Genomic DNA, 72,089 nt, shown 5'->3' with positions numbered 1-72,089 from the left:
ACCGGTCAATACTTGTTTTAGACACTCTTGGCTTTATCGGTTGCAGTCTGTGTGGAAAAGTTATCCATGTTTGTCAATCGTTTGGTGCATTTGCTATCAAACGGGTTTTGGACTATATTTGTGTTTGTATTGATTCACCCCCACCTCTCAGTACCGGTTTGGTACTAGTGGTTCATCATTAAGTTATCAATTAGTATCAGAGCACCTCCAGGTCCTCTGTGTTGTAAGCTTAACCGCTAGAGGAAAAACTCCTAGTCAAATGATGAAAGGGAAGGTCCAAAGTTTAACAGGGAAAATTTTGGTATATGGAAAGACAGGATGAAGATATTCATCAAAAGCATGGGTGTTCAACACTGGAGTTATGTTGAAAATGTATATGTTGTTCCTACCGGTACTCTCACCGATGACCATAAGAGAGAGATACAAGAAAATGGGCAAGTCATGGAAGCCCTCATCAGTAGTCTATCTAACATTGAGTTTATTGATGTTCAGGACAAGGCAAATCCCAAAGAGGTATGGGATGCCCTTGAAAATATCTATGGTGGTGATGAGCATGTAAAACAGGCTAAGGAAGAAAGCCTGAGAGGGAAGTTTGAAGACATGCGGATGGTTGAAGGAGAGACCATTCAGTAGTATGGAATAAGAATCAAAACGGTTGTTGGAGAAATCAAGAGTGCAGGTGGTAAAATAGAAGATTCTACTGTGGTAAGCAAAGTCCTGAGATCCCTGTTGCCAGTCTATGCAATAAGGGTTGCTGCTATTCAGGAGCTGAGATCAATAGACAAGTCTAAGGTGTCCTTGGACTCCATCATAGCCAAGTTGACATCCTATGAGCTGAATAGTTTTGATGGCAGTGTTCAAAAGACAGAATCAACTTTTAAAGCCTCTGCTATACCATCCAGAAAAGGAAAAGAGACTAGCACTAGTGGGGAACCTAGTCAGAGCAGAGAAATGAATGATGAGGAGTTTCTGATGGAATTTGAAGCTCTTCTTGCCAGGAAATTTCCAAAAGGAACTGGTAAATACAAAGGTAAGCTCCCTTTGAAATGTTTTTCCTGTAATCGGATAGGACATATTGCTTTGAATTGTCCTAATAGCGACAACAAGGATAAACCGGAAAGGTTCAGTAAATTCAAAGGAGGAAACCGGAGAAACTGTTTTGTGGCAGTTGATGAAGGTGTCACAGATGAGGAATCAGAACATGAAGAGAATGAAGATATTGTGTTTGTTGTTGTAAAGGAAGATGTGGTAGACAAGAAGGCTCTTGTCTCCCAGTTTGATAATTCAAATGAGTGGATCATTGACAGTGGTTGTTCTCACCATATGACTGGTGACCGGAGCAAGTTTCTATCCTTAGAGGAGTATGATGGTGGTGTGGTTCGCTTTGGCAATGATACACTATGCATGGTCAAAGGCAGAGGGTCCATCTCTTTGAATGGAAAGAGTAGTGCTGACAATGTGTACTGGGTTGATGGTCTTAGACACAACCTTCTAAGTGTTGCCCAGCTAAATGACAGTGGCCTCACTCTACAATTCAAGAATGGAGTTTGCAGAATCAAAGGAAAAGATGGTAAATTGGTGGCCACTGGCATGCAGACCAAAGGTAACTTATTTCAATTGAATGCAAATGTAAGTACCTGTCTTATGGCTAAACTTGATGATAGCTGGATATGGCATAGGAGACTCTGTCATATAAACTTTGATAACATTGTAAAGGCTAGTAAGATCAAGGCAGTTAGAGGGTTGCCGGTGCTAAACAAACCAGATAATACCTTGTGTACAGAGTGTCAATTGGGGAAAATGTCTTCCTCAACTTTTAAAGGTAAATCTTTCACTGCTGACAACTTGCTTGATCTTGTGCACACTGATTTGTGTGGTCCTATGAAAACTAGGAGTGTGCAGGGTGATAGATACTTCATGATCCTCACTAATGACTACTCAAGAATGATGTCGGTCACGTTCTTGAAAGACAAGTCTGAAGCCTTTGGGAAATTCAAATCTTTCAAAGCATTAGTGGAGAAGGAAAGCGGTAAAAGGATCAAGTGTCTCAGAACTGATCAAGGAGAGGAATTCACTTCCGGTGAATTCAACAAGAATTGTGAAGAATTTGGCATCAAGAGACAGTTGTCTACCCCCCGGACTCCACAGCAGAATGGCTTAGCAGAAAGGAATAACCAGTTTGTGGTTGAAGCAGCTAGAACCATGTTGATTCAAGGAAAGGTAGCTCACACCTTTTGGAGAGAAGCGGTGAGCACTGCAGTCTACACTATGAACCAGGTACTCATCAAAAAAGGTAAGGACAAAACTCCTTATGAGTATTGGACCGGTAAGACACCTGTGGTTAGCTACTTTAAGGTATTTGGTAGCAAATGTTACATCAAGAGAAGTGAACATCAAGGCAAATTTGAAGCTAAATGTGATGAGGGAATATTTCTAGGATATTCCACCAAGAGTAAAGCCTTCAAGTGCTATAACAATAGAACTCAGAGAATTATGGAAAGTATCAATGTAAGAGTTGATGAATCCTCTGAGAAAGCTGAGGAAACTGGCAGTGAGCAAGCTATAAATGAACCAGTTGCAACCTTCTAGGAACCAGTTGTTAGTCAATCAAGTACCAATAACAGTGTTCCTGAACCAGTGAATGTTGAGACTGAAGAAGATGAGGATGAAGAAGAAAAGCAAGAAGAACTAGTTAAGACCATTCCTCGGTATGTCAAGTTGAATCATGATCCTAAGTAGATCATAGGAGATAAGGATGCGGGAATCCTTACAAGAAGAAAGATCAGAGAAAACTCATGTATGATCTCTGAATTTGAGCCTAAATCATTCAAAGAGGCTCATAAAGATGAAGACTAGATCAAAGCAATGGAAGAGGAACTTGACCAGATAGAGAAAAATGGTACATGGTCCTTGGTACCCAGACCAGAGCATAAAAATGTCATTGGCACCAAATGGGTGTTCAGAAACAAGTTGAATGAGGATGGCACAATGATTAGAAATAAAGCCAGATTGGTGTGCAAAGGATATGCTCGAGAAGAAGGAGAAGACTATGGAGAAACCTTTGCTCCTATAGCCAGATTGGAAGGAGTTCATATGCTTCTTGCATATGCAACTTTTAAAAGGTTCAAAGTATATCAGATGGATGTAAAATCTGCATTCCTAAATGGTGTACATGAAGAGGAGGTATATATAGAGCAACCAGATGGGTTTTCCCTATCTGAAGACAGTGATATGGTGTGCAGGCTACATAAAGCCTTATATGGTCTAAAGCAAGCACCTAGGGCATGGTATGAGCACCTACATTCCCATCTTATGAAGATTGGATTTGAGAGAACAAGTGAAGATAGAAATATCTACTTGAAGTCTGAAGGAGATCAGATCCTGATCTGTGAGGTTTTTGTTGATGACATTATCTTTGGAGGAGATGACAAGATGAGTCATGAGTTTGCTGATGAGATGAAGAAAGAGTTTGAGATGTCACTCATAGGGGAGATTAAGTTCTTCATTGGACTACAGATCCAGCAAATGGAAGATGGAATCTTTATCACTCAGTCCAAATATGTTAAAGAGGTACTGAAGACCTTTGCAATGGAAGATAGCAAACCGATGGTGACCAGTTGCAAATTGACAAAAGAGGATGATTCCGTACTTGTTGATGAGAAGGAATACGGATCAATGATTGGTAAGTTATATTATGTAGTGCACAACATACCAGATATTGCACATGCCAATACTACAAGGTTCCAGAAGAGTCCAAGAGAATCCCACTTGATTGCAGTCAAGCGGATTCTTAGGTATCTGAAGGGAACAGTTGACTATGGATTGTGGTACCCATACAACAATGATTTCAATCTGAAAGTGTTCACAGATGCTGATTGGGTAGGTAATGTGGATGATCGAAAGAGCACAACCGGTGTTGCATTCTTTCTCGATGGTAGACTGGTTTCATGGATGAGTAAAAAGCAGAGTTGTATCTCTCAGTCTACAACGAAAGCGGAGTATGTTGCAGCTTTCATGAACTGCACTCAGACAATTTGGATGAAGCATGTACTGGAAGGCTTCAAGATCCCTATATCTAAACCGGTAAGTATATTATGTGATAACACAAGTGCTATCAATATATCAAAGAATCCGGTTTTACATTCTAGAACCAAGCATTTTGAGCTTAAGTATCATTTCTTAAGGGAAAAGGTTCAGAATAAAGAAATTGCACTGGAGCATGTGTCCAGTAAGGAGCAGTTAGCAGACATATTCACCAAGCCTCTCCCAAAGACTACATTTGAGCACTTAAGAGGCGAATTAGGGGTATTGCCCCTTCAGGAGGTGAAATAAAAGTAATTGTTCCACATCAGTCAGGTATTGGAAAGACAATTTTTTGGTTGATTGATGTGTTGAAGGATGCTACTCCTCAGGGGGAGCAGCATGATGGAACTGAGATGCTTGTATCTCCACTTTGGCATTGTTGTCAAAGGGGGAGAAGGAGTGAAGCGAAAAGATATCTGCAGCAAATGGGGAGAAGATGTGAAGCGGAGAAGATATCTTTGTATATTGCCATCAATGCCAAAGGGGGAGATTGTTGGCATTATGTGAACCGGCATGAAGACATAATGATATTGTATGTTGTCATTGATGTCAATATGAGACATGGTGTGAACCGGCACATGTGATAGGTGAAAAGAGAGAGGAACTGGCATATGTATGAACCGGTTTATATGCCAAAGTGAAGCGGCATGTTTGTTCAAGATGAACCGGCATGTAGTTATGGGAACTGGCACATGGAAGCATTGTATGACTACCAGTTGGTAGGTAGCCTCCACTTCAGGATTTCCAGTTGGAGTACCTCAAGTCTGTGTGACTCAATTGGTGATCTTTGTGTGATGAGTTAGCAGTATAATGGAGAACAGATCATGTTGCCACATAAGCTCTGTGTGCGTGAAGGATCTTGCATGTAGAAGACTATTCCTATCCACCTTGGGAATGTGCGAAGTATGTCAAATGGTGATAACGCGTGATGGGTTATCAGCCACCATGAAATCGGTGGAAAATGGATGATGGAGAATGTCTTGAGATCGATTCAAGACTATTGCATTTAATGCCGTATGATTCAACGGTCAGGATTGAACCGCTTGAATTGCTTAACCTAACATGTTTAGGGTTTAGGGTTTTTGCTACCGACCTGTCTATTTCCTAAAAGGTCGATGTTGTGTTTCTTTCTAAGGTTGTTGGCAAAAGTTGTGAATGTGTATCCAAGGGAAGTGATACGTGATTCTTGCCAGACCAAAGGAGAGAAGAGATACCTGCAAAGTGAATGTGCAGAAGGTAAAGAGGAGTCTAAATAGATCTGCATTAGCATTGAGTGTTGTTAACAGATCATTATAATTCCTGTTGATCTCTAACCACTTCAATAGTTGTAAAATCCCCTAACAGGGTAGCCTTAACTGACTTGATTCAAAATCCCTTAACAGGGTGGTCTTAACAGGCTTGATTCAAATCCCTTAACCGGGTAATTCGAGGTTAATGAGTTCTGAGAAGCTATAGAGCTCTGGAGATCCTTTAGCTATTGAGTTCTTGAAATCCTCTAACAAGGTGACCCTATCGAGTTTAGCCCTTAACCGGGTATTATAGCTATCCCTTAATCGGGTGATCCCTAACAAGATCAGTTCCTAGCAAAACCTGTTGTAATGTCTTTAACCGGACAAGGCTCCTAACAGAACGGACTTCAAAAGAGTTCAAAAGAAACTTGTGGGTATTCATCCCCACCGTGGTTTTTCCCAGTTGGGTTTCCACATGAAAAAAATGTGTGTCTTGCGATGCTTTGTTATTACCTGTTGAGCATATGATGGTTCTATGTTTTATGCCTGTCTATAAAACATACTGAACTAACTGTTGTAAGGATCAGATGATAGTTTACCTGTTCATGCATAAAAGTGAAATGGTAGTGTTGTTTTGAGTTAAGTGAAAAGCTAAGTGATCAACCGGTCAATACTTGTTTTAGACACTCTTGGCTTTACCGGTTGCAGTCTGTGTGGAAAAGGTATCCCTGTTTGTCAATCATTTGGTGCATTTGCTATCAAACCGGTTTTGGACTGTATTTGTGTTTGTACTGATTCATCCCCCCTCTCAGTACTAGTTTGGTACTAGTGGTTCATCATTAAGTTATCAAGAAATAACCTAGAGCACGAACAAGACTTAATAAGCAAATGTTTAAGCTAGCTCCCCCATCTATTAGGACATGTTTAACGCACGTCTTATGATGAGGACTTCAATATGAAAGGGAGTGTTATGGGGATGTTGCAAGGACATGTCATCTTCTTTGGTGAATGATAAGCAGTGAGGGGTTGCGAGGTATCCCACCATGGTTTGGAATTGATCTATATCAAGATCTTTGGACAAAGTTGTATCTACTAGTGCTCTTTCTATAATTTCTTTGTGTGTAGGTGAAAGCCTTAAAATTTCTAAGATGTATATTTGCGTGGGAGTTTTTTGTAGTTGATCTACTAGACTGTATTGTTTTGAAGTGGATGACATGTTAGTTGTAGGACCCAACAAAATAACTCTGTCTTTGCTTCTTGTGATAGCATGAGCAGGTTCTTGATGTTGTTTTTCTTTAACCATAATCATATTTACCACATTGTCATATGCATGAGCATAGTTCACCTTTGCTTTACCCTTACCATTATGTGTTGTTGATGATTCACCTTCCTCATAGTTAGGAAGTGAATTTTTGAAAGTTGTATGAGATTTGTTTGTTCTATGTCTATCCACAATTATCACTCCATTATCAATCAAATCTTGGATGATATGTTTCAACCGCTGACAATTATCCATGTGGTGTCCCTTGTTTCGATGAAAATCGCAATAATGGTTATCGTTCCACCAAGAGGGTTTCACTTGAGGTTCAAAGTTTCTTCCTTCTGGCAAAGTAATCAACTTGTTTGCGAGAAGTGTTTTTAATGCTGACCCAAGTGGCTCACCAATGTTTCTAAATTTTCTTTGAAAGAAATTGTTGAAAGTTGATTTTTGGTGATTGTTGTTTTGTTGAGCCATTGCTGAGTGATGGATAAATTGAAAATCGATTGCTTTGGTTTTACATTATTGTTATCCACTATCCCATCGTTGATGACATTTCAATTTCTATTCCAAAATTTGGGCTTATCATTGTTGTTGTTAGCATTGTTGTTAGGAGGATTAACACCTTCTTTGTATAGCTTCAACTCACCCTTATTTACCATGGCTTCCTCCATTTTGATTCCATTATCAATCATCTTTTCAAAATTTTGATGGCATTGCATTTTTAGATGATAGCTCATTTGTCTGTTTAGTTTGTCGATGAATATGTCAATTTTCTCATATCTTGACACTATACAAGGATATCGTGAAGCTAACCGTCTCCATCTCTGTAGAAACGTCATGAAAGGTTCTCCACTCTTTTATTTAGTATTACATAAGTAGAGTGTTGTGACCTCGTGTTGTATGTTGTAAGAGTATTGTGAAACAAACTTATCCACTAATTCTACGAATGATCTAATTCGAGTGGAAGTTTGGAGAACCATTCCATAGCTAGTCCACTTAATCTCTTTGGAAATAATCTCATCAGGTATGTATCTTCATGTGCAAACTCCATACTCATCGTGCAAAATTCACGTATATGATCCTGGGGATCAGTGCTTCCATTATATGTATCATATCTAGGAGTTTCAAAACCTATAGGAAATGGTATCTTGTTTAGATTTATGTCGAATGGGTAAGGACAAATTTCTTGAAGCGAGTATCTTCTAATAGTTCCTCTCTGAATATCTTGAATCTGTGTTTGCAGCATTTGTATTTGTTGTGTAAGAGCTGTGAGAGGATTATCAACATGATTTATTCTTGTATAACCATGAGTTTGCATTCTAGTATGATCTTGATCTCTTCTTATATCATCTCGACTCTTTCTTGTGTCCTCATTAGATTTAGCCTTGTTGAGAATTTCTACGTCATCCCTTTTGGGAATGAAAGTTTCCTCATTAGTTCTTGTGTTATCAGGGATTGATGCATCATCCTTTTTGTGATCGGAAATATGGTCATGTCATTTGTTATCATGGAAAGGGTCACTTCTCTTTTTTCCTAAATTGCTCATATCAAAATCTTGGGGGAGTGTAGCACCAAATTTTGCTAACATTAGGAAGTATATTTTTTTTTCTCCCTCCAATATTTTCTCCATAAATTTATCAAATTTAGGATCTTGTTTAATTTCTCTGATATGTTGATCTGTTATGTCTTCTTCTTGTATTTCACTTTGGTGTTCCATGTTTCTATAATCTTCAGTCATTTCAAATGTTTCTATTTTCGTTTCTACAATCTTTTGTCTTTGCGCTCTAGTTAAAACGGGCATACACGTGTGTTGAATATTGTGTAAGGATTCAATTGTCTAAAATTTGTTTCAATAAGTGACCAACTGTCAATGTAGATATGATAGAGTGATATGACATGAAAAGATAATTCAAGTATTTGTAAGTTTGTAAGTTTTTCGATCTTCGGCTGGAGTGCAATGATGATGATTTTGATAAGAAAAAGTCCAATAGGAACAATATATCCTATGATATGGGACGAGGTTATCCTGATCAAACATTTTAGTTTCGTGATAGAGGATGATAGATCATGATGAGAAACTATGTTTTGGGTGATCTGTTTATCAAAGAGGTGATGATGTACTTTGAGATTTTAGATCTTGAACTTGTTGAAGATGAATACTTGAAAATCTTGGGATGTCTAGCTCTAGAATCCGTTTTGACAAAAGATTACTTAACTAAAAAAACTAAGAAGACAACCTAAGCACATAATGACAGATATCAGGTGTATACGCTCACTATAGTTTGACCAAGCAAACATGACAGATTTGGAAAAGACATGCAAGAAGACAGCTCTGGACTGATTGAGACAGAAATCCATACGACACTTTACATAATCCTAGACAACCATTCATATAGACCCATACAACAAACATTGAATCTCGTATGACAATTCCCATAAAACCAGACGATAATTGATGAAAAATAATCTTTTACTGATCTAACTCGTATGAAAATTAACACAGAATAGGACGATAAATTAGCTTTCTCGTACGAAAAACTAGAAAACTCGTAAGACTGAGGATAGACCAGAGACAAAATTTTGACTTTGACAGATTTTTGACCAATGATGTTTGATGTTTTGATTATGTTTTAGAGTTTTAGATGTCTGAGTTTTTGTTTCAGGGATGAAAACACAACAAACACGCGATATGATAAGTGATCTCAAGCACAACATGCTAAATACTAAGGAAGTTGGCTGAGAGAGAAACCCTTTGCTTGCAAACTTAGGTACACACCCAATAGCTAATCAAAATATGACCGTTGAGTCTCACGCGGTGGATTCTCAATGCCATATTATCCGACTCCAAACGCTAATAGGGGCATGATATGGAAAGTGTCTTGGGAGAGTTACTATCTCTCTTGCACAAATATTATCCCCCTTCGGGAGGTGAATTAGGTAGCTTATATCTTAGGGTTCATAGTAAGTATTTCCATTTGGAATTACCCCTTGCAGTCACACAAGCGCAATTGAGGCTGATAGCCCAACAAGGTATCGAAACAAGAAGTAGTCTTGCAAGCGTGATTGAGACCGCGAAGCCCTACTAAATATTTGATATGAGAGATCTCAAAAGAGAAAGCTCAAATAATCCCATCTTCCAAGACTTTAATCCCGAGAGGCCTATTTTTTAGAGTGAGTCAGAAATCTTAGGTCTAGTTGTACTCACTTGGGTTGTTCTCACAGGGTGATTACTTTTTCCCACTGTGAAAGGCCAACTAAAGGTATTCAGATCTCAAACATAGAAGCGCTTCAAGGGTCGAGATTTCTGATTGTCCATACAGACAAGAGCATACTCTCCTACCTTTTAGACAACTTCTCATGCATAGAAAACAAGATTGTTCATTTACCATTAGCAAATTAAGTGTGCCTAGAAAACTTTAAGAAGACACAAAATTTGGTTGAGCTTCCTTAGGCAACCTGCAAAACCAATACATTAGTAATCATGTTGTTTTGAGTAATTGATTCTTGGCAAGCGTAATCTTCGATAATCATCCTGTAAAAACTAGTTAGGCTGCTAGAAAACTCATAAACAAACTAGGGTTAGCATTAGTGATATCAAATTTCAAACACAAAAACCCTAAGATGCAATCTATTTTGAAATGATAGAAGCAGAAAATCATATGAGTATCTTCACCTGATAGTATGAGTATTCCCACATACCCACACGAGTGCACAAATAAACTTGTACGGTTCTGTAAAGGTACTCATACAAGATTCTGAAGCAGATACGGCCAGAAACCCATGAGATTGAAGATTTTGATGATGCAAGAGGCCAAAAATGATATTTTAGGCCCCACGATGGGCTCCAAAATGTTGTGGTTGTGAAGTAGGGCACTTGCAGTTGCAACACAAACACTCAATACATCATTACATGGTTAGCAAATTGAAATCAAATGAAAGATAAACCATGGCAAAGCGACCTATCACCTCCTAAGAGATGCGAGTGGGGATTTTCTCTCAGATCTAGATGAGCAATCCTAGTGACTTGACTACACCAAGATGGAGGATTTAAAATGATATGATGTGCGAGCTAGATAAATGTCTGATTAAACTAGATTGATCCAAGAAGCTAATTATGCTAATGGGATGCATGATTATACTAAATAATAGATTCAATTAAGCTAGATGAGAGATTGATTATGCTATATGATTAAAAAATTATACTAGAAGATGATCAAATTAAGCTAGATCTAAGATGCAATTGCCTATAATAACAATGCTTAAATGATATGCAAGAATGGATATGCCTATAATAACAATGTTTGAAATGGGATGAGATAGGATATGCATATAATAACAATTCTTGAAATGAGATGAGATGGGATCTTTTGTGCTCTAAAATGGGGGATATTTATAGGATTTCCAAGGCCAGGGGCGAGGTGGTAGGAATCAATGGTCAAGATTGAATCTGAAGATATCAAGGGTCAAATTGGAGGAGGTTGGAGAAGAGGTTGGAGGGAGGGACACTTGTCATGTCTGTGGTGACAAGTGTCAAGGCATCTTGCTCACAAGAGGGCAAGTGTCCAAGGGAGGAGTCATGTGGCATAAGTGTCATGTGTCTCAAGGGGAGAATATCCAATGCATAGGAGGTTAGGATGAGGAGGTTATGATGAGATTAGATAAACCTAGAGGTGGAATGGGTTAGGTTAGGTGGTGGTTAGAAGTTAGGAGGCATGTAGGAAATTTAAATTTAAAAATTCAAATAATAGGAAAAAGGCTAATTAACTTTCAACAACTCATAAATTGATTTGTTTTAATTAATTGGGGGATTAGAAGAAATGAATTAAATGGGGGGATTAATTAATTCAGATTAATTAATCAAAGGAGAATATTGAAATGAACTTATTAAATAAATCCTTAGATTTATTAATAAGTAGGTGAATGGGGAATTTAATCAAATTGCTAATGAATTCAATTAAATTGGGAAGGATGATTAATTAAATAATTGCTTATTTAATTAATTATATTTAGATCATTTTGGGTTTATACAATAACTAATCTATAGAGACAATATGATAATTAGTTGGAAACAACCAACACCATTGATATTGAGCTCGACTTAAGCACACTTCCAATTTGTGGCTTAAGAGACAACTGCTAAGCCCACTACCCCATTATAAATAGACTTCGAACTTGCATAGTACCAAAAAAGATGCATCTGATCTTAACAAAGTGGGTTAGGGTTAAGGTTCAATTAGTACCTATTACACTTATAAATGTGAGAAATTGATTAAAAATCCTATCTTGAAAAGAATATCTCCGAACATATTCTATATAGATTATTAAAGATATATATACTAGTTTAGATTAAATGGTTGTTCATTGTAAATTTATTAATTTACCCTAATATCCCTTAAAAATGTAAATGTTTTGACATTTATGTGTTTGTTTTGAAGCTCTGACAATTTTTAAGTATTCTTTCACGAAAAAGGTCCCTTGGCTTCAAGATTTTGAATAGGGGAAGATCACCAATTACCGTCCATGTTCCAATTAATGTTCACTCCTTTCTCACCCAACCCCTCAATTATTAATAGTAAAGAAACCAAAAAAATGATAACTAAAAGCCCATTAATAAATTCCACATGTACCAACCACTCACTTTACTCCCATGTTACTAGAATTTTTGGACTTTAATTCTAGAGTTGTACAACTTTATTGGTACCAATAGCATGGGACTATTGGGACTATATACGGTGAAATTTGGAAGATTAAAACTATTGTAAAACCAACAAGGATCCAACCACATAAACCCTAGTTCTATAATAAAGAATCCATCATACACCAATGAAGGACCTAAAACATTCAAATCACAACAAAATATGAAGATTATACCATTTACATGCTTGGCGGGGTTCGATCTTCGTAGTTTCCTATCTCCATTGATCTTGTTTGATGTATTTTCTCTCAAATTTTGTATTTTGCATAGGATCTCAAAAAAGAACGGATTGTGGTTGCGAAGTTTCTTGATCACTTGAAAGTTTATTGCATTGGTTAGGGTCGTCAAAGGATGAAGGAATCCTTTTATGTAGAGAACACCTAAAAAAATGAAGGGATAGAATTAAAAGGTGAAAGGATAATTGGTCGGCTAGGATTAAAGGGTAGGTAGGGAAAATAATAAAATAATGAAGGGGATAGTTAAGATAAACTAAAGAGATAAATGACAAGTGTCATGGAGAGAAAAAGATAATGAATTAATTAAATAAATAAAGATCTATTTAATTAATAGAAGAGGTGGGCTCAATTAAATAAATTAAATATTTATTTAATTTATAAAAAATAATTTAAATAAATAAATAAATTTATTTAAATAGGGAAAATGCTAGAAGAGGATAAATGAATTAATTAAATAAATACAATATTTCTTTACTTAGGTTAGGGTAATTTTAGGTGTCTATATTTCTTCGCTCTTTGAGACAATGCAACCTATCGCATTGGCTCAAAGAAGATAAGATGAATTGATACAAAGTTATCCCCAAGATAGAAGTGATATGCCCCCTCAAGAGATTAGATGAAAAATATTGAAAAAGATTGCAGACAATCTCTCGAAAAGAAAGAAAGACTAGAAAGGTTGAGGATACGGGGACAAGGTCACACAGGTGAAAAATTGACCCAAAAGGGATCAACGAGTAGTAGGAGACTGACCTAATGGACTAGATCTACAACCTTTCGAGAAATCAAAGCAGAGCAAAGAGCTTAGAGCTTAGGAGAGAAGTCAGTAGAGGAGGGATCATGGCAATCAGATTACACTGATTTGATCGTGTTTGACAATTCGAGTGGGCAGAGGACATGGGTGAGTTGGTATTTACTTCAATCTTGCTTATTAATTTTGTATTTAATGCACATTTATTAGGCTAAGAAAGTAGATGAAACAAAAATGTTGTGTTTACATCTAGTTTGAGTGTGTCTATGGCATGCAACTGCATCTAGGTTAGGTTCTAATGCGTCTATGTTGCCAAGGCGCTTATAGGTTGAACAACATCACGTTTGTATCATAAAAGGTTTTTGTGCAGCATAAAACTGTATCTGTGTAATATCAACGCATCTTTGTTAAATAAAACACATCTATGTCTAAAAAGGCCAAAATTGACAGTTTTGTGATGAACATATGCTATCAATTAGATAATTTGCTGAGAGGATGCACTCAAATAGGTGCCCTAGGAAAGACAAACTAAAAACCAGGCTAGAATCAGTAACCATGTGATAGACAAGTATCGCTAATCAGATAAGTTGTTGAGAGGATGCACTTAATAGGTGCCCTGAAGCAGATAGGTTTGCTAAGTCGAATACAAGATAATCCATTGAATTGATAAAATCCAATGAGTTCTCTAGCAAGATAGGATCAAGTGCAATGCAATAAATATATACACTAGGTTGCAGCGTCATGTGATAGACATAAGCACTAGAATAGAGCTTGATGAGAAACACCATGTGATAGACATAGCTACTCCTAGGCTAAGATATGATAAGCAACACCATGTGATAGACATGAGAATTACTGGAATTGATGCGATTGACTTGGTTGATCACAAGAGTATCTAGGATAGTTCGAGTCTCGGGAGAGATTCCTCATGACACAGCAGCTTCGGCCAAACTTGACTGTCGAGGACCACGCAATGATCGAGGCAATGGGACTAAGACATATTATCTACATGCCTAAGATTTAGGAAAACACAAGACTGTTGACTGCATTGGATGAGAGGTGGTACTTAGAGACCTGCTCATTCCATTTATTGTCTGGCGAGATGTCAATTACATTAGAGGATGTCTATCAGATACTGAGGATACCCAATACTAGAGAGTTAGCGATGTATGACAAAGAGGGGGATGTTGATGCACTCTAATGAATCTTTAGAGACCCAAATTTAGAGATTAGAGGAGGACATGTTAGCTAGGAGACCATGTACAATAGTGATCATGTGCTAGCTACAGTGGTCGGTGGGGTTATCAGTAGGTTTTTATGTCCTCGCAGAGATACACATGGACTAGCTACAAGTTGGGGGGGAATTTGGATATATTGATTACATGAAGGACCAGATTTGCATGGGGTCCATGTGTATTGGCTCACTTATATCATGAGTTGCACCAGTTCATGTACCTCAGTGGTTGTGGGTTGGGATGCGGGGTGACACTATTATAGATATGGGCATACGATCATATTGCAGTGACACAACCTATACATTTTAGATTTAAAGGATATGGTCAGGCCTATGTACATATTTATGGCATGATCACTTCCTAGCCACAAATTGGGAAGCTATAGTATAGGCGATAAGTTATAAATGACATAAATATAGTTATATGGAGGCCATATATAGATTGTGAGGCATGGCCAAAGGATGCGATAGAGTTACCATTTTGTTTCCATAGTAGGTATCTCATTGGGTAGACACCATATATTTTGGATAGGCATATACCAGATAGGGTATCGAGATAGTTCAGGAGAGTACAACAGATGCCTCGAGGCTTGAGAGAGTTTGCACGAACAATGAGGGAGTAGGTGCATTGAGGACTTATTTTGTCATATGATATAATGGTCTAACATTTTGATGAGATGGTCCCTATGCCATGGGACATGTTACCAGATATGGTTGATGCAGGCATGCTAGGAGAGTATACGACCTATTTTGTTGCGCATCCATTCCTTCAATTGGAAATGCGAAGAGAAAATATACCACATGAGGATGAGGATGATGAGGACGGAAGGGGTGGGAGGAGGAGACAAAGGAGAGGAGAGGCGAGAAGGTGAGGACAAGCAAGGTAGACCACTGAGGCCACCTAGAGGGAGAGGGGGACAACCTCTACAAGTTGGAGTAGCACGTGTACAGGTACAGGCTGCACAAACTATAGAGGGTGGGCAAAGACATGAGGGATAGGTTAGATAGGAGATACCTGCACAGGATGCCCCAAAGTAGGTTAGACAAGAGGAGGGAGGAACAAGAGGGGATGAGGAGGATGAGATACTCATGCTGAGAGAGCTCACACAAGGACATGCCGATGAGATTGACGATCTTGAGAGAGAGGTGACTCAATTGAGGCGACAACTACATGAGGCCAATGATGAGGGAGATTGAGCTATTGAGAAATGCATAGCCACTGAGGATACATTGAGGACTACTTGAGCTACACTTTAGGGGATACAAGATACACATATTGTATTCGGGTAGGAGATGAGATCACCTACTAGAGGATCCTATATGAGGCTACAGTTCCTCCTCACTTGAGAGTAGGTAGCTATAGACAGGCATCCCAAACTACAAATACAGGGTGAGATAGACAGAGGGCATCTAGTAGAGGTGTGATGGGGCCACCCACACCATCAACAAGTTCTACAGGCGGGGGACAATGAGATGAGTTAGGGGTTGGGCTTCAGGAACTCAAATTTTGTTGAGGTCAACCAATTCTAAGGGAGAGAGTTCATCATAGCTCTCTTGGGTCCATTTTTGTATCAATTTTTTGTATAATGATATAGACACCTTCAAGTGATTTTGTAGTCATATGATTTTGACATCATTGTACCATGACACATTATATATTTTGATATATATATATATATATATATATATATATATATGAGATGACTATTCCTTGCAGTGTCTATATGCATGTGTATGATCTCTGTGATGCATCTATATGATTTATGATGTGATGATTCTATATGATAATGTTGTTTATGTATGATGGTTATGAGATTATTTTCTATGTACATGATGTAATGGATTATATTTTTATGTTTATGTTATGCAAATATTTTATGCTTATATTGATGTATGATGGATGTAATATGATGATAATATGTATATGATGTATTATCAAGTGGTGCGTGCAAGATGTGATGCTATGTACATGGATATGTTATGATATATGTAATATGATATGCATGATGCAGATTAACATGTTATAATGCAGGTGCACACTATATGAAATACAAATATTTTTGGTGTGTCATTATACTCAGTCATGTGATACTAGACTACACGGACTTGGGAAGGGACAATGGAAGACACATGAGAAAGGGAGATGGAAGGTAGAAGATATGGAGGTGAAAGAGCTTCTTGTGCTATTGTCATCATTGAGCTTTATTATGGAAAATAGGTTATGACCATCTAGATATATGTTCGACCTAGATAGTGATTGTACCCTTTTGCACGGAGATCGGATAGTCATAGACAAGGAATACCCTAGTTCATACTAGAATCATAGTGTCCTCATATCCTTGGACAATCCATAGTATTACTAAGAGACAATCCATAAACAACAAAATAGGTGAACATACCCCATCCTTGCCTTTCTAGTCAAAGACATCCTAGAGATAAAATTTCTAGTCAGAGATATCTTGGAAAAGCTAAAAGACATGTCACCATAAAAGGTAAATCAAAAGAAAATCAAAGACTTGACACCAACATAAATTGAAATCTTCAAGTTATTAGTGTTTCTTGCCACATATGTTAACATGTTTGATTTGGTCACAATGTTGTGTTGGTTAATAGATTTATCACCTAACTCTATATTCTTATGCCCATAAAGGTGACAAACGTAGCCACAGTTGAACCAATCCCAATCATAAGTTTCTGACTGATTCTCTACTTATTTTAAAAGGTGGCAGTTAACTTCATCAAATATTCAATGAATGATGTTTTACACAATATTGCTTTTAACTAGAAAGGAAACTAAGAAATGCTTTTAACTAGAACACGCTGAAAGGCACACAGATGCAAAATCAAATTTAAACTACTCAATTTTCAAAGAATAATAGCTCATCACCATGAAAGCATCATTCACAGATAAATACTTCACAATGATAAATACTAATTAAGCATCCACCATTCCAATACTAGATAATCCACTGATCAAATCTTCAGCAAAAGCAAAATGAAGCCATATGCCATAATTCAAAAATCATGCATATTCAAGATTCACCAATGTCTTTCCTATATTGAAATTAATTGAAAAATAGAAATTATTTTAAATATAACATGTCTTTTTGCTCTAATAAGAAAATCAAAGTTTGCCCAAAAGATCCCAAGTTTAGTTCATGTCCTACTATTTAAAGAGCATAAAAGTAATGATTTCTTGCAGACAACCATTTTAAAACCAAGTCTTTTAAAATTCCATAACGACCAATATCAAGAAAGTAATTAAAATCATGAAACTTAAACGATCACCTTATCTCCAACATCCTTAACCTCAACCACTTCCACCTCCTATTGGTCTCGTGCCACCTCCTGTGCCTTGATTCTTTGTCAATATTGTTGGCACCTGGTGACAATCGTGGTGATGTTTTTTTCTCCCTGGTGTGGTGGTAATCAGTAGCCTTGTTTTCCATTTTGGAAGGGTATTATCTTCTTTAGCAAGAGTCATGTGTATGCTATCAATCTCCACTTCAAATGACACTACATACACCTACAAACTTCTTAGCTTCCTGAATGCATCTGAGGTGGTTGTTTGAGGATCTTTGATTTCTTTATGATATATTTCCTTGTATTTCTTTGTCATTTCTTTGAGATATCACACATTCTCCTCAAACCCATCCATAAGGTCTACCTCCAAGGCATTGAAATTTTCCTTTATTTTCACCAGGATCTCAAAGTATTGTTCCAGTATCTTATTGATGTCTTTTATGTAATCATCATAAATTGTCACCTTCCATTCTAAAGCTTCGAGCCAAGTGGGGTCAATTTCCTTAGGATTTTCTACCAATTTTTCTGTCATTAGCACAACATGACTCAATGAAAGGAGTTCCATGATTTCTTTTGAAAGTACATATGTGTTTCCATGTTCCTTTCTGACTTGTCGAAGCTCATCCACCAATTCTTTTATCTTATTAGTTATATTAATGTACAATCACTTGAATTTAGTGAGATAGAGAAGACCACCTTAATAAAACTCATCTATCCATTCACCGGTAGCTTTGGCATATCTGAGATTATTTTTAACCTTTTGGACAGTATCAAGGTCAATTCCATAAGCATTTGAGCTTGAAGCTTCTCCGGTAACAAGGTTTATAACTGATGAAATACAATTTCTTAAAGACTGAACTTGAGATCGCAACTCCAAATTTTCCTTTTTCTATTCCTTGGCTCTCTTAATCAATGCATTAACTGAGAAATCAACATGATACACATCCCCTTCTAAGGTAGATGGTCTCATGTCAACATGGTTAATTTTATAATCAGTTTCTGTTATTTTATTTTCATTCATATCCCTCATAGAATTTGCAATCTCTAACAATTGATGTCCAGAAACAGAATCAGAGATAATCTGAGACATCATTTTTTCCTTCTTTGGTTTCCATTCTATCCTTGCAACAACAGAGCAACGGTGTCGATCTCATCTATCATGGGAGAAACACTTTTTCTCTTCTTTTATACTTCCTTTTTCAGCCAGGTTGGAGAAAAGGTCTCAATTTTTGTGCTTTTATTGGTGGCATCCATATTCCTCACAACTTCTATTGACTGAGCATTCGCAGGGGTTTTTTGAATAGGACAAGTGGGAATTTCCAAGAGTGGAGGGAAATAATTATCATCAATTATCTATTCGTAGATGGCTTCAGAGTCAACAAGTATTGTTTTCTCTTTAGTTTGTTGGTGCAGGGACACTAGGAAATGTGTCTACTTCATTTTGACATGTGTCTACATCATTTTAATAAATGGTTATGTTAGGAATAGCATGTGCAATGTGTGTGTTTGAAGGCCTATTGATTAGGTCTAGACAATGTAATAAGCCCTGAGGCTCCAAGGTGTGTCAACTTGGTCAAAGGCCTTGTATGGGAATTTTATATGTATTTTTGGTGTTTAGGGGTCTGCAATGTGTGGTAGGTTCATTCTTGACCTTTGGTGTGAAGGCAAGACCGAATTGTAGAAAGTTGACAAAAGTTGCATTATTGTCTTAAACAACTTTTCTTGCAAGATTTTGAAATGTGGTTATCCCAACAATTAGTTGGTTGATTGTATGCATTGGAGGTAGTTGGAGGAGTTACCTGGTGTTAAATAATCCTAGAGGAATGATGCCTATTGGTTGGAGATGATATTGAATGAATTTCTTGTTTTCAAAGCAAACGGTTATTGTGATTTCTTGCATTTTCCTTGAGTTTTATGTTCTTGCATAATTCCCTGTGAATGGTGGGAATGAATTAAATATTTGCAAATTTATAGCAGAGGTTCACCATACACTTGGAGTTGATCTAAGTTCTTGAAGCCTTTGGATTTAGAAGAAACTGAATTTTCTATCCCACTAACCTGACAAAACCCTCAAAACTAGGGTTTGGATGCAAACAGTGACACAAATCAACATCTCTATATGGGATCAACATGAAACCTGGGAGGATGTTGAATTTACATGTATACTAGATGTTACTGGTGGTTTTGGAGGCAGGAAATGTCATTTTCCTTTCCTAAGATGAAGCCCTAGGCTTGACATCGCTCATGTGGCAAGCCTGTGTAGTAGGAAAAGAGGGTGGAAAGCTTGAACAAAAGATTGAAGGATGGTCAAAATTGGCATGATATGGACCCATGGACAAGTGAATACCCTTGGCAAGTGTTATCCTTTCATTCCTTTATGACTGGTGAAGCTTTTGAGAGCTTAAACCCCAATACCGGCTAGAAGAGGCTAAATAGGGTCAGTAGGGTTTGACCATCCGTACTCAAAACCCAGATGCAAAAGTTTGGAATATTGTATAATTCCCAAAAGGGTATTCAAATATCAAATTCATTCAATGGGTTTTTTAGGTAGGTTGTGAGAAAAATCAAGAAAATTCCAAATGGAGGGCTAATTGCTTGTAGCCCTATTTCCTAGGTTCAAAAGGGGAAAAGATAAAAAGGGCTAGTAAAAACCCATCTAAGGGATTAAGATCAGTGAAAATTCAATATAACATGTGTAAACACTCACATGGGTTAGTTTCCACTTTTGAGTAAATATCTTGTTGCTTGGGGTTTGGGGTTGTTAGGTGTCCTTGGTTTAAGGGTTGGAACCTTAGGGGTAGGAGACTCCTGGTCAATTGTGAGTTGTTCTGAGTGAAGAGATCCTTGGGAAGGATCTAGGGCAAGCTCTAGAAACCTTGAGAAGGTTAAAGACATTGGTCCATTGGGTATACCAAGTGGAGACATTTTTTGAGTAAAAACCAAGAAATTGATATAACATCCCAATCCCTCTGCATCATCCGTACAGATTCATCATCTTGCTCACAAATTACTTTGAGCTTAGTTCCAGTTTCTTCAGGCTTATCATCGTCACCTCCCGACTGTGAGCTTTAACTAGAGGATTTTGTTGCAGACTTGTCCACAAACACCTTCACAGTAGTGGAAGACGTGACCTCATGCTCTCTCCTTGATGAGGATTTATGTTCTTCAATAGGACTGACATTTTGTCTCCACTTTCCATTTAACCAATCTGAAGTTCTTCTGAAAATGGGTACAGTATGAACCATCAAATCTGAAATTTCATCTTCTGACCAATCAATTTTAGACGGGGGCTTGGCAGTAAGAGCATGATACTCCAGGTCAATAATGACCTCGTCTTCCTCTACATCACCAGGGACATTAAAAGAAATACCAAAGGCTCGTATTTGTTCTAGAGTTAGCCCTCATGAAACTCCTTTACATACCTCACTATTTTCTAAGCAATCTTCCAAGAATCTTTGATATCTGGATGATGCACATAGTTCTTGGCTCCATATATGTTTTGTTTCACATATCCTTTGTTGTCAAAATTAACCCTCGCCAATAAATATTGAAAATGAAATTCATCTAGAGTCTTCTCCATTGCCTTGGCAGCAATATTGGTTTTGCAAGAAAAGAAAGATGTAGATAATGGAAATGCATACCCCTTCTTTCCCATATTTAAATATTTAACATTAACCATGATCATTTGCCAACAAACTTCAAGGAAAATAAGGAAATCACTAGGAAACCGGGGTAGCTTCAATGGAGCTTTTTCAAAACCCCCAATTCTGAGGTAGGTGAACCTATCAAATTGAGTATAAAAACTCCCAAATTTCATTATCAGATTAGCAGCTTCATGTGAAATTCAAAATCTAGGGTTTCCTTCAAGTCTTCTAACAATTTCCATAAGAAAAGCATAATTAACGCAAGAATAAATTTTTATCCCAACACACATGGTGAGTTGAGAAAATTTCTATAAACAAACACACTTGATGTAGGAGGACTTTGTGATTCTAACCTTGGCCAAATGACTTCTTGGCTACCTAAAACATAAATTAAATATGAATACATGGTGAAAATGAAGGTCTGTCAGAGGTTTTTCAATTGTTCATTTAGATGGCAACTAATTATTGTAGCCCAATTGACAAAATTCTTCTGACTACATATGGCCAAGATAAAATGACACATCCATAACTCAAAAGTATCTGAATGGACAGTTCCTACCACACGGTGCAACAAACCAATAGCATCTACAATTTCATCCCTAAAATGCACTCTTCTAAGTTTGGTGAGCAATTGGGACTTACCTCCTCTTTTGGATTTCAATCAAGTTTTGGCTATAGAATTCTTGCACCAATCCTCGTGGGCTTTGAAATATTCCTCCCATGCAACCACGAGCATTTCTTCAAGTGCTTCTTTTTTTGGGATACATAGCGCATGAGAAATGCTCTCAGGAAGGATTCTTGCAATTACCGTTCCGTCTTTGGCTTCGATTTCTTGAGTCATTGGATTATATCCTTTTGAGCATGCAATTACTAAATCAACACTTGGTATAACAAACGGGAAACCTCCTGCATGCACTAGGCCACTCTGGAGGATTTTGTCTTGCAATGTGGTTCTATCACCTTATTCAAGTTGTTCCAAGAACTTCTTAACATCAAGGTATTAAATCTTTGTATCTTTTATGCCAACCTAGTGATTTTGAATTCAGCTCTGCATGGGCGTGGACTATTGGAATAAAATATTGCATGAAAGGAACAAGTGAAAATAAAATGCAGGTTCAAAAGTTTTTTGCCATCATGTTCATGTACTTATCAAGGCATGACATGTATTTAATGTTGCATTTTATTTCATTCCTTGAAAAGTGGTCTTTTATCCTGCATGTACATGTTAAAGGCAAATCAAGGTTAGTCCATACAAACTACTTTACAAGGCGGTGACGCCCAAAAATCAAGGCGGGGTGCAAGTCTTTAATACAATTTAGGTTTCATGGATAACATGTTGTTATCCTTATAGAGGACATATATGCTAAAAAATATTGTTGTTGCCAATGTCTACCGAAAGATTTGATTTATTGAAAGGTCACTGCTGCTTGTGTCTCATCTAAAACTGACTGAATCCATGAAACTGATACTTTATTGTGGAGAAGAATGTTTTATTGTGGATCGATGATGCAAGTGATCTCTTATTGTGAATTGTGTATGAAAAGAAAGAGGAATGAAAAGACGATGCTCCTCAAAACATGTGATGCCAAGGTTCTACTTCCATCACCAGATCTAGGATTTTGCTCCCATTTACAAATTGGATTTGATTAATTATGGGTAAAAGGAAAATGTGGAAAGGTTTATGATGAAAAGGAGGTTTTATTATGGAATGAAAAACTAATCTTTGGTAGATCAACAACAATCCATGATGGGAACAGGAAAATTTATATGGAATGAAAGTTGTGAGTGTGTGCAAAGTGAAAAGGTGAAACTAAATCTTGAAGGAGGAAGGAGCAAAAGTCTCTACACATGGTGCCAGTAACCCGGTTTTCACCATGGTAGTTGCCCAAGGTGCCACCAAAGTAGTTTTCACCTTTGGACGAATTTCTTTCTCTTCTTTTTTTGATTTTTCAATTTTTTTGTGTCACTAGGTGCCTGTTTGCGAGGTTTTCACCAAAGTGATGATTTTTCATTTTTTCATTTTTTTGTATTTTTGATTTTTTTTTTTGACTTTTTTGTATTTTTGATATTTTTATATTTTTGGTATTTTGATTGAGATATTTTTAAAAGCTATTTATAAAACTTCCAAAGGTGCATGTTGTTGATAGGGTCATCCAATGATTCTCCTTCTGGTGTTGAGAGTCGATATGCACCCGATCCATAGGCTATTGTGATGACATAGTTCCCAAGTCAATTTGGTTCAAACTTGCCCCTTTTCTCTCGATCCCATTGATTATTAGGGTTTTCTCTTAGAACTAAGTCACCCACCTTGAATGTGCAAGGCTTTACCTTGTTAGTATAACTATGACTCATACACTGTTGATTTTCTTTGAGATGATTAAAAGTAGTTTGTCTATGCTTATCTAATAATTCCAAATCTTGCAAGCGAGAGACCATGTAGTCTTCATCACTGATAAGATCACGCAAGGAGACCCGTAGAGATGGAAACTCGACCTCAATGGGCAAGATGGCTTATGCACCATAGATAAATGAGAAGGGAGTGGCTCTAGTGGGTGAGTGGACACTTGTGTGATAGGCCCATAGTGTGAGATTTAGTTGGATATTTCGGTTATGGCCAACATCATTGACTACCTTATTGAGGATTTTGAGAATAGTTTTATTAGATGCCTTAACTTGACCATTACCTTAGGGATAATATGGAGTGGAAAAGTGATGATGGATATGGAATCAATCGCAAAGCTTACAAACATCCTGATTTTTGAAAGGACGCATGTTGTCTATGACAATGGAAAGGGGAGACCATATCAACAAATGATATAATTGAGGATAAAAGTTGTGATCTTCTTTTTAGTGACTTGGATGTTAGGAACGACCTCAATCCACTTCATAAAATGTTTTATGGTTGTGATAATGAATTCGTGGCCATTGGAAGATGGAGGATGAATCTTGCTATGAGATCGAGTCCCCACTAACAAAAGCACCGTGGAGTGGTGATCAGCTGGAGTTCTTGTGCTAGTGCATGAATGAGGTCTCCATGAATCTGACATTACTAACATTTTCTGACAAACCAACATGAGTCCTTTTTCGTAGTAGGCCAATAGTATCCAGTCCTCATAAGTTTCTTGGCTAAGGTTGGACCACTAGAATGAGCAACATATATACCTTTGTGAATCTCATGTAATGCAATTTGAGCCACGTCACTTTCTAAACATCTAAGGAGAGTACTATCTAGACCCTGTCGATAAAGGGTATCAATTAGGATGACATAGCAAGAGGATTAGTGAATAAAGGTATGATATTGATTGTTGGAAAGGTCAGGTGGAAGGGTATTGTCATGGAGGTAAGTGAGGAGTATATGAGCCAAAAATTATATAGTAGAGTTAGTGTACAAAAATTGGTGTAGTAATCATTTACCAAATCTATTGCAAGTGATTGGTTTTACAAAGCAGTGTAGTAATTCCTTATCGAACTTGTTGCAGGTGATTGTGGATGGTGGTACAATGATCCTTTACCGGATCCGCTATAAGTTTTGTGATTTTTTATCTAAGCTTAATCTGTAACTGACCCCATGCATTAGGAGATGACATTTTCCTCATTTCATTTATATCCATTACAGTGAGCATCCTGGCAGTGAGCCATCCAACAGTGAGCCACCCCTTTTGTAATCACCATATAAATAGTTATATTATCTAGAGAGCTAACACTCTCCATGGTATTTCCCATTTGGGTTTTCCATGTATAAAATTCAGTGTTCAATATGTGGCTGAGTTATTTGTTTATTCTGCATTTGCTTTTTCATATTCATGAGCTTAATTCAATGAAAATGATATATCAGTAAAAGGTTTAGAAATTATGGGAAAGTTTTAGTTATTGTGGGAATACTGATTCACCCCCTCCCCTCAATATTCTGGTCCATTCAACCAATTCAACACCAAGAACTCATAGCGGGTCTCATTCTGAGGCATGTTGATCAAAGAAGCAATTGTAGCCATGGCATCAACAACTCGATTATTATCCCATGGGATTTGTTCAAAGGCTATTTGTGTGAATTATTTCTTGAAATCATCCACCATTTTCTTATACGGTGTTAACTTCTCATCTTTAGTCTAGTAGTCATCATTTGCTAGGCGAATCACAAGTTGAGAATCCCCCAAAACGTGAAGTTCTTGGATCTTCCATCGAATTGTGATCTATAATCCTATTGTTAAAGCCTCATATTCTAGTATGTTTTTTGTGCAAGGGAATGATAATAAATATGACTTAGGAATGGAATCCCCTTGAGGTGTGACGAAGAGGATGACTACTCTTGTGCCATGTTGTGTGTATGAACCATCAAAATGTAGTTGCCAAGGCTTTATGTTTGTCATTGTAAAGATAGATTTATCTAGGAACTCTGAGACAATAGGAGTATCATAAATCATAGGTGCATCTGCTAGCTAATCTGCAATGATTCATCCCTTAATGAATTTTTTGTCCACTTATTCAATATCAAACGCGTTCAACATCACGACCCATTTGGCCAATCTGCCAGTGAGAGTTGCCTTATTGAGAAGGTATTTTAATGGGTCAATTCTTGCAACAAGCTTTATTTTCTAAGTTAGCATGTAATGAAGCAATTTTTGCAAAGCAAAAACCACAATAAGACACACACGCTCAATTGGAGTGTGGTTAAGCTTGTAACCAACCAATGTGCCACTGATGTAGTAGATAGCTATTTCTTTACCATCATGATGTTGTTGTGCTAAGAGTAACCCCAATGTTGTTGGTGTAGCTAATATGTAAAGTAATAGAAGCTTTCCTTGAATAGGTCACATCAATGCTGGTGGATTTAGGAGATAGTATTTGAGAATTTGAAAGGCCTCTTAACACTTATCATCCCATTTGAACTTGATATTTTTGTGAAGTAGATGCCGAAAAGGATGACATTTATCTGCAAGTTGTGTTATAAATCTATAGATTGATTGGAATCTTTCTTATGGAGATCAGAGTTGGTTGATGTTCTTCGGAGGTGGCATTTATAGTATGGCTCTAGCTTCGGCTAGATCTACTTCAAAACCCCATTTTGAGATAATTTATCCTAGGAGTTTCCTAGAGGTCACCCCAAAGACACACTTCTTGAGATTCAATTGGACTTTGTACTTTTCTAGACATTTAAAAACCACTGATAATATGTCCAAGTGTTCTTCCCTTGTGACTGATTTGCCCAAGAGATCATCTGCATAGTCTTCCATAGTGGCATGCATGAGATCATGAAAGATAGTTGTCATAACTCTTTGATATGTTGTACCTGCATTCTTTAATTCAAGGGGCATGACGTTCCAACAAAAGGTGCCCCAAGGACATGTGAATGTTTTTTTATGTTGACCATCAAGTGTTATTTTGATTTGATTATACCCAGAGAATCCATCCATTAGTGATAGCATTGCACGGGCGACTGTAAGATCGATGATTAAATCGATATTTGGCAATGGAAAATCATCTTTGGGACAAGCCTTGTTGATATATCTGAAGTGTATACATATTTTGATGTTGTTTTTTGGTTTGCTGATAGGTACAAGATTAGAAATCAACTCTGGGTAGTCAATTGGTTTGATGAAGCCACATCCCATAATTTCTCGAGTTCCACTTGCCACCTGTGGATGCATATTACGAAGTTTCTACTTAACTAGCTTGGCGCCTAGAGTAACTGTCAAGTGATGCATAACTAAATCACGGTCCAATCTAGGCATATTTACATATGACCATGCAAAATTGATTTGTCGCTCTGTGAATAACTCTATGAACTTTGGTCCCTCTATTTCTATCAAAGACTGTGCTAGGAAGATGTTGTGTGATACCTCTTTTGTCCCAATATTTGTCTTGATAGTTTCTTCAATCAACATAGATGGTTTTTATTCACATGATGTCATAGGGAGAGTGTCGAACCTTCCATCCTCAAGCACCTTAAATAGGTTTTCACCATCAAATACATCCTTTCTTTTTACTTTTTTATGGTTAGAAAGTGCCACATTGCGGTTTTCACCAAAATACCCATTATTTGATTTGATTTTTATGTTTTTGTGACTTGAAGGTTTGGCACCCTCTCCAAAATATGCCACGTTATTGAGTTCTATGATGTGTCCTACTTTGTGGTCCTTAATAGGAAGATCATTTCTTATACCAAGATAGTCAATAAAGGCCTCATCATTTTGGAATGTGTCAAGTTGTGGAGGCCCTTGTTGGTCCCAATCAATGAGTTGTGGATGGATGAGGGTAAGGCCATCAGTGTTTTCAAAATTGATAGGTGTGAGGGTACAAATGCAAGAGTCTTCGGGTATTTCAATGTAATCACCAGGGTCGTCGCTAGTACTCTCCTCATCAATATCAACTGTAAATGAATCTAAATTGGCATCACTAGAAGGACACTCAACAACATGAGTCTTAACTTTCCGCGGTCGTGACCTAGAGCTTCAAGACCTAGAGGCAATAGGATCCCATGTTTTTATCCACGGTTCTCCACTATCTTTCTTTTCTTGAGATGTAGAATCATATGATGTTGTTTGACCAACTATAAATTAATTTCTAAACTTCTCCCCTTCAGTGGGTTCACCTAGTTCTCTGAAAGTTTCTGTAAGCTCAAAGTCACTGGATGACTTGTTTGAACCCCATTCCCATTCATTAGAGTTTGTGGAATAATGCTTTTTTTGTTGTTGGTTATTAGCGAAGGTAGAATATGTGATTTGTAATGTTGTTTGGGAACAAGACCACCTAATATAAAGGGTGTAAAGCCAAGTCCTTTTGGGCGCTACTTCTTTGGTACTAGCTTTGGTTGCAACGGCTCGACAATACCTTTCTTTTGTAACCCAAGAGGGCTTTTCCCATCATATCCTATCTTTTGTAAGAACTTAAAACCTTTTCCATAGTTCTCACATGGTATTTTGATGTGGTCTTGATTATATTCTTCTTCATGTTCCTTATAAAGCATTTTGTAAAAGTCCTCTTCTTCCATCTCACCCCATTTTTTGAATGTAGTGGGATCCCATTTTATAATGATTGTGGATACTTTCTCTGAAGGATGTGGTCATTCATATTCCTTAGGAGAATCCATTAATTGTCTTAAATACATGGTTTGATTCAAACTATATTCTCCCATGCCTTTGTATTTGTGTTTTCCTTCGAGCTCTCCTTGCTTTGATGTGGAAGATTTAAATGATTAAGGATCAACATACGTTGAAGATAGAGTTGCTTCTCTATTGATGGGAACTATTGTCTCTGGTTGTGGTTGCAAGTTGTTGCAATATATGAATGGGTTTGATCGCCTTTGACTATCACCTCAACTCCATTATGTGGGAACTTAATACATTGGCAATATGTTGATTGTATTTCTCTCATTTCATGTATCCATGGATGTCCCAAAAGTATATTGTATGTGAGATAGAGATCAAGGACTTGGCAAACCACACATCCTTTGTCACTAGCCCAACGCTTAAATGTAAGGTGATTGTTCCTTTGGATGAGTGTTCCTCGTCATCATATGCTTTTATGGTGATCTTATTTATTGAATCCACAGTTTGTTCAAAGTATCCCAATTGTAAGATTGTTTTCAATGTGCAAATGTTTAGACCTCCTCCTCCATCTATCAAGACTCGTTTGATATTGTTGTTATGGAGAAAGGCTTCAATATGGAGAGGTGCATTGTGTGGTTGACATAGAGATGCGTCATTGAATTCCATTAATGTAAGGCAATGTGAAGTGGAAAGGTATCCCACCATGGCTTGAAATTGGTCCACATTTAGATCAATGGGAACATAGGTTTCTCTCAATACATTGTCAAGAATAGTGTTATGTGATGATGAAATAGGAAAAAGGTCATGGATGGAGATAAGGGCGGATTTCTTCCCTGATTGATCTACAAGGTCATACTCATTCTTGGTAGATGATGGAGTTGTGACCTTGGATGGAATTCCTTGCAAGGTGACTTTACCCCTTCGAGTTGTAAAATTGCATTCAGGGGTGTTGTCATTAGATGACGAAGATGATGGTCCAATGCCTTTTAAAACAACTTTACTCCTTCGGGTAGAACCTTCAGGAGTTTTTCCCTTGATAATAATGGTAGACACATGATTGTCCATTGAAATATGATTGACTGTGTAATCATATGTTGCAGTAGTATAATTGGCATTGTTAGATGTATTAGAAGATTTTCCCTTATCATTCTTTGGGAATGGTTCCTTAAACATCACTTGTTCCTCATTAGAAGTGTGACCATCAACTTCTATGTTGCCCTTGTTAATAAGTTCTTGTATAATGTTCTTCAATCTATGACAATTGATAGTCTTATGCCCCTTACTCTTGTGATATTCTCAAAACTCATCATCATTCCACCATGCAGGTTTTACCTTTGGTTCATATGGCGGAATATTTGGTATTGTTATAAGCTTGTTTGCAACCAATTTCTTAAATGTCATCTTGACTGGCTCTCCCAATGCAATGTATTTTCTTAGAGACTTTGATGACCTTTGAGCATTCACTTGATTATTGTTATTAAATGAACTTGCATCGGGGAAACTTAACTTCAGTTTTATCATGTTTGCATCCATTACCCTAGTTTCAGTTTTATCATGTTTGCATCCATTACCTTATCGTTAACGATATTTTTGTTTTTGTTCCAAAAGTAGGGTTTGTCTTTCCCATTTGACTTATCTTTATTATTCTTGAATAGCTTAATGGTGCCTTGTTCAATGAGGACTTTCTCAAATGCCAATCCCTTTTTAATGAGTTATTTAAAAGTAGGCAAACAAGCTTTTCTTATTTCATATCCAATATCCTTATTGAAATTTTGAGTGAACATTATGACCATTTGTTTTTGTGGGATGTCATAAGAGCATCAACTAGATAGACTTCTCTACCATTGTAAGAATGATGCAAAAGACTCTCTATTTTTTTGTTTGGTATTGCACAAAGTGGTCATTGATACATCCATTTCAATATTGGATGAGAAGTGTTGTATAAAATCTTTTGCTAGTTCACCCCATGATTTGATCCCAGACGGAAGTTGTGAAAACCATTCCATGGCTTGTCCACCTAAGATTTGTGGAAACAGTCTTATCGAGTATGATTCCTCTCTTGCCACCTCTATGCAAGCTATGAAAAATTCTCATATATATGCCTTGGGATCTCCTTTGCCTCCATACTTGCCAAATTTTGGTGTCACAAAATATGGAGGAAAAGGAGGCATGGGTATGCTTTTGTCAAATGGATAAGGACATATGTATTTCATTGTGTAGCCTTGTTTTGGTGCATGCATATTTGTCATCTCTTTTTGTAAATCCTTGATTTGTTGTGGCAAGTAATTACTAGGTGGTGTCTTATCTCTTTGAGTCATTCCCATGCCTAAGCCACCATGTGAAGGAGGAGGGATATAATGCATGTAAGGATGGTATTGATCATACATATGTTCATATGGAGGAGGAACACAATTGTAGCTAGTGTATGGCCACCTGGTATGGTATTATGACGAGGAGCACTAGGCCTAGGATGACTGTATATGTGATGACCATGAGGATAAGGGGTATTATAAGTATGATCTTTAGTATTGTCCCCAAATATTACACAGGGTCTCCTTGTGTCATGATCTTGTGTATTTTCTTGAGTATGGGTTTATGTATTAGCATTCCTTCGCCATAAGAAAGGACAAGTACGAGTTTCTTCATGTGAATTTCTAGCAAAATTGGCATGAGCATGAGTGTTGGTGACTTTTTGTTTTTGAAACAAGGAGGAGGGTGACTCATGAATGAAACATTCTCTTCTATTACCACCATCATTTCCTCTAAGATTTGCAATAGCTTGATTCACTTGATTAGGATCATCCTCCAAAATTTGTGAAACATCAATATCATGGGGCAATCTTGCTCCACTTTGTGCAAACACTTTTAAGAAGAATTGTCTATCTCTTCTCATAATTTCTTCCACCATCCTATTGAATCGTGGGTCCAAGATAATATCTTGAATGTTTGCAGAAGTGATGGATGCATTGTGATTGTTATTGTGGTTGCCATTGTCATTGTCCTTGTTTGGTAGATTATTGAGAGTCTCAAATGGGTTGTAAAATTCATCTCCTTCAAACTCATAGGTACTCGTGTTGAGAGATCTTAGAGCTTCCTTGACTTCTATTCTAGACTTTTGTGAATGGGTTTCAACCATGAACTAAACCTTGGCTAAAATAAAAGATAGAGGAAAATGTGAAGACTATGGGAGACCAAAAGGAATTATGAGATGAAATGAGAATCTAGGGTTGTCTTGCAATGTCCAAAAGTGTAATTTCCAAGATATATGTAATGATCTAAAGCAAGGTGTGGCTTCCAAAGAGATGATAGATCTCTTGATGAGGTAAGTTGACCTTAACTAAAGATAGTCAAATGGTACCCAAGATGATAAATCTGATATGGGAACCACTTAGTGAGATAATGTAGTATGTTTGTAAGATAAGATGTAGACTGCTAAACAACCTTTTGACTCTAGTTGGAAAAGTATGTATGAAGGGACTACAAAGGATGACTGAAACTAATTGGAAATGTGTAACAAAGTCATGATAAAGACTGGCTGGTTAAAAATGAAGCCTTAGAGGAAGCAACCTTAGAAACTCTTTGATCTCAGAACACAGACACATTGTGAGTTCACAGATGCAGAAAGAATCCACTTATACATAGTTTTAGAATGCACATACACGTTTTCCACTCATTGACAATGTAATTTCTTAGTTTGATAAAAATACGCGATTCTGTCTTGCACAAATGCGGTTTAAAAACGTAGACATAATTTCTTCCAACACAAATGCAGTTTTAAGCCTTGTTGACAATTTTTTCAAGTATGATATGAAAAAATGCAAATACGTAGTGTTGTCCTGCGCAGACGCAATTTTAAGTCTCAAATAGGCGCTAAGAACAAACACAAACACAACCAAAAAGATCAAATACGCGCTAGAATCAGACACAAACATATTTCTGACAAATTTCAACAATTTAGCCAAAGTTTTCCAATTTTTGAGTGTGACCAGATCTTGATGTTGAAAATCTTGTGGCAAGGAAACACAACAAATAATGAAGACACAATGTCTGAGGGTGTTTTGTCAATTTTTGAGCACAATGTGCATGTGCTTAATTTCCATAGGTCTAGTGCAATCGAAGAAACATCAAACACTTTCTTAACCTAAGGTCAATGTTTTCATGGCAATAACCTCAACCCATAACTTGGAATCACCATCGACTCAAGTGTAGGGACACCTTGATGGGTGTATTCACTATTTTGTCCTTTTCATGAGCAGGCAACTAGGGGCTTACAAGATTGGAAGGATGACCCTATCACCCTCCCCCCAAAAATCTACAAGTAGCTCATGCTAGAACTTTTGTCTCATCCTACAAGAGCTTTATGGTGAGTATCTTGGGGGGAAAACCAACTATCCCCTTGGATTGAAATTATCACGATGTTTGGTCAAAAAAGGGTGGGCGACTACTCTAAAGGTGTATAGTCATGTTTCGAGGTATCTGGTGGCTATACATGTAGCATTTTGCTCAAATTAATGAGGCCTCTTAGCCCTTGCGGGTTTTACACACCACTATGGGTACTTGAGGAGACAAACATCGATATAACACATCGACACCAAGTGATAAGAGACTTTCATCTAAAACCACAATCTTTTATATAACAGACCGAAACAAAATACCACTTGGGTCCTTCCCTCTCACAAGACAAGATGCGAGCCCTCTAAAAGACAATAACAATTTCTCTTACACCCAAGGTCCAATGGAAGACGAGGGGAGAGGATACTTTTGTTATCACCTTTAGGGTTCTAATCTAAACACAAGCATGACAAAGGCACAAGACACTCCAATAAAAGTTAATTAACCTCCAACAAACAAAGAAAAAGATCAATGAAAACGTGTGAGCCTAATTAAGATATGAATTGAAATGAGGAGACACACACTAAGTTACCCTTGTAGAAAAATGATTAGTACTTTTGAATACTCACCCCCACCTGCAAGCACACTTGTTAGGTTAATTTTAGAAAAAACCAAATTGAAATGTGAAAGGGGGGCCTTCAACAATACGTTTGAGACAACTTCACCACTTTGTTAGTCCAAGCAAGAGGTTAGGGAAAATCCAAATCCAAACCTAAAAATTAAAAAATCCTAAATGAAAAAGATGAAAAACTGAAAAATTGAAAATGCAAAAACGCAGACGCGATTATACTTGACCTAAACGCACAAACAATCGACACAGATGCAAAAATACCTATAACTTGCAAAACATTCACTGAACACAGATGCAACAATAATGATCAAATACACGCTAATAAATTTTCTAGAATCATGCTCGATTTATAGGTGTGAACACTAGAATTCCAAAATGTTGTCAGATCTTAAACATAAGCACAATAAAAAGGATACGTCGATGAGGAAAAATGATGTGAATACATGATAAAATATGCAAATGCGAAAGTGTCGTGCACAAATGCAGAAATAACAATCACATACACGATTTCTGATAAATATGCAAAATAGAAAACAAAACAGAAACATAGATGCAAAAAGATGATTTGTAAACATGATTTCGACTGTAATTATCACTGATTTGACCTGCAACTTGACAAAAAAGACTAAAATTGCAAAAAAAAGAGTTAAAACTAATGGACTAGAGTCCCATTGGGTGTGTCAAAATGTATACGGTGAAATTTGGAAGATTAAAACTATTATAAAACCAATAAAGATCCAACCACATAAACCCTAGTTCTATAATTGAGAATCCACCATACACTAATGAAGAACCTAAAACATGCAAATCACAACAAAATATGAAGATTATACCATTCACATGCTTGGTAGGGTTTGATCTCCATTGATCTTGTTTGATGTATTTGTTCTCAGATTTTGTATTGTGCATAAGAGCTCAACAAAGAATGAATTGTGGTTGTGAAGTTGCTTGATCACTTCAAAGTTGATTGCATTGGTTAGGGCCGTGAAAGGATGAAGGAAGCCTCTTATATAGAGAGAACCTTATAAAATGAAGGGATAAGATTAAAAGTTGAAAGTATAATTGGTCGGCTAGGATAAAAGGGTAGGTAGGAAAAATAATAAAATAATGAAAGGGGTAGTTAAGATAAACTGAAGAGATAAATGACAAGTGTCATAGAGAGAAAAGGCTAATAAATTAATTAAATAAATAAAGATCTATTTAATTAATATAAGAGGTGGGACCAAATAAATAAATAAAATATTTATTTAATTTAAGGAAAATATAATTTAAATAAATAAAAAATATTTATTTAAATAGGAAAAATATATATATATATATATATATATATATATATATATATATTTTTATATTTTGGCAAGGTGGCAGTGCCACTTGATATATTTTATTAATAATAAATAATTTTTACAATATATTTAAAAACTGGTTCAAACTGAGCTCCCAGAGAAAAGAACTAGCAAGAAAAACTCTAGTCATTGCTCATCAACATGATTATAGAAGAGAAGTAGTGAACAATCCTCTAGCCGGAGCTAGTTACAAAATAGAGATCAGCAAAGGAGCATGCAGGCTCATTTACACATAGGAGCATGCAAGCTCGTTTTACAAAATAGGAGCATGCAAGCTTATTTACAAGATAAGTTCTTGGGATATCTTGAAGGCTCTGCAACAAAGAACTCCTGCAATCAAAATTGACATGCGCCTGCACCAAAAAACAACTGCAACCAAAATATATATATACTACAAAACCTAAGAATTTACAAGAAACACAAGGTTCCAAAACATGACTGACACCAATGGCATGAGATCTACGGTCTGCCATTATAGACAAATGGCAAAGGAGAAGAAGTGAATGCGGAAATGCTAGAGAGAAATGAAGCCCAAAATTTTTATGCCGGAAGTGAAAAGAAAGAGGAGATATATCATAAAAAAACTGACAAACCAAAAGAAGCGGCGTACAGAGATAATCATGAAAACAACGCTACGTCAAACTTTAAATGACATATGAAGGACAGATTCCCAATGTGAAAATAAATCTCTAGATTTCGCACCAGAAGAGAGTACCAAACACACGAACAACATCAATAACAACCAACTCATCATTAATGAATGCCAAGTGATGATCAAGTAAGGTAAAGTAGCTCAAATCAAAACCAAATAGAATTATGAAAAGAAATACCTCACCAAGAGAAGAGAATATCAACTCGTATAAACGAGCAATCATATAATAAGAAAAATTAAATCCTCAACTCTCTACAGGCTATAATTAATAGGTTTGGGAAGCTCATCAAATCACCCCCCAATTGAGAGGAATCAATAATAGTTTTGTCACAACCCATATTAGCGAGGCAATCAACCAATGCATTACCTTCACGATAAACATGTGAGACGATGAGGTGCTCAAACGTATCAAGAAGAGTCCATATTTGTTCAAGAACATACCGGAAATGCCAATTATCAGCTTTTCTTGCCTTGCAAGCATTAATGACAATAGCTGAATCACCTTCAATATGAAGGTATTTGAAATTCAAATCCTTAGCCATAACAAGACCTTCTAAAATATTAGAAGAGGATAAATAAATAAATAAAATAAATAAAAATCTATTTAATTAATAGAAGGCTTAAGATAAAATAAATAAATAAATAAAATATTATTTTTTTGGTCGATAATAATATTATATTTTATTAATATATATAAAGGATGTACATATGAAAAGTATGCCAGAGCTTCAGATTTAGCTCCTATGCCTTTGCATTTCCAGTCAAAAAGCTCCTAAAAAATCTTTCACCAAAAACTCCTACCCCAGCCACCCTTACATACCAAAAGCTCTTTACTTCATTATAAAAAGAGCAGACCCTTACAACCAGATAATCCCATAAACCACCCTATAAGCTACCTTACAACGCAGAGGATAATTAAAACAAAAAACAACAACAAATCCCTTTGCCTATCTGATAGCAATCATCTTCTTCAAAATCATTAAAGAACACAAAAGGTCTACAAACCAAGGACAAAAACGTAGGCTGGAACATAAAGACCCCATCAACATTGTTTAATTTTGAAGCACCCATGAACCTTTGAAAACAACATCACCCTAAGACACCTTCAAACTCAAAAACACACAATCAAACTTCCCGTGCTCTTCCCTAGTTTCTGGTTCGACGCATTTTCGGGACCTTTTGCGGCCAGACACGAGTCAGTTCGTTGTCTTCTGCTTCATGGCACCGAATTGCAACTTTAAGCTTCCCCCATTTTGTTGCAATTTCACTTTTATAATAAATAAATAAAATATTTATTTAATCAGGGTAGGACAATTTTAGGTGTTTACAGAGACATTTGTGCATAAGTATTGGCCATTTTTTAAGATGGTTGTCATGCACAATTATTGGAGCATCGAGTGACACTTTGAAATGACCACTTTTTGACCCTTATGTGCAGAACAAATCCCGTAGCATGCATGATTACTACCCAAAAATCACAGCAATAACTGTAAGCATTATTAAATCATATGCAAAACAACAAAAAAAATCATGAAAATCTAATATATCATTTATAATCTTGAATACACAAAATTAACTATAATAACTATGGTATGAAAATCTAATATATCATTTAGAATCTTGAATACACAAAATTAACTATAATAACTATGGTATGCTTCCCTAAACGAAAATTTCAACAAATAAAACAAATTCATGCTCGCTCCATTTCGCCCTTTTACATATCCTCTAAAGGGTTTTGCATGTCAGGTATTGGGTCCTCCATGGAAGAAAAAGACGGAAATAAGGACAGAATTACAGGTACAGAAGGTCTTTTAATCTTTTCATCTTGGGAAAAATAAGCAGTCATAATCATTCAATCAATTATCGATAAACAAATTGATTTACAGGACGTAAAGAATTTTCAAAATGCCAGTGCTGGATTAATAATTGTATTCTCAACCATCAATTCCCAACGTTCAAGGGAGCCAGTCCGTGATCATGCGAGACAAATCACCATGTAAATCAGCTCTGGTTGGGGTCTCACCATTTGGGTTTATCATTTGTTTAAATAATGTATTCAAATGTTTCCTATGGCAATGGTGGCTGCTGTGTATTCGTTTAGCGCGGGCCAATAACCAGTTCCTCTCCTCTCAATAACAATTAACTTCTCTCAATTAGGTTTTTATTAATTGAGATTTTTCTACAGTGTTTGTTGGCAAGCCATGGATGAAGCTCATCAAATATTGTTGAATGGATTGGAGCAAGCGGGAGTGGTGATGCCCACAGGTGTTTCAAGTATAGAGGATGTAGCTTCAGGTTCCTTGGTCTCAATCTGCTCGCAGACACTTCATCTTATCAATGAGACTTCTTCTTTTCCAACCTCTATGGCTGTTTCAATGGCAGATCGGTTTCGCTTATGTGCTGATCTAGCTACTGCTATTAAAGAGCTTGGTTACCGAGGTGACCTCAGTTTCCATCAGGTAAGTGGCTTATTTTTCTTGGAACATTTTCTTCTTTCCCAAGAAGTGTATCTAATTTTATTTATTGAGCAGATATTTAAACAAATATTATCGAGGCTCTTCCTATATAGGGCACAAAAGTTTATGATTTAAACTTTGATTAGGTAAGTAAACATAAGGGCTTGAAAAGTCTCAGATTCCGCCAAGATGAGAGTTCAGGTGCCCTAATGAAACGTAGCCTGCTTGCACAGAATCCAACGATATTCAATTGAATTGTGTGGCATAATCATTCAAGTAAACCCCGGAAGAGATCCTTTCCTAGAGCTGTGGCATTGCATAATAATAACTTCAGCTTTAAACCAAGCCCAGAGTGTCTTTCCAGAAGGACATTTCCAAAAGACATCATTTTTTCTTTATATTTTGCATTGTGTGATTTAAAATATGATGTAAGATCCAGTTCCAGAGTTTTATTCCAGTAAGAAAAGGAAGAACAGTTTGACCAAATAATGAAAACTAAGCGAGTAATCCTATTGAGGAGATATTCCTGAATTTTTAGTAGGTGCTGGGAAAAATTTAGGGGCGATTTGCAAAAATCTGAATTTTTCATTTCAGCTACGGCTTATTATAATATTCGATTATGTTTTGTTGAAAAGTTCTGAAATTTTAGACTAAAAGGAAACCGCCATTTTTCAATATATCTCTTAAGTGGATGCCTTAGACTCTCCCACCCAGCACAACCCTTCCACTCTGCACAGTCCCTCCACCCCTTATCTCCTCCTCCCTAGCCACTCACTTTTGAGATGCTTGCCTCTCCTCTTCGGTGGCTGCCAAAGATCTCTCTTCTAAATAGTGCCCACTTAAATTTTGCGGAAGAGATTACACAAGTTTCTGAGATATACAGCTTTCATGGAGTCACCTGCTGTATATAATTGGAGTGGTAGCCTGTGCATAAGGTCCCATCCTTAGCTAAATATTCTAGATTTGAGGCTTCTCGGGAAGATCCTAGGTTTGTGCAAGACGAGTCAAAATTGGAAATGCTGACTGTTGTTGTTTACCATAACGTTGTGATGGTCTTTCAGATTTGATAAACTTACATAATTATTTTGTTCTTTGTAATGTAATATGAGATGCATGGTCAAACCCAAAACTATTGTGTGATGGGTAGAATGTATTTTGCAATCACTTTTTTATGGTGGTGTGGTGTGATATTTGAATTGAGATAGGGATTGGGGAACATGCAGGGTATGTGCGAGAGCCTATTGGTGACAGCTAATTCATCTACTGACTGCAGTTCCTTTATCCTTCGGAAGAAGATGCATATAAGTTGCTAAAGTTTATGCTTGAGAGGGTATCGAAATCATCATCAACTTCTAAGGACAGAAGCCGTCGCAGAGGCCGAGGATCAGCAGCAGCAGGGGGAAGGTCTACTGGGAAGGAAAAGAATGCAGGAATTGCTACAATTGTAAGAGGGGCTCTGCAAAAATGTATGGAAGAAAGTCAGCAAGGTTTAAGTCATAACGAGGTCTCTCCTTTTCGTACATGCTCTCTGCGGTTGGCAAATTCAAGAAATTTGTCCAAGAAAACCCCACCTCTGATAACTCTTCAGGCAAAACCGAAAGCTTGGTTGCATTCTTCAGTGCTTGAGCTTAATGCAAAAAATGGCTTAAAAGGACGAATTCCTAAGGATCTTGGTAACTGTGTTGAAGAAACTGATGCAATAAAGGTTGTGAGTCATGGTTTCCTTGAAGCTGACAGTAGTTGTAGAAGCAGATTTGGAAAGCCTTCTACTGATGGGTACTTGGTTCGATCAGAAAAATATATTGACAGAGATTGGGTAAAGTCATCAGATGTGTATCACACTAAAGAAAAAGAATCAGGCAAATATGTTGAGGATGAAGCAGACTGTGTTAGAAGCAAGGATCAGGACAATGAGAAATATATTGGGGAACTTGAAGACAAGTTGTCTTCTCTTACAATAGAGGCTTCTCAGGTGTGCTCTTGGCTGATTTTTTTCCCTTCATTTTTTGTGTTTCATCTGGGTGAAAACTGACAATTAAGATGATTAGCAATTAAATTTTAGTGTAGTCTTGTGAATATATAGATAGGATTGGGTCTTCATGCTCATCATCAAGAGGCAGTGTTTTTCCTAAGACTGAATTGTTGTTTTCCTTTTTTTATTTATGTTCTTGAAGTTGTTAGGATGCTATTCACTAGTTCCTGAAATAATATCTTTCCTTGAGTAGAGTTTGCAAAATATATTGATGCATGTAATGGTAATTTTTAACTTTAAATGCAGTGAGAATAAAATTCAAAACTTTATACTTTTAAACAAGCATAGGTTCTCATAGCACCCTAGAGTGGGAAAATAACTAAATGTTTCTGTGAGATCTTTTTTAAGCAGCAGAAAGTACCATATACACTAGACTTCCTGTCCAAGCGAAGCTCTACTACTTTTGGATTCTTCAAGAAAAACTTCTGTGTGGCTGTATTGCACACCACATACATCCTTTTGGCTTAGATGCCAGGTCTGAAGGGTAAAGTCTCAAGGGACTTTCCCCAGATCCCATCCCTTTGTTTCACAGAGGAGGCCTACTGCCTGAGTGATCCTGATGGTCAAGATATGTTTAATCCGTAGAAGAGGAACATATTTGAATCTGGAGCTGGTTAGGGTATGTACTCGTGTTGAACAATATAAGGTAAATGGAAAAACGAAGCTAGCAAGTGAACTCTTATACATCAAATTATTGTCTCACTTGGAAGCAACATCAAAGGCTATTTTACCATGCCTATACATGTTATTCATGTGGGTAAGTCATGAAACCCTGGCGGCCTTCAAACTGCCCAGTTAACCAATTAGTAAATTTTCTAAACGAGGGTAAACAGATTCTGCATTGAAATCTAATTCCTTCAAAAATAACACTGGAAAATAAACCTATCAAAACAACTTATGATTTAATTTGATGCTAGAATCTATTTACACATATAATAGAAAACAATAAATTAAAATCAATGAACGACTGCTAAAACTTTTTCTCTGATTTTCATTAGATATCTACTGCTGAAAAATAAATAAGAAACTTCTCTGCAAATCCTACTTTGTCTCTCTTGATTTATAGATTTGAGAAAGGGCAGGAGTTATCAACAGTGTGAATCAAGTTCTAAATCTGCATGAATGGTCAGACTCAACTTCTTAATCTGCATGAATGGTCAGATTCAGCATCTTAATCTGCATGAACAGTTAGACTCAACTCCGAAATTCTGCATGCACAAATGAGTTAGTTTGCTCAAGAGACAGCCCTATCTCACAGTTCAACTTAAACAAAGGAAGACTAAACTGAAGATTTGATTTTTCTTATACTCACTGCTCAAAATAGGACTGAACCTTATCCTAAAGCTCCTAAATTAGGACTTGAACCTCAGCCGTAGTTAACTCGAGCATCTGAAGAAGACTAACTGCTGCGCTCCAAGAAGACTCATTTAGTTAATTCCAGCTAGTGCATAGGTGACTTTACACAGGACTTAAACTACAGCCTTTATGTAAAAGACATCTAAAGCTGGTGCCTAACTATAACTGTTGAGAAACTTATTCAAGATACATATTTTAACACTCCCTCTTATAGAGGAAACTATTCTCCGTCACTCCAAGTTGTTCTTTAAATAACTCAAATTTTCCTTTTGAAAGAGGCTTAATCAAGATATCAGTGACTTGTTGATCTGCTGGAATGTCCTGCAGCACCACTGCTCCCTTTTGAACTTTGCCTCTGATGAGGTGGTACCTAGTTGCAATATGCTTTGGAGTGATAATGAAATACTGAATTTTTAGAGAGTTTTATATAACTCTGATTGTCACAGTAAATCACAGTAGCATCCAAAGTCTGATCTGTTAGCTTGGTAAGTAATTTTTGAAGCTAGATGGCTTCACAACTAGCAGAACTGGCTGCTATATAGTCTGCTTCTATTGAACTGAGTGCTACAGAAGTTGATTTTTTCCTATAACGGGAATCAGATCCTGAAACTGAACTGAAGCAACATTTTGAGGCGCTCTTTCTATCACTAGGACTACTTGCCCAATAAGAATGTGAAAATCGTACAACATCAAGTCTTCATCATCATCATCACAATTCAGTCTGAAATGCACCATGCCCTTCAAATACTGGAGGACATGTTTTGCAGTAACCCAATGAACTTGCCTAGGCTGCACCATATACTGACCTAAGGTGAAAATTGCAAAGCAAAGCAAATGTCAGGTCTGGTGTAATGGTGTTAGGGCTGGCAATAGTTCAATCAGCTCTAAACTGATAAAGATTTAACAGCAATCATTAACACAGAATAGATATTACGGCTTAGCTTTTATTTGAAACAAAATAATAATAGCAGTTCAAATCAGAAACAAGTTAGACAAGACATTACAGAAGTTTACCAAGTTTGATAGATCCGAATGGAGGAAAATACCCCTAGATCTGAGCCACAGATATACCAGTGCTTGTGGAGGGGTCTTGTGTAAACTGGTCTTTGCTTCCTTATGAACAGAAGTTTTCTCCACGCCAAACTCAGAGGTGAAAGGTTGAGGCATGAAACCCTCAACTGGTTGCTCTCTTGGATAGCAGATTTCTTGAGTCCTTGGAAGCTGTTGCTTGTGATTTGCTGCCCAGGTATGTGTAGACCTGAGTAGTATGTGTAGCTCTTAGAGTAATTGCAGGAGGTCCAATGAATGGCTATTGACTTGAGAGTTGAATTTTTGCTGTTGGCCGAGGCTTCCCTCCTATGGTACCTCACCTGAGATTGCCTTAGGTGCGATATGGTCTGGTCAAAATTCATGGACCTGCACAGGATGAATTCCATATCTGGAAAGTGTAGGTAACCCTGGACTGGTGTTATCTGGGTGCCTAAAACCAGTTGATGTGTTGCAGCAAGATTGACAGCGAGTAGGATTGGACTGGTCTCCCAAAACCTGTGCAAGAGTTATAGTAAACTGGAAATAGTTTAACCTGCTACACGAATGAGAGTGCAGAAAGGAAAGAAACCTTAAGGTCCAAGGAGGGTTAGGGTTTTCGTCCCAACCTCCTAGCACATACTAAAGGGGTTTCATCCTGGTGGTATGCGCCTTGAGAACTCATCCAAAACTCTTGATGATCACCAACTGAAAACAAAGGGTCTTAAATACAGTTTCCAAAAGTGGAACATGGTGCATAGAATTTAAATTCAGAAGTCACTTTTATTAAATTCTTACATTTATTATTTATTTATTTTATATACAATTTGAAAGGCAGATTAGGGGGTGTTAAAAAACACCTTAGTCCTGGTCAGCTGTAGCCGACTTAATGTGGAAGGGTTAATGACAGTCTTCCCCCTCTTGAATTGGCTTGTTCTCAATCCATTTCAAACTTGGGTGCTCAAAGATCTCCACTCCTTCCCATGTTGCATCTTCAAGTGGAAGTTTCTTCCATTCTACCAAATATTCTGGAACGACATTGTTCCTCAACCTCTTTTCCCTTACATCAATGATGGTTTAGTGTTTGAAAATTAAATTTCCCTCATCATCAAGAGGTGGCAGCTCTAGTGACGAAGTAACCTGCTGTCCAAGGGCCTTCTTCAAACATGACACGTGAAAAATGTTGTGGATTCTGCTGTTCTCAAGAAGTTCCAGCTCATTAGCAACCTCACCAATTCTCCTTATGACCTTGTATGATACATAAACTCGTGGTTTCAACTTTTCAGCGCCACTTCCTTTGAGAGAAAACTCACTATAGAGCTACAATCTCAAGAATACCACATTTCCAACCTCAAAAACTCTTTCCATTCGGTGGCAATCAGTGTACAACTTCTCCTGGTTTTGGGAATGCTTCAGGTTCTCCATGAGCTCTCACAACATTTAAGCTTTGTTGAATCAAATCTTTGGCACCCAGTACTCTACTATTTGAAAGAATCAAATCCATGAAAAAAGTAGCCTTATAACCTATGTCACAAGATTCGCCATATTTCAACCATAGAATTCGGATTTTGGCGAATTTTAAATATTGCTATAAAATTCGTTAAAATTTGGGTTCATATTCGTACGGAAAAACATGTTAGCTTCTTCCATGGAGTAAATCATAGTGTTTTAAAGGGTTTCAAAAATATTTTCAAGGGTTTTCATCTATTTTTTAATAAAATGGTGTTTACAGCTCACTCTAGAAATGTAGCTAAATCTTTCCCACACGTCTTTCCTCCGTGTCTTTCCTGATCATTTCCGCCACAACTTTCACTTCCCTGCACTTTGAACTTATATATATTAAAAAACTGCTATATAATATAATATAATATAAAATTAAAAAACTTATATATTAAATTAAATTAAATATAATATAATATAATTATATCATATTGTTAGGAACTTTTTTAATTGTATATGTTCATAAAATTATTGTCTACAAATGATAAATTTTATTTTATTTAGCTATTTTGTGATCTATTACTTATATTTTAAAAAATTAAATTTTTATAAGGCGAATTTAATGTTGAATTATTTTTCATTTTTTTTTACCTTGTCAAATTTCATCCGAATTTTATTGTTGCCGACGAATTCAAATTCGAACCTTGTGACTTAGCTTATAACTATAAAGTGGTGAAAGGAGTCATACCTATAGACATGTGATGGGTAGAATTGTAGCAACACTCTCCAAGGTGCAGCCACTTGATCTATGTTGCATAATTCCTCAAGTAGCCTTCTGTAGTGTCATAAAATTGCGACCCTAGCAATTTTAACCACATTTGAGGTCCTCACCTTGGTGACAACATCTTCCTTCCCAACCAGGACTTCTCTCTGCATTTCCACCTTGAACCTCTCCTTGTTAAAGCCCAGAGATGACCTCAGGATCCTGTCCGGACCCCAAGATAGGGCAGGACAAGGGCGTGGCGCCGCTCCTCCCCCTCTTAGGGTGGTCCCAAGATAGGTCCCTCCGGTCCTATCTGCATTTTGAGATTCCGAACTTCCCTGATGTCGGCCTTTGGTGAATTGATCCTCTGAGGCATGTATAAAAGGGAGTTGGTCCTCTCATTTGCAGATACATGAATGGGCGTTACCAAAAGAGATGAAGGAAGAAATATACACAATAGGCGAAGTTCAAGTATTCAAGTCTTCAATCATCCATCAAGCCTTCTTCTCCATGCATCTTCTTCATTTATCCATTGGAGCAACATTTACAACATTCATTTGCAAACATATGTGTGTGTTAGGGTTTTGTCATGTTACATGCCATTGCATACAACATTTGTGATTACATTCAAGAAGCAAAGCAACCATTATCAACAAATTGCAGATCTACAAGGTATACATTTTCATTGTTTACATCCAAGCATTTGCAATTACTTTCTTTAAAGGTTGATTCCTCAACCGGGGTTTGACTAAGGCAAACCCCTATCCACAACCCTTCTTCCCCTCTTTTCTGTGTGTAGGTTGCAGGTGTGCAGCTGTAATTGCATGTTTGGGCTTGATTTGCAGAGACGGAGAAACCCTTTTCGTTTTGTGGATTTTTCGGAGGACCGTGGACACTTTCAGCATGGTCCCGACAACTTTTCCTCAAATTTGTAGGGCAGATCCGTACCAGTCTAGATATCTCAGATCCGAAGTTACAGCGCGATCCCAAACTGGTAGCCCCTCATTTCACTCATTTCATCTCTCTTTTCTACATAGTCAACTTTCTCATTTACAAAAGAGGGTAAATCACACTTCAACCCTTGCAATCCACTTGGAATTCACATCCTTGTTTCCCTTGGATTTGGATCTAGTGGATTCAAGCCCCTCTTTTGAATGTAAAGTCCTTCCAAGTGAAAATCATCCTAGTGGCTTCCTTTCTCTGTCCTAGGTGAGTCGCTAGGATCCAATTTTCCACTTTACACCACCTATCCATTTTGTTGGTGTTGGAAATAAGCCACACCCGGACCGACGATGGACTGGTCCAAGAGGGGCCAATAGCTCAGTGGTAGAGCACTCTAGTAGTGTATGGAATGTCCTAGGTTCGAGTCCTAGTTGGTCCATGTCTCAACATGGTATCAGAGCCAGGTCCAGGCTAGGAGCCCCAAGCACACGAGAGGTGTGGTTTAAGGGGGGGTGTTGGTGTTGGAAATAAGCCACACTCGGACCGACGATGGGCTGGTCCAAGAGGGGCCAGTAGCTCAGTGGTAGAGCACTCCAGTAGTGTATGGAAGGTCCTAGGTTCTAGTCCTAGCTGGTCCATGTCTCAACACATTTTATCGCAATTTCTCTTTGCCTATCAATTTGGGGATGATAACTAGTGCTTGGGATCAATTCTGTACCTGTCAACGAAAACTCTTGCCAAAACAAACTAATAAACTTGCTGTCCTTGTCACTTACAATGTTCTTGAACAGCCCATGAAGTCTAAAATCTTTCTAAAGAATAGATCAACAACTTGGGGAGCCTTGTACCCTAAAGATATGGCATGAAAATGAGCATATTTTGTGTGCCTATCATCAACCACATAGATACAATCTTTACCTTGCACCTGTGGGAGGCTTGTAATAAAATCCATGGATATGCTTTCCCATTTTTGATTTGTAATGGGTAGGGGCTGCAACAAGCCAACTGGAAACACATGCTCTAATTTGTTGGTACACCATACACTCCCTATTCCCTAACATGCTTCAACCCATCATTTTTGAGCCCTTTCCATGGAAACACTCCTTTGCTTGTATGTCTTGTGGAAACCTGGATGACCAACAAGTGGTGTGTCATGACATGTGCTCAAAATTCTTTCCTTCACCTTGGAATTTGGTTCAAGATATACCTGATCTTTGTAGAAGATAAGTTCATCGACCACCTTGTACCTGTCTTCTAGCAATCTTCCATCCAAAATGTCAGGGGCAATTGCATTTGTAGTATATTCTATCATTATGGAAGCCTTCCAATCAGTAGATATATCAGTCATAGAGCAAAAATAAGGTTTCCTAGACAGTGTATCAACCACCACATTATTATCCCTTAACATACTCAATGTGAAGATCATAGGCTTGTAGTTTGCTTACCCATTTTCTATGTCTATCGTTCAAATCCTATTGATTGAGGAAGAATTTCAAGCTGTTATGATATGTTTTTACCACAAACTTCACAAACCAAGTACTGTTTGAATTTGGCTAGTCCATGCATGATGGCTAACATCTCCTTGTTGTAAATAGAGAAGCTCCCCTCAACCTCCTTGAGCTTCCTACTCTCAAATGCTATGGGATGCTTATTTTCCATTAAAAAATGATCCAATCCCCTCTCTCGAAACATCACATTTTAGAACAAAAGGAAGTGAGAAATCAAGAATAGCCAAAATAGGACATGAACTCATTGCCTTGAGCTTGTCAAAAGCTCTGTGTTGAAGGGCTCCAAGAGAGCTCCTTGGTCAAACTTGTTAATGGAACTGCAAGTTGTGAGAATCTCTCGACAAATCTCCTATAGTAGCTGCAAAGTCCGACAAATACTCCCAAATGTGTTAAATTCCTTGGTCTTGGCCAATCTTGAATTGCCTTGATCTTTTCCTCATCCACGCTAACCCCTTGGGCACTGATGTTGAATCCCAAATATAATATTTTGATCAAACCAAACTCACATTTGGATGCCTTGGTGTAAAATGAATGCTTCTCTTGTATGCCAAGCACCTCATATGTATGTCTCAAACAATCCTCCCATGTCTTACTAAAAATCAATATGTAATTGAAGAAAACAAAGACAAGTTTCCTCAGTTGAAAAATAAATACCCGATTCATTCAAGACTGTATTGTGGCTGGTGCATTGGTCAATCCAAATGACATTACGAAGAACTCATAATGCCGATAGTGACACTCGAAGGCCGTTTTGTGCATGTGCTCATCTCTAACCCTTATCTGATGACACCCCGATTGTAGGTCAATCTTGGAGAAGTACACCACCCTATGAATCTCATCAATCAACTCATTGATCATGTGGATGGGGTAGCCTTTTTTGATTGTCCTCTTGTTGAGGGCTCTATTATCAATGCACATCCTCATAGTCCAGTCTCTATCAAGCATAGTTTATCAAAACAAACAATATTATATTGATTGCCCACAAGCATAGTTTATCAAAGCAAACAATTTTCAATCATTTCTACATTTTAGCTATTATGAATTTAGATTTGAAAAGGCCTAGATGGTATGAAATACATGCCTTTGTAATTGAAGATGTCTAAATACAGGAAATCATCTTAACAAATTTGATTCTTAGAAACTTATGCATCCTGCAGATCAATGTGAACTAATGTAAGTTACAAGGAGGCAACCTCTTTTAAGAAATATGGAGGAAGCTGAGTTATGCCTAGTTTTTCTCAATTTAGTAGTGTATACACCTAAAAATGACTAAAAATAATTAAATAAATATTAATTATTTACTTAATGACTTTATTCTTCTATCAATAAATAAATTGAATAATCTATTTATTTGATTCACTTGTCTTATTCCTCTAAATCAACTTAAAATTCCTCATAATTTTTCTAAAGTCTATCCTAATTAAATAATCTTAAATTATTTAATTATTCATCCAACCTAAGTCTTCAATTTTAATTCCACATCATTTCCTCCATCTCATCTTCCACATCATTATACCATCTCATCACCATGTCGCTAAACAAATTAAATATTTTTAATATTTAATTCCTCAATTATCTTCAACATCATAGGATGAGGAGACTTATGTGTCCTCCTGTCCCGTGTTCTCTCCCACATCCCTACATCTTAGAGGGTTGTTTTGTCAACATCCATCTTGTTATTGTAGGAGTAACATCTTCCCCCATTATGTTTCTCATCTCAACCAATTTCTTCTCAGCCATCCATGATCTCAAGATTCACTCTCGACCATTGATCTTTGCCTCCTTGGATTTTAGCCATGGAAAATCTATAGAAGGAAACCTTTGGCCAACATTTGAGATTAGTCACCATTAGAGCGTTCAAGCATTCTAGTTTTCCAGCAAACAAAGCAATTTAAAAAGTGTGCCTTCAGCTCAGCATAATAGCATTTAGCAGATTTTCATAGTAGTTACATCCTTTCATTGCATTATCATAACAATCATCATTATAGTTGCATTATAGTTTCACTCCATTGCATTTCATATACCACATAGTCCATTCAGCTCTTTGTCATCATGAAGCAATATCTGTGCATTCTGAGAGCAATCTTAACAGCAAGATCAAGGTTGATAGGATACAATGGAACATGCATGAAAGTTTAACTTTCTAAGTTACTTGTTTAATTTGTTTCATTGGTGATTTGGTTACTTTGTAAGGTTTTAGAGTCTCGTGGTAGCTTAGTTTATTAATCTTACAGTAAGTTAGATTTCCACATCACAAGCAGAAATGATTTGAATAAAGATTGAAGTTGAATTAACATAATCTGTTTTATACATAAGGACCAAAAAATTGAAAATAAAAGATTATATGGGTTCACGATATAACTTTTTTGTAACTAAATGTCACATGTAATGTGTAGATGGAAGCCAAAGTTATTGAAATGCGGAGTCAAGAAGCACTATTGACAAAAGAAATTGATGAAAAAAAATTGGAAATACAAATGAAAGAAGAGGAGAGTTTGCTGCTAAAGACAGCAGTTGATATGGCAATGAACAGTGAACACCCAAGAGAATATTACGTGGAAGAGCTTCAACAACAGATTGCAGCACTGAAGCTGAAGTGGTCGGTCATGTAACATGATTTGTTTTGTGTTATTTGTTTTTTGTAGAGGCCGATGGTTGCAGAGGGCTTCAAATAAAAAAATGATTTTGAGATTATTTAGATCATAGGAATTATACTTATTCTTGAAAATTCATGAAGTGACATTATATGCATCATAATTAACAGGGATACAGCTAGAAAGCCGCTGGAGGAAAAGAAAGCAAATCTTGAAAATTCACTTCTTTCACAGAAATCAAAAATTCAACACAAGATGGAACAACTAAAGGATGTGCAAAAAGAAATTACGAGGATAACTGCTAAAATTCATGAAAGGTTTGTAACATGATGAATGGTTTTCTTCAACCTAACTTTAATTTTTTTGAGATGATAATCACATATGCATATGCATTATTGAATGCCATGATTTGTGCTAGTAAGATGGTTGACTGTGATGTTTTGTAGTTAAATTTTTCTACATGTGGAAATATTTATCATCAACGAAATTTCAATCTTTTCTGTACTTCTGACAGAAGCAGTGATGTGCAGGGCTAGCCTTCATCTTTCCAGAGGCTGGCTCTTTACCATAAAAGAATTGATAGACATCTAAGCATTTTGGCTAATTGGTGTTAGCTATAATATTTGTGAAATTGTTCATTTTGACTTATTTTTGATGATACTCTGGATTTTGAGACTTGCACTATCCATTCATAATGTTCTACAAACAGTAGAAATTATGCTTTTACTGATTTTTATATATGATTTGTTGTTTTTTGAGAAAGGAAACTCGTGGGGATATCACTCTATTTAATGCTCTCAGCAGGGATGCCACTGGAATTACAATTTAACCTGCAGGGAAATCACATTCCACCATTTGCCTTGTTTATAGATCCTTATCCTCTTTGTAGGATGACTGTTCCTCGAGCTTCTCTTTCAGGATTACTGCTCTGCTTGACTTCTTTGCTCCACTTTCTCCTCTCCCTGTGAGACTACCGTTCAATTCCAAGAGCTCCTTTTGCTCTTCCATTTCTTATTACACCTCTGCTCCTTCCTCTTCGTCAGGACTCCTGTTCCTCTTTCTACTTCTCTCCACCTTCGACTTGTGGGGCTATTATTTTGCTCCCCTGCTCCAGTGTTTCTCCCATGTGACCTGAGGGCCTATTGCTTGCGTTCAGTTATGGCAGGGATACTATTCCAGCATGCCCTTGGTGCTAATATGTCACTTGGGGAGATTTGGACTTAGGGCTCCAACATGAGAACCATCTAGCCCTACCCACCTGATTCCAATCCCTTTTGACTTCTTTTTAACGGTAGTACTGTCCATATGATTAACAAAATGAGTATCTTGCAGTAGGGAATTACTGTTGTCATTAGGTTGATGATAACTGTGCGAGTTGTTCTTCATTGCATTGCTTATTGGAGCAAAGACATACCCTGAACCTTTACATCTTGAAAAAGAGAGTTGTTAAATAGGCATGTTGAAATCTGACCTTAACTAAATAAAGTACTATAGTGGCTTCTAGGCTTTACACAGTTTGTAAAGTTTAATATTTTCAATGGCACACATGAAAAATAATTATAAAATTTATTTTATCCATTAGGTCTAGTATTTTCCTGTGTACTGTTGTTGTAAACCCACTACATCCGATTCAGCATCTTGTATTGTTCTATTAATTACTCAGGGATTTCAAAGTTAAAACCTTATGCATATGATAGCACATGCAAACAAATTGGGATGGATCTGAAAATGCTGGAGGAAGAATTAATAAGAACAGGACAGAGCTATTTGATGGTTGTCAATACCTCACCAGTGTTGTTGTTGAAAGCCTGTAAATATTTGGTGTCTGAATGTTTTAGCTGCACGCCCTTAGCTGCATTTATTAATTTTGTCCCTTAGAAATTGAAATATTAAGCCATATTACTAGATTCTTCTGAGGTAATTATGTTGTGCCATCTTTCCAAATCCAGTAGTTTTCCTTTTTGTGTTCCAATCAGCTTGATATTTTGTAAAGGTTGTGGACCTTAAACAGTTTGAAGGAATCTATAAAATAAAAAATCTCACTATAACATGACGTGTCTTTTGTAACTGGTATATGTGCTGTTTTGGATGGATTCTAGAGTATTTTTCTATTACGATAATAGATAGTTTCTATTTATTGTTAATGGTTATCTACTGTAATATTCTGTAAATACTTAGTTAGCTGTTAGTTTTCTGTTAGCCAGAATAGAATGTTTCTATTCTTCACAATCGTTTCCTAAGGAAACATCATCTCTCATCTTGTATATAATGATCTCTTGATCTCTGTTAATATCAAGCAAATATTTACCAATTACTTCGTAATATGGTATCAGAGCCTGAATAAAGAATTTGTGAATCCTTTTCTGAGATTTTTTGTTTTCAAAAGTTTTTCAAAAAAAAAAAATTCTTCATCCGTTTTTTTTTTAAATCTTCTTTTTTTCGAGGTTGTTAAGGATTGTGTTCATCCTGTGTAACAGGATTCTTCCTGTTTGCGTCTGTTTGACGAGGGTTTTCGGTATTTTTCGGTGTAGTACAGACCCGCCATTTTTTCTGCAACCTACAACTTGGTCAAACCCGCGTTTTCTGACTTTCGGCTAGGGTTTTGACCCTTCAGATTCAGTCGAAATTTTTTTCTGAGCACAGATTCATGGTGGGTTTTTCGAGAGCTCAACTAGGCTATCGTCTGTTTTTTTTGGGTGCCTCGATTTCCATGCCTCAATTTTCGAGCTAGCGGAACCAAGTCCGACAACATATTATTTTTGGGTACCTCTTCATTTTTTCTAGGTCCTCCAACATTTTGCCTCGAAGTACGTGCCTCCTCAGTTTTTCACGTTTTTCACAGAAATTCATGCCATGGCATCTTCTGACGAATATTCTACTCAAGGGAAATCAAAAGTTCAATGGTCAGAACTATAGCACATGGAAGCAGCGGATATTAACCATCTTCGAATATCGTGACTACGATCAGGTGGTTCTGGATACTACTCAGCGTCCGACTACAGTTGGTATTGATCAGGTTGCATATGACCAACATAATCGGGAGGCAGTGATTCTTCTCAAATTATCCGTAGTTGATGATCAACTCCCTCAGATTCCATCTGGCAAAACAACTGCCGAGATATGGGCGCATCTCAAAACCCTACATGAGACTTCTATTAAAAGCAGGGCCTTCTTTCTCAAGAACTCTTTGATTTCTATTGTCATGGATGAGCGGAAATCGCTCCAGGATCACCTGAATAGGATTCAAGAAATCCGTGATCAGTTTCTTGCCATTGGACGCAAGATTGAGGAAGAGGACATTGTGATAATCACCCTTAAGAGTTTACCAAGTTCCTCATCAGAAGAATCCGGATCAAAATTAGGTGAAGCATCTGCAAATCTAGGTGATCTTGCAGGAGAAGCCGGAGGTGTATGTACAGGAATCACCGGGATAACTGGAGCTACTGGAGCTGTAGGAGCCCTCCCATCAGGTGGACCTAATGGAAGTCTAACTCCCAAATCATGAGCCTTCATAGGTTGGTCTGTTGAATCAGGAACATGAGAGACATGCATGAAGGGTCCTCGTTGCTCATAAAAGACTACATCACGACTATACAGGAGACGACTACTGTATCTAGTAAGCATAAGTTTCTAGCTCTTGGCATCCAGCTTGGTGTTGAGGATTGGCAACAGCCTTCTGGTATATTCATTTCTCAGTCTAAATATGCTAGGGCTCTATTAGACAAGTTTCGTATGCAGGATTGCAAGACTGCATCTTCACCTATGGAGAAAGGTCTGAAGTTATCAGCCAAGTCTAATTCTCCTCCCATTGATGATACTACATACTGGCAACTAGTAGGCAATCTCATCTACCTCTCTGCTACTAGACCTGATATCAGTTTCGCAGTCAACTACATTTCACGCTTTATGATAGCTCCCAAGGCTAATCATTGGATGGCCGCAAAGCGTGTGCTTCGTTATGTGAAGGGCACTACTGATTATGGAATTCTTTACTCTCGGAGTTCTAATCCTAGACTCAGTGGATTCATAGATTCAGATTGGGCAGGCTCTGTTGACAATAAAAAGTCAACTTCTGGATGTGTTTAGCTTGGGATCTGGTGTCGTCACATGGACCAATAAGAAGTAGCAGGTTGTTTCTCTCTCCTCTACAGAGACCGAATACAGAGGGGCAGTTAAGGCAGGTTGTGAAGTTGTCTAGCTTCGTCAGATGCTTGGGGATATGCAGATGTCACCAACAGGCCCGACCACCTTGTTTGTTGATAACGATGGCGTTACCAAGTTAGCACGAAATCCAGTCTTCTATGAACGAACCAAGCATGTAGATGTTCATTGTCATTACATATGACAGCTGGTTGAAGACAGGATCATAGACATGCAGTATGTTCCTACAACGGATTAGACTGCAGACATTTTCACCAAGCCACTTGGTCCAGATAAGTTTGTCAAATTTAGAGGACAGCTTGGTGTAGTGGATAGATTAACCATTAAGGGAGGGTATTACGATAATAGATAGTTTCTATTTATTGTTAATGGTTATCTAGTGTAATATTCTGTAAATACTTTGTTAGCTGTTAGTTTTCTGTTAGCCAGAGTATAATGTTTCTATTCTTCACGATCGTTTCCTAAGGAAACATCGTCTCTCATCTTGTATATAATGATCTCTTGATCTCTGTTAATATCAAGCAAATATTTACCAAGTACTTCATAATATTTTCTTCTTGCTACTTTTCTTGACGATTAGAACTTTGAGTTTATACTTTAAACTGCTAGGGAGATAATAAAGGGCAAGGAAAGGTTCAAATTTAGAATCATCAATATTGGGCTATCCCATCTGGCACTTTGAGGCATTTAGTGTTTTTGGATCACTCTAAACGAGTCACTGGGACCCTATAGGTCCTAAAGGTGGGCCCATATGCAAGGTAAGCCACTCGATAATATAAGCATAAGCTCAACCTAACCACTGGAAAGGTGATTCTCCCCAGCCCACATCATCTACCATAGATAGATTGGATAGTTTGAGTGATGGATCTCACCTTTTCATGGTTTTCTTGGCTCAGAGCCTACTATCTATAGGCTAGGTTTCTGTACATGATTTATGATCTACTACATCTCTGGTATTTTTGTTTTTATATGATGTTTCATGTTTTTCTGCAGCCCCATGGCTTGAAATGTTTTCCTGATAAGTTAAAACATTGACTTTCAAAAGAGCCATTGTTGGTGACAGATCTGCACTAGCTGATTTTCTGGTTTTTAATAGTGAGGTCATATTGCCTCAATTTTTGATTTTCTTCCTTGGATGGTTTCCTTCCATCCAGCCATTCTTTCGATAGGATCAGAGCTTGAATTATTGGTGCTTTCTATAATTGTCATTTCCTGCACATCCTGTGTTTCTTGCAGATTTTCCTCCCTTGTTCTTTTTAGTGGCAATGGTATGGTTTGTCTCTTCATCATGTCACATTTGATTCCCTTTATCCAGGGTACATAACTTTACTATAGCATTCGATGCTTCAAAATATTTACCTTCCCAATTATTAAGCTTTTGTTTCCATTCTTTCTACCTGTTTTTGCTGATGACATATTTTTCTTTTCTCATCTCTGACATATCTTCTCTTTGTTTTCTTGTGTCTTCTTTTCCCATTATTTTTCTATGCATCATTTCTTTCTTGGCACAATAGGAGACATGTATTATCTAGATTTTTCTGTTAGTGGCAATTATTAAAAGGTTTGTTATAAGTTTGAGTATAATTCAACAGTGTTTGCTTGAGTGGGAATTCTAGAGTAATTTTCTCTCAGAGCTATCTAGGAAGGAGATGTAATTAGACCTAGACTGACACTGTGCTTAGATTTCTTCTGTAGGATAAATGCCAGATCCAATGCTTCATGAACAAGCGCGACCTATTCATGCACCAAGGTTCTCTGAAAAACTGCATCATTTTCTGCTGATGTGAAGAAAAATAGTCATATAACTAACCTCCAGACATACTCAGTAGATGTATAGGGTCTTTTTGTTTTCCAATGAGTACAAATCCACTCCATAATCATTTTCACTCTAGATATGCGACCATAAATGTTACAATAATAGATTTTTCTTTCAAATTTCGTAATCTTTATTCTACTTGTTCAAGATAACACTAGTCTCTTCATGGAGTTTGTAGTCTATTATAGAACTTTCTAGCAAGACTAGCTAGGATGTTTGTATGAATGCTGATACAAGAATCTTAGGAGGTGTTTCTCTGGAGATTCATTATTTTTCTTGAGCTACCTTGACCTGTATTATTGAGAGATGTTGGGGTGGGGTTAAAACTTGTCAGTGGCTAAATAATTACGCCGAAGGTGTCTCATATGAAATGGACAACCTCATTATACAAATCAACGATCCACAATTTACAAAGAGCAGTGCAAGACAATTGGAAATGTTACGTGCGTTGATGTTTTATCCTCTCGCTATTGTATGTTTTGTGCATTGATTTCGTCCTTTTTTACCCGTTTGTTCATTGAGTTCCGGATGATACTATCGAGAGCAATTTGTCTTGTCACCGTTTCTATCGGCCTGTCTTCTCATTTACGTTTCCCTGAAATACTCATTACCATGTGAACGCTGTTAGATGTCCGGTCTTTTCTATCGATTTTTTAAAACTTTGTTCTCTGCCCATGTTTGCATACCATGAACAGTTCATCACACGCCATTTTTTCATTTCAATCAACATATTCGAAGTATATGGACACATTCTGTTCAAACAAACTATCTGTCTTGTCTCACCAATTTAGTGAAATGGATAGTCTAGCTTTCGAAATCGACTGTGCTCACTGTTCAAATGGTGATGTAAGACGATGTAAGCCAAGATAGAGGAGACAAGGATCGTTATTCTTCACAACAGAAGCAAGAGCATCCTAGCACCCCTGAGACATGGCGATAAGCTCACAATGGCACTACTACAACAATTTCAAATTACCAAGAAAATTTGTTGCCTGACTTGTTAACTATATAAATACATAATTGAAGTAGTCACCGGTGAGGAGGGACCTCAAGGAGATCAATCCGGACTGGTCAGCAAGAGTAAACACAACGGAAACACATAGATATGATGGAGGCAATGTAGAACAAATAGTTTTATTTCATGAAATTTGATTACATCCAACCAGTAACAACCGGGTTACAACATACCGGCACATAGGCCTGGTAGAATAGGTCACAAATTGGGACCTTGAATCGAAAGATCTATCTTCTAGGCACAGTCTATCTATCCGATACTCTAATTGATTCTAATTGATTATTATTACATTCTAAAGCATGATTACAAATATATATATCGATCCAAAGGAATCAAAACCCGAAGAACAAGACCTAACGTGCAAAATGAACAAGGTCGGCCTCCTCCAAGAGATTCCTCCGGAAAATCCAAAGGATGAAACGTAGAAGGTCGGCCACACGCCAAGAAACATCGAGATCAACGCTCAAAGCTCCGCAAGCTTCAAAATGGGTTCCGGTAGATCACCAAAATAGGTCTCAGGCAACCGGTAACCAGAAATTGTCATGGAAATTGGTGGCGATATCTTGCCGGAAAGTGATCCAAATGAGATGCGGTTTGAAAGCAAGAAAGATGATCAAGTCTTCAAGTAGAATCCAACTCCACAGGATCCGGTGGGCCAAAACCGGGACACACAGAAAGAAAACTCAAACTGCAAACAAAATAGTAAGGGAAATGTTTTTGGTTGATGCAAGATTGCTGTGAACTGGGGATGCTCTTGCATCAATAATATATACAAAAGAACTTCTGCATTAGTTCAAACCGTTGCCATGAGTGTATAAAATACAAATGTAAGAGTTTTGCAGGTATTCTTTGTTTTCTGTTGCAGAGAATGTTTGGTATCATTTATTTGTTTGTTTTTAATTATATATTATAATTATATAATATGACGATATGAGGTTTACAGCCAACTTTCTGAGCTCTCGTCCCTTCTAGCTGTTGATGAAATCATCCACCTTATTGAAGTCCGCTCCTTGGAAGCTCTTCAACACTTCTGCTCGCGTTGGTGAGGATGTCTTTTGTCCAGTTTCAACTGGAGGATGTGTTGATGGCACACAAGGATCTTGAGGAGGATTTATTGGTGGATGACGAGAATGTGGCTCCTTTTTCCACCAGCAACAATGACCAGCAACAACTCATGGTTAATAAAAGAAGTTGTCAATACAGAAGCTTAGCATAACAACATAAGTTCATCCTTCCATAAAATTTATAAAAAGGCGGTAGAGACAGGTTATACAAAGTTATCAGAGTTTTACACTAAGAGTAACTGTAGCTACTTCTGTTCAGCGATTATGTTTGTTGCAGCTGTTTACAACTGTGATTTGTATCTTTTTAATTTTCTCAATTTAATATCTTTCTCACATCCGAGTGTAAGAACGACTAGAATACCTATCTCTCAAACTCATCGATAAGCAGGTCTCTATAGCTGTATCATCTTATAAATCATTTGATAATTTTTATTTTTATTTTTATTTGTCTTGGAATGCCTCTGTTAATTTGTCTGTCGTCCGTGCCATTTTGGTTTGCCAAGGTAAATGTTGCTGAATCTTATCTTTAAGCTTTTTTACTTGATGTCCTTCGAGTTTCCATATTCTAAATTGCTTGTTCATCTCCTTTAAATGTTGGAGCAGGAAGTAAATTAAAAACATCTTTTTAAAATATTCACGGATATATGTCGTAAAAAAGGAGGAGAAATTTAAGGTTATGGTAAAATGAATGGTATAACTTTAAGTATGACTATTTTTTTAAAAAAAAGTTTTAGCTTAATGTTTTATTTTATTTTTTAAATTGATGTTACTTAAAATTAAAATTATTTAAGATTAAGGGTCAAAGTAATAAGATTTTATTTATATTGTTTAAAATAATAATTTAAAAATAGATTTAAGATAAAGTTGTTAATTAATATTTTAATTATATAGATTAAATTATACATAATTATATATATTTTAAATTGAATTTGATTAAGAGTATAATTAATCAAAATATATTTAATTAATTAAAATAAGATTTATTTGTTTAAATTAGAATTAGAGTTATATAATTTTATTTTAATAAAATAATTATTTAAAAGTCTTCTGAATATCCGATTTATAAAAGAGGATCCATCAGTTTCAGACTCTTCCTCATCTGGGCACAATGCTTCCAAATCACCAGCGCCATAATCCCTACCGGAGAAAAGGTCAAATGGCACCGCTGCATCAAGGAACTCTCTTATCTCTTGTCTAGGCTTTGAATGTTGCAGAGGCCCTCTTGGATTGAAGTACTTTTCAGGTTCTGGATGGTAATCCTGTAAGAATACAACATGAAAAATGCAAATGATTAGGTCAAACATTTCACAAAAAAGGCCAAGCCCACCTCCACAATTAAAAAAAGTACTTACCAATCCAACGTGCATTATCCATACAAAGATTAATTAGTTTTACCATACTCGTTGTAGCCGGCAACTGTCTAATTTCTTACCTGAAATATGCTGTTAGAAACTTGGCAGACATGCAGCTCCAAACGTGGAGTGCATGCATGCCTTTGACAAATTTTAAATTAGCAAATAATTCTTTTGCAAATCTTCATATAGTTAGGTAACTTTTTGTCAGATTGAAATTCATAAAATTTTGCCACGTTTTACTCATCATTTAAGAAAATCTATTTTCTATCGAAATAATTTACGAATTTGAATGCTTTGATATTTCATGGGCATCATTTGTAGAAATCTTGGACATCATTGTCAATATTAATTTGTAGAATGCAAAATTCATTTGAACAGATTTTAATAAAAATTTTAGCATAAAATAATTCTAGATTCAATAAAATCAGTTGAAAAATTCTTGACTGTCTCACAAATAATCTCCCCTCACATCATTGTTTGTCAATAAAATAAAATAAAAATACAAAGGCTAAGTGGAAAAATTCCAAAAGCTCACCATTGTATTTGTAGGAAAGGGAAATATCTATATTCATTTTACTTTGGTCATAACGTTTAAGTAAATGATATAATTAGCTTTAGTCTTGAGGACTTCATAGTTTACCAATGGGAATCTTATATCAATAGTTAAGTAGATTTTAAATAGATCATCAGTTGATAGATCACTGAATTAAATATGATTTAAGTGTTGCTGACTTAAATGTACTGTACCTGTACCTCTGTATCCCTCAATATATCTACCTCTTTATATTCCACCTCTCTCTCTCTCTCTCTATATATATATATATATATACATATATATCTTTCCTCTCTATCTATCCCTCTCTCCTCTATCTTTATTTCTCCCTCTCCTCTCCATATCCCTCTCCTACATCTCCATCTCCATCTTTATCACCTTGCCCCTCTCACTCCCCTACTATTTATCTCTCTTTCTATCTCCATCTCTCTCTATAAGTGGATCTATAGTTGATTTGAAGCTATTACTTCTCCATTGAGACCTTTGTTGCACAAACAAAATCATAACTACCAATTTACCTCATGTACTGCACAAATGTATGCGAACAAATATACCAAAATTTTCCCTAATTAACCTTTGAGACCTTTTTGGCATACACATTGCACACCAAGGGGCAATTGCTAGTCGTATTCTTAATCTAGTTGGATTCTTACTGGTACTAATTAAAGTTAACTAAAATTTGCAAGAGGAACTTGTGGAAGGTTGATTGCATGAGCAGACTATTAGGACACAATTTTTTTAAGAATTGAATGTTAAATAGTAATTATCAAACTTTGTTATGTATCGATCTATATCTTTGTAGTCATATGATTTCCACAGTCCATTTTGTTATTGTGCATAGCTTCTGGTGTAAACTGTGTGAGTTTATTTCCTTGATGTTTTGGATCAAACTCCATGATCCATCGTCAGGAAGAAGAGAGCAAGACAAGAGAAAAGAATTCAAGTTTTTTAATACGTCATAAGTTGGCCTTCCATATAGTTTGTTAATAAGCTGTTGTGAAATTCATGTAGAATTTTGTATTTCGGGGTAGTATTTTTGGGAGCCGTCCTAGAATTAATCTAAGGTTTTGTATCTAATTGGGCAGTTCTCTGCTATGGTTGCATTTTCATTGAGGCTTCTAGGTAGAACGTCTGTTCCCTGTGGAGAGTTTCCACCATCAGTTGGATTATACTTTAATGGAGAATCAGTGCACACTTTCTTGACTGCTTGAGTTATCATATGAAAAGCGTGGGATGATGATGAATACTTTGTAGTTTTCTTGGACATCCTTTGCTTTTTCAGTTTTAAGCTAAGTTGCTGAATTTTTCTGAAACCCCAATGATTTTGGGTATGAAATGCATAGCAATTGGAATTAGAATTGATTCGTCTGTAAATTCAGGCAGGGCACAATTTTCTTAAGCTGAAATTGTACTTGTGCAATTCCAAGTGCGTCAGAGCAATTCCACAGTGTCCATGTGGCAGATGACATTTTCAATAAAGTTTGTACAATTTTCTTTGACTTTTGACCTTCAAAAAGTTGCACTAAACCATAAACCAGTATCTACAATTAATACAAACACACATAAAAATATATTTTCGGCTTGTTGAACTTTTTTCTCTATTCTCAAATTCTATGCCAGCCATACAGGAATCTGCCATGGTCCATTTTCAAATATTTTGTTATATGTTCTATAGTTTTGAATATATTGTTATGTCATCAAGTTGTTAGATGATAAAGAACAGTTGCAATTTTGTATTCACTAAAGTTTGACTGACATCCTTTTTAATAAGCTTATATTTCTCAAGTAGAATTTAAAATAAACAATTCATATACATAACCTGGAAACTGCAGTCATGGATACCACATCTCTGATGCATTTTGTTAAACAGTTAGTTAAATAGAGAGTTGACTTGGATGTTTCTACTGCCAAACAATCTTCACTTTTTGAGGAGTCAGATAGTCAGCATACTATTACTGGGAGTGACAGCAAGGTTGCTTGTGGTTCTTCTAGTCCGCATACATCATCGAATGTCAATGATGATGATGGTGGTCTTGATGAAGACCCAAGTGACGCTGATTAGTTATTGTATTATTTTAGCAGTGAACAGTGAATATACTTAATGACATTCGAGTTTAAATCAATTGATATTAAATCAGTATTTGTAATATACTAATATTTATGTTACTTTTGTTTAGAGTATGCATGATGTGTCATTTTCTGAACTTAAATCCTGTTTTGTGGAGATGTTATGATAAACACCTCCCACCCCCCACAAAAAAAAAATGTTTTCACTTTACCCACGTACTGTACCTGTACCTGATTCTAATTTGGCAGCTTAGGTTGTAGGATGATAGGAAATTCAGGTTATCTGTTTACTGCAAAATTCGGTGATATTCTTCTCAAAGCAGACTCGTTCAGCATACTTGAAAGGAAATTACCTGCAGTCCAGCACTTAATGTGTAGTTGTAACTAATAGTGTTCAACTTGATGGCTTTAAGGCCCCTTCTTAATGGTCAATCATATGAATATTCCCAGAAGGAAGAAGTAAACTATTTTTGCTTCCTAAGATGATCTCAATCACACCCAGTATGTTGTCTATACCTTTGAGTGCCATCTATTGGATAGGTTCAAAGCAAAACAGGTAACGTTATGCAGATCCAAATAGCTGAGGAATCTCCCCCTGAGGTGATCTACATCTTAGATCCAGATTCTACCGTCTAGAAACTACTGTTGTCTATGAACTATGGCAGCCTAATAACTGTATATTTGACCTAAGGTATCTAAGTTTCACTGAAAGAGCCTCTTCCACAGTCATGCTCCAAATTGTACATGTCTCTCTCTAACTTCGGCAAACTCATTATTCTGGCCTTCCAAGTGAAAGCTATAATCTGTTAAATTAGAGAGGTGCCCTACAAGATAAGAAATGGCTGGGGTCAGGGGTATATCTCTTATCCCTCCATGTTCAATTTCCTGATGTGGTTTTTCTAATGGACAAACAACTGTATAAAGGTTTTTTCTTCTTTGATAATTACTGTCGCAAAGATCCTTTGAGAAGTTTAAATTTGATAGGACAGGCTTGTTGAAGATTAATTGGCTAATCATTTTCTTGGACCTCCATATTTTTTAAGGTACCCCTTGAAGCAGACCCTATAATTAAATGGCATGTGTTTTGTTTCTTGCTATGTTTGTCATCCTTGCTTATTATCATTGCAGATTATTTTCCATATTTTAGCCAGCAGAGAAGGTAGAACAATTCCCTGCGAAATGGCTGACTTGATACTTGATTAGAAAGTCAGCCTTATTGAAATGCTTTTCATTGGGTTTCAGTGCATCTCTTGTTATATTTTAAATTTCTAAGCTTCTAAGGCAAAATTAAGCTTTATCATCTATTCCAAACAGTTACCATTGAGGAGCTGCAAGGTTGGCAGTTTTTATGAAGTCCACCAATTTAATGAAATTCCTTAGTCATTTTTGCAATGTTTGTTAGATTTGTTTTTAGCTTGTTCAAAGGTATTTGCTTAGTTTTGTCTGCCTTGCTTTGTGTTGCCTCAGAGAGAAGGAAGAAATTTCATTAGCAGAAGAACTTGAAAATGCACCAAAAGTGGCTGCACGGCATACTTACATCAGACGGATAACAGAACTTACAAAGAATAGCAAAAAGCAAGATGCAGACATTGCTCGCATAGTTCATGACACACAACAGCTTCAAAGAGAAAGCAATGGTTCCCAAGATCGTCTTCGCCGTATTTATGCTCTTGTTGATGAAATTGTATTCAGGTAAATTATTAGATTGATATAATTTCTTAAGAAACATTCATTTTGTGTTGTATTGATTTCATCTGTTGTTTTCAGGGATGCAAAGAAGACTTCTACAGCTCGACAGGCTTATAGGCTCTTAACTACTATACATGAAAACTTCAATGAAACTTTTGAGAAAGTATATGGCATTGACAAGGTGCATAGAGAAATTGCAGAATACGAAGCTAAACTGGAAGCCATGCAAAAGTCACAATTTGATGTGTCAAAATTGCAGAATGATCTTGATACAATATGGAAAGAAAATGAATTGCTTGAGAAGCAACTACATAGAAAATAAAATAAAAACATTTCAAACAACATTCAGTTTTCTTTGATATTTGTTAATTGATCTATTGTTTCGAAGAGCCTATTGTAAAATTTAAACAACACAATGCTAGGTGTGGTGGCCAAGGCTTTGTTTTGGATCAGTCCTGAATGTCAGATATTTAAAAAGCTAACAGAAGGTGGCAAGGGAGCTGGGACAAGGCTTGTGCAATTTTAATATGTTTACTGGGCTGGGTTACAAATGCCCAAAAAATATCCCATTTGTAGTGGTCAATCAATTCTTTTCTTTAATGTCAACTTGCTAAATTGGAGACTCCAATGTTTCTTCTGATATCTACCATGCATGTTAACCAACCTCACCAATTGCACAGTGTACCTGTGTATATGTGAAATGTTAAATTTATATTTCACAGTAGGAGCATAGAATTGAATGCTAACTTCCATTGGTTTTCTGCGTGCTGATATCAGTTATTTCATTTTTAATAACATAGAATCCAAGACGATGAAGACCAGCTCATTCAATACTGTGAAGTATGCAGTTTGTTCTGTATCACATATATTAAATTTATTTTCGATCAAAATAAAAGAAATGAATGTATTTCACTGTTTTAAAATCTTTCACAGCTTTTATCTGGATTCTTTTCAAGTGACACGTTACCTAGCTTTTATATAGCAGCAACTTTTGTGGCTGTACTTGTACAAAAACATTAAAGCGTGCCATTTTTTATTAGATGATTATAAGTGGTAAATCATTGCATCGTGTTTGAAAGTGCTAAAGTATTGTTTCTAAAGTATACAGTCATTGCAAACACTTAGCCTTTCCTCTTAGGCCATGCAACAGGTATCAGCCATAAGTGTCAAAAAGAGTTATTATATTAACTAGGTGTAGTTGTTCAACAAGTGGTTCACGAGTGGGCTATATGGTGCTGAGTTTGAACTTTGCTCACAGCATCTTTTGAAGTTGAAGATTTTTTTAGCACTTGTGCATAACAGCAGCTTGAGAGATGTTCCTATATTTGCTTTGTACAATTTAAAGTCCATTGTTACTAACCACAATTTTGAGGGTTTCAAAGCTTGCTTTTTCCACGGTTGACATATTGTTTTAGGTTGTAGGCTGCAGTTTCATTATTTCAGTCCTTCGAAACATTATTAAGGAAAAGTATTGATATGGAACAAAAATACTACCATTGAGGCAATGCCACCATACTGTCTCGTAAATTATGCGCATCACATGAATAATAAGCAGAAGTTAGGGAGGACCAACAAGCCGTGTCATAGAAATTGTTGGCATGTTAGCATTAAAAGAGAAGCAAAAATTGTAAATGCATTTTTTGATTTTTATGAAAATTAAAACTTAGAAGAGAATGAATTGAATCTGGCACTGGTAACTTATGAACGTTATAAATGAGAAAGGCAACCGCAAAATACATCATCATTGATGTTAGTATTTTGTCAAAGAAGGCGTAGATGGGCACGACAAAGTCACAATCAATGGTCTTGTGCAGACACATCAAGCAGGGCTACATTGCCATTATCTTTAAGGCTTCCACATATTTCGAAAGTTGAATATAGTATCAGAGAGCTATTGCATGTACCATTTACACATCTATCCTTTTAAGTAGTGGTTTTCTCCATTTTAAGTAGATTATTGTCATCGTTGAGATATTTGTACCAAGAATTACTAGTTGAGAGGATGATTGGTGCAAACATTTACATTTCACATGTTTACCATTAATTGCCTACAAAACAGTCATTCTAGTTAATTGGTGAATTGTTGATTAGCATTTTCTCATTGCTTTGACATTATTAGAGGGAGGAAATAATTCTTGTCATGAAAATTTTCCATCATAAGCATGGGTGTAAGAATTTGGTCAATTATATGATTTATTATAACATTGACAGACTTGACCTTTAGTTATCACGTGACCGAGGCGTTTATTTCTTTTTTTAAATAATTTTGGAAAGTTTCGCCAAGCCAAGATCAAATATTATTGTTCTGTAACTATAGGAGTTATTTTTATCTCATACATTGTATATAGGTGTGATGGAGTTTTAGATCCCCTAAGTGGTAAAGCCTATAGCTATGATGGAGTTTTAGATCCCCTAAGTGGTAAAGCCTTCTTTCAGTGCCATGTCCGATAGCATCCAAAAATGTGAAAATCCCATTCAATAGAATCGAATATAATAAAACTTTGATTGAGCGCAATGGTAAATAAATTTTGAATACATTGTAAAAGTGCAATGCTTCCAATTGCTAGCCTTTACATTTTTGCTCTACCCTTAGCCGAATTTTATAACTCCCTTTCCATTATGATTGACTGTAGAAAACTTATTTAAGTAAAAATATATTATGAGTAGGATATTTGGAGTATTACATAGTGCTTTAATTTATTGTTTGATGATAGAGTAATTGTTATTATATTATTACAGTTACATGATAAAAAGTTCTATTGGTAGTTTTTAATCATTGATGATAGGTTGTATAATGTAATTCTAAGACTTTTAACACTTGCAGACTAAAAGTCGCAGCAAAATATTCTTCACAAGAGCTGCCCTATTAATCTCAGTAATAAACCAAGAAACTTCGATAACCATACAGCTATTAAAGGTTTCGCCCACATCATAGTTAACAACGGAAGCAATTGAAATATTAGGCGAAAAAAATATTATTCAAGATTAGTGTGCCTGGAGCTCATGGTCTCTGCGGTCTGCTTCAAAGCAGGGGCTAGGGCAAGAATCGCCATCTCAAAGAAAAGAAAGAGACCGCCCTCGTACAGGCTCCCCATCGGCAACACAGAAGCGCAAGTTTTTCCGGCGTCATGAGCCATCGTTTGAGCAGGAACAACCGCCACGACATCGGCAAGGCGAGCGGCCGAGCCGCCGGGCTGCGCAGTGAGCAAAAGAACCCTCGCGCCGTCCTGCTTGGCCCGCGCAATTATTGCATTTACACTTCCAAACCCGCCCGGACCCGCGCTTGCAATCAGCAAGTCGCCAGGGCCGACGTGCGGCGCGGTCATATCCCCCACGCAGGCGGTGTTGAGGCCTAAGTGAAAGAGTCTCATGGCAAACCCTTTCATCATCAGCCCTTCCCTCCCTACGCCATGGACCACCACGTGACCTCTGCCTTTAGCCGTTTTCATGATTTCTTTCACAATTGTCTGCCTTGGATCGAGCCCACTCGCCTCTGCTGTCACAAACACATTCTCCAGCTCTCTGCAAATTCTGGCCGCCGTTACAGACAGGGGCTGTTGCTCCTCCATCTGATCCTCCTGTGCTCCGCTACAAGGGAAATAATTTACTCTTCTGCTATAAATAGTAGGAGAGGAAAGATTTTTTTGAAGAGTATTTTGCATCTATTTTTAAGGAGCTGAATTATCTGGAATCTCTTTTTACAAAATAGTAGCCCTTACTTTCAGATAGGGGAAGAACTTTTTAATATTCTATAAGGGGTCTATAAGGGGTGCTAGTTATCTTATGTTCTAATAATCGTTTATTCTTTTGCATGTTTAATTTTTTAATTATTAATTCTAAATAAATCAAAAAATAAATAACTAAAAGTTCATTAATAAATTTTACATGCATGAATAGCTGTTTATTTTTTAGCATTTTTAGATCATAATTGACTTATTTGTGCATCTTTATCACTATCCATAGCGCACAAGATGCACAAAGTTGGCTATAACGAAAAAAATTGTCAAAATCTAATGTACTATTTAGAATCTATGGGTGCGCGAAGTTAGCTATAACGAAAAAAATTGACAGAATCTAATGTACTATTTAGAATCTATGGGTGTGCGAAGACTATTGGTACACTTCCCCTAGTGAAATTGGATGGGGTTGGAAATTACTCCACTAGGTTTGAGATCTATTTTCATGGAGGAAGAGGTCCCACGAAACAAAAAAAATATGCTATTGAAAATAGCAACCCCAACTTTTTAAGATTATGATGATGGTGACATTGGGGTGGGGCTAGAATTAGCTAATATTTTAGATTCCCATAAAAAAGAAATAAAAGAAAAATATTCTTTTTATTAAAGTTATTTTTTTTCAGCATTCTTTAAAAACCGCATAATTTTAAGTGGGATCTTACTCTAATTATAATCTTATGATCTTGAAATTCCTTTAAAAGATGTTGGGAAAAATAATGTTATTTTAAAGTTATTATGTTATTTATAATGATTGGATGGATGAATGAGAATATAAATAATTTTATTACTATTTTATTATTTAATTTGTTGGCATTTGTCAAGATGTAAGTTAAATCTCATTTTAAAATAAGGTATTTTAACAATTCATGATTGATTATAGAAATATAAAGGTAATAAGGAGTTATATTTGAAATATTTGATTTTGTTCTTTAGAATTAGTTTTGGAATTATAGTGGTCAAATATTGAAACGACTTCTTGTATCAAACTATTTAATTAGTGTTCAAATCTAAATTTCATGATTGAATGTCCTTTTTACTCTTTTGCATTGTTAGCACAATAGAATGTTCTCTTGTAGTCATGGAGGCATTGTCTACTCCTATCTTGCATTTGGTAATATTATGCTAACAGTTGTCTAAATTAATGAATGCAATTATGGTGTCAACAATAATGTATGCAAGTGTTTATAAATACATGATTGCAACTTTGTGACTAAGGTCTCTTTTTCTTTGATCCTTAAGGTAATTACGCCAATTTTTAGTAAACATAATAGTCTTCATTTCTTTTGTCTAAAATAGAATACCTTTCTAAAAAAACATCAATGTTTCTTTGCAACTTTTAACTTTTTGTCTCATGGTTTTAATAGTGTATTGAAGATAGACATGCCTCTCAAAATATAAAGAACACAATATAGAACATTGACAAAACCAAGAAAATATTGACAATCTTCAGTGAAATCTTTATAAGCACTCTCATGTTTCCATCTCAAACCAAGAATAATATATAAAATTATATAATCATAAAACATGGCTATTTATATAATCAATATCTAAATCATAAAATAAATTTAGATTATGGAATAACAATATAGAAGCCATGTAGATGTTCACTTTCAATTTCATCTGCATAAAGAGGACAAGATAACTCATTGATAGAGTTGGGAAGTTGAAACAACCTAATTGCAACTTCAAATAATTGTCATGATTAAATATATAACATCCAAAATCTTGTATCTAACAGTAAAATATTCCTTAAGAGGATAACTCACCATTGTAATCGTGTCAAAGGAAAATTAAAATTCATTTGAAACTTAAATTCTAAATGCAAGGATTATAAATCATATACCCATAGCATAGCTCATCGTAAATCCTCTCATTTGTCAATCGATAAAAGGAAGATACTTTAGAGTTATATTACTCACATCAACTAATAATAACCAAACTACTAGTCATTCAAATAGTGTTTCATAATTAAAATTTTAAGATACACAATTCATACTAAAATTCTAATTTCAAGATCTACAAAATTGAGTATCCTTAAAAGTCAATTAGGTTAGCAAATCAAAATAAATAATATAATCCCTAAGACATGTAATTAACGACATCACATCTTGAACTTGAAAAAGGGGGGAAAAAAATCAATAATATGCTCAAATAAGCAAGAAAAAATAGCTTAGAACTATTCAAATTCAGATAATCATGTCCTTGCTACTAATAAATATACACCTACACATATATACAAGAAATATGTGTACTCCCTTTTGTACTACTATAATATTCATAGAAAGCACTTTTATGTTTTATTATGGTTATTTCTATACTACTAATAAAATTGCTGCTTTGACTAGGCATTTTGTAGACTTTGTTAGAATTCATAATAACTTAACAAAAAATTTCTTGGATGCATTTGTCAAGATCTTGTAAATAGCTAAGATCCCATTCTATCATATAATTAATCTAACTAGATGTAAATTATGTTAAAAAAACTTTCATAGCTTGTTCTTCTGGCATCTCCTTTGTAGCGACGAAGTAGAGCCTAAAAAAGTGACACCCTTGCTCAGAGAATGCAAACATACAAAAGAACAAGCACCATTAACAATCACAGTGCCACACTCTTTTCCATTATCCAAGCCTCTATTGGCCCAAAAGCCCTTATATCCTTGCGCAAGATAAATATATTTTACAATCTCAATCTCTCTAGCATCCTTCTCCATGTTATGTACCCTTTTCCTTCAAAATTAATTTTCACCATTTCATTCATTGTTCAATTTGGCTCCTCATACCACAAAGGTTTAAGTTGGAGAGGCTCTAAATTTTACAAAAAATATTACATAGATTTGTAGGATTTTTGGTCCCCTATTCTAGTTTTAGGGTTTAGCCATTGTGATGCCCTTGGAGGCTATTTCATTTGATTCTTTAGTTTTAGGTAGTTCCAAGGAAAAAAATTGGAGTCCTACCATGGAGAATTTATCTCTAAAGAATAAGAAATGTATATAAATATTTACATGTTAGATCAAAATTTCTTGCCTAGCTAGAGATCATTAGAATCATCTTCATCATGATTTTTAATGATTGAGTTCCTCCTTGTATGAAAAGGAATATAAAAATGAGACAAAAAAGGTATAGCCAAGAATTTTTGGGATATTAAATCCTTTCATATTTTTGGATTTCATAGACAAAAGCACATCATTGGACATGGTGACTTTGGCACCATGTACAAGATTGAGCTGAGTAATAGATAATGAGTTACAACTTATGCAATGTCTTTCATGACCTCTGGGAGTACCCCAAGACTAAAGTGGATACCTAGGGAATGATCTGCCACAAGAACGTTACTAAACTATATTATTGCTTCATTGATAGTGACTCAAATTTACTCATCTTATCCCTATGAAAAGTGTCTTAGTGCATCTAGTTATCATTTATGTAGTTCCTAGATGTAGTAGTCCTATTTCGAATAGCTTAAGTTTACTTAGGGCACTTTCTCTCAGACTTGTCCCAAGTGTCATACGTGTGCCACATCTCTTGGAAGGTCAGTTAGTGTTTCTATTCCACCTTGCTACTTCTACCTTGTCCTTCATATACAAGGAGATATCATTTTACATTTACACATTTTATGATAGTTTCTTGATTAATTTTTTGTGATTAATTCTTTCATGGAAATTCTTGAGTTTTGCATTCATAGTTTGCTACTCCAACATGGTATTAGAGTGTTGAATTACAAGTTTCTTCTCATTTTTTGATGAATCTAGCATTAAGCCCTATCAAAAATGTGCCATGGAGCCAAATGAAAATTATTGTTGACTTTGGAAAGCTCAAGAAATGAAGAATACCCTTTCTTTCCGTAAAAAATGGTAACTTTGAAATTTTACATTTTTTGTAATTGTATCTTGTAGTACAATAAGATACCATATAAATAGTATTGTATACATATGCATAGTACATTTTTTTTTAAAAAGGATTTTTTTTATAGAGGGGTAAAAAGCCCTCTGCTAGTCTCTAATTTTTAGGTCAAATTGCAAGTTTTCTTTCTAGGTTTGCATGGTTTTATGCCCACATCAACCCTAGTATTTGCCCATCAACTTAATTTTTGAGTTTGTGGGTCTCATGGCAATTTTGGTGCCTTCACGTAGGGTTAGATAGAGTCTAATTTGCCCAAAATTTGAGTTAATTTATTAGTTTGTGATTAGTGAGGGCGGGTGTTGCATTGACACTACTCTAATGGTCACACCTCCACTACCCACACCCTCAAAACCCCCCAAATTCCACAACTCATGATCCCACATTTTTTTAATCATTTTTTGTTGCCACAACTAGATCAAGTTTGTATGATATTTGATGTTTTGTAGAACAATGTCTCGATGTAATTTTTATGCCTCACTCTCTGCTCTCAAGCTATTGACTAGTGACGTGCTTGACCAACACTAAAAGGGTTTCATTCTAAGTTTTCAAAATGACTTTTTGGTTGATTAAGTGATTATTGGAGAAATAGTAAAAGTGAATATTCAACATTATGTTTTGGTGGCTATATTGTCTAACAAGATGTTTATTTGTTTGAAGGATGACAATGTGAATCAAAATAAAATAGAAACAATGAAATGGAAATACCAAATTCACATCCACACTCATTCAATAAATCCTAATATTATATAAATAAATGAAATGATAAACAATAATACCATAGCAAAGACCTTAAATTGCTCCATTGTTTACTTGATATTTGCTTGAATGCTTGATATGTTGGTTGCTCTCAAAATTTTTGCATAACCATGAGTGCACAATGATAGGATGATAGCTTGACAATTGATGCTTGTTGCTTTGTAGATGATAGAATGCTTCATCATAATATGCTCTAGCTTGATAATAATGTGATCTAGTGCAAATGAATGAAGGTAAGGGTTTTATTTATATGCTTCACTTAACATTTGATCAATGGAGGAGATTAATTAAAAAGATCAATTGGATGAGAAAATTTGAGAGACGTTAGGACCTAAACTATGGATGAGATTTATCTTAAGTTGATAGGGTAGAGCTACAAGCATTGGCTTCCCCTAAGTGAGCTATGGTGTAGTCAT

General features: G+C 36.4%; 2 protein-coding genes and 1 non-coding gene across 5 annotated transcripts; 2 read left to right on the top strand and 1 right to left on the bottom strand.

Moving 5' to 3' along the window:
- Positions 1-37,127: 37,127 nt before the first annotated feature.
- LOC131038148 (uncharacterized) lies at positions 37,128-63,926 on the top strand. Of its 3 annotated transcripts, none has more exons than XM_059214061.1 (7): positions 37,128-37,240; positions 37,330-37,902; positions 39,173-39,871; positions 49,363-49,565; positions 49,731-49,877; positions 63,059-63,283; positions 63,359-63,926. In XM_059214061.1, the coding sequence occupies exons 2-7, from the start codon at positions 37,645-37,647 to the stop codon at positions 63,600-63,602; spliced, it is 1,776 nt and encodes a 591-aa protein (XP_059070044.1). In that variant the 5' UTR covers positions 37,128-37,240; positions 37,330-37,644; the 3' UTR covers positions 63,603-63,926. The 3 variants fall into 3 exon arrangements, with proteins under 3 accessions (XP_059070044.1, XP_057826467.2, XP_057826468.2); XM_057970484.2 differs by having other exon boundaries at positions 37,143-37,453; positions 37,629-37,902; XM_057970485.2 differs by lacking the exon at positions 37,128-37,240 and having other exon boundaries at positions 37,765-37,902; positions 39,123-39,871.
- TRNAT-AGU (transfer RNA threonine (anticodon AGU)) lies at positions 45,826-45,897 on the top strand. The gene has a single exon. It is a non-coding gene; the product is annotated as a tRNA-Thr (tRNA).
- Positions 63,927-66,024: 2,098 nt separating the features above from the next.
- LOC131038189 (uncharacterized) lies at positions 66,025-66,941 on the bottom strand. Its single transcript, XM_057970535.2, has one exon. The coding sequence runs from the start codon at positions 66,847-66,849 to the stop codon at positions 66,256-66,258; it is 594 nt and encodes a 197-aa protein (XP_057826518.2). The 5' UTR covers positions 66,850-66,941; the 3' UTR covers positions 66,025-66,255.
- Positions 66,942-72,089: the final 5,148 nt, after the last annotated feature.

The sequence above is a fragment of the Cryptomeria japonica genome, chromosome 11 (genome assembly GCF_030272615.1).
Source record: "Cryptomeria japonica chromosome 11, Sugi_1.0, whole genome shotgun sequence".
Classification (NCBI taxonomy): domain Eukaryota; kingdom Viridiplantae; phylum Streptophyta; class Pinopsida; order Cupressales; family Cupressaceae; genus Cryptomeria; species Cryptomeria japonica.
The sequence above is the reverse complement of the archived record's forward strand: the minus strand, read 5'-3'. Positions and strand labels throughout refer to the sequence as shown.

Excerpts from the sequence above, each read along its gene's own strand:
- LOC131038148 (XM_059214061.1), top strand. The coding sequence starts at position 37,645 with ATGGATGAAGCTCATCAAATATTGTTGAATGGATTGGAGCAAGCGGGA. Across the intron at positions 37,903-39,172 it reads GTGACCTCAGTTTCCATCAG|TTCCTTTATCCTTCGGAAGA; the intron begins GTAAGTGGCTTA and ends TACTGACTGCAG. Across the intron at positions 39,872-49,362 it reads TTACAATAGAGGCTTCTCAG|ATGGAAGCCAAAGTTATTGA; the intron begins GTGTGCTCTTGG and ends TGTAATGTGTAG.
- LOC131038189 (XM_057970535.2), bottom strand. The coding sequence starts at position 66,849 with ATGGAGGAGCAACAGCCCCTGTCTGTAACGGCGGCCAGAATTTGCAGA.